Genomic DNA, 72,089 nt, shown 5'->3' with positions numbered 1-72,089 from the left:
CGGAAAGGCCAGCTGCATAATTAGATAGTTCTGGGGTGCGTCTTAATCGTTCCCAGTACAAAAGGGGGCGACGTCTAGCCACCTCGCTGAACTGGCGTCTGCCCATATCAAGAAATAAAGGTTTAAGTGGTGTATTGATAGGGACAGATACCAGGTCCCTAAGGAATTTATTCTCGGATCTTTGAATCTCTTCAGTTTTTTCAAAGCCCCGGAGTTCGGCACCATACATTGCAGAACCCACCGCTTTTCCTTCATATACTACTAGGGCCGGGGCTACCAATCTAGACGGGGAGGAGCGATGATCTCTTGAGATAGCACCTGCCACCGTTTGTGATTCAATAACATCTTGTTCGGGTGCGGCCCCCAAAGCATTTTGTCAGAGAGCCTAATACCCAGATAGTCAAAGGAATGGACTCTCTCTAGAGGGGAGCCGTTAAGAGTAAGTTTATTTCTAAAAAGTTTCCCAGGGTTAAAAGCCATAAACTAAGTCTTTGCGATGTTAATTGATAGACCCCTTAGTGTACAAAACAATTGGAAGCGGGTGAGAAGTTTCTGAAGACCCATCGGGGTTTTAGATATTAAAAGGGTATCATCAGCAAACAAGAGGGTTGCAATTTTTTCCCCCGCCAGGGTTGGAGCGTCAGCTGGCACTTGGCTCATGAAATTAACCACTCCATTCACATAAAGTGAAAAGAGGGTAGGAGCCATCACACAACCCTGGCGGACCCCCCTGTTAACCGGTATCTTCTCAGTGTTTTGCCCTTGGTCTCCCCATCTGACTCGGGCATAAGTGTCCTCATGAAGGCGTATTAAGAGATTTAATATGTAAGAGGGTATGCCCATTTCCTGTAGCACTAACCATAACTTTTCGCGCGGCACTAGATCAAAAGCCGTCTTTAGATCTATGAACGCGAGGTAGAGACTTCCCTTACCAATGACTACTATTTTACAATAGAGTAGAAGCAATCTAAAAACTTGATCCACTGTACTGGTGGCTTTCCTAAAGCCTGCTTGGCAGTTAGAAAGAATGCCTTCATCCTCAATCCAGCTCTGGATCCTATTTAAGAGGGGTCTGCCTATCATTTTCTGCATAGAGTCCAATAAACTTATGGGCCTATAATTGGCAGGATCCTGGCGGTCTCCTTTTTTGTATATGGGTATTACCTCTGCTTCTTTCCATTAGTTCGGAACTTCCGCTCCTTCCAATATGTTGTTGATTAAGAGCAGAATATAATGGGCCCACTTATGAGGTTCCAATAGGAACAGATCACCCGGGATGCCATCTGGTCCTGCCGCCTTAGCAGGCATGATACAGTTAATGGCACTCACAATCTCATTCACTTGGAAGGGGTTGGGAGCTTCAAATTCATGAGGGGCCTGACAGCGTTGCTGATTGATTTTAGACAGCCCCTCTGCATCCTCCGAATATAATTGAGCAAAATGATCCCACCAAACCTCAGTTCCAATATGATTTGGAATGGGGATGTTGTCACTCCTTTCTCTCTTCTTAATTAAAGCCCAAAAGGAGGCGAAGTTTCTCTTACTGGATGCCTCTTTTAGGTCCTTCAAGTGGGCCTCCTCCCAATCGCGCCTAGCTTGTTTTAGGGATAGATTATACTCCTTCCTCGCTATTTGAACTATGGTAGAGTTTTTCCCCTTTACAGCTGCGATTAGGGGTTGCCTATTCTCCTTGCAGATCTCTGTGTACCATGGATTAGATCTTTTTAATTGCTTCTTTCTATGGCCAGTACGTGGTCCTCCAAGGAACTGGGCACCAATCAAACCAATAGTTTCTTGGTGGATTAGGGGAATCCTCTCCCGCCCCTGCGCTACGACTGAAGCTTCCTCCAGTTCGCCTATCTTGGATACCAAGATTGAGGAGATATATGTTAACTTTAATTCTTCCCCTACCACCTTTGGCCAACTTAGGCGCCTACCACAGTTTGACAGGATTAGCTCTTTGGTGGGGAGGGGTTTATTTGCAGTGATGTTAGGTTTTATATTGGGAGAAGCCCATCGATTCTTTATTTTTAATGTCAGAGGGTTGTGGTCACTATCAATGGTGTGTCCCACCTCCATATCAATGACCTCTGCCCATAGGCGCAAGTCCACCAAAATGTAGTCAATACGGGATGGACATGCAAGTTTGTTAAAAGTGTTTTCCCCCGTGTATCAGATAGAGTTCTGCCATTTGCAGCTCAGAGACCATATTCCAGTGTTGAGGCATTTATTGTATTATGATCTCAGACCATCTTTTTACTGGGGGCAAAGCTAATGGGGGCACTGCACATTTGGTGTCCTCCTCCATTGTCCCTATATGATCTTCATAACTTAATGGCTCAAATGTGCAATTAAAATCGCCGGCCACAACAATTTTAGCAGAAGTGGGGCATTTAGATAAGTATTCTTCCAGCTGACTCAAGATGGCTGAAGACTTGCCATTCAAAGTCCCTCTTATATAAACATTAAAAAGTTCCAATGAGTCCCCACCCGTAGGACCCTTTAATGTTAACCACATGATGTCGTGGCTATCGACATCATGTGTAGTAACTGACCAACCCGAATCTAATCTAATCCAAAATATTAAGCCTCCTGAAGGCCTACCTTTCCCAGTGGAGACTTCAGGGATATGGAACGTAGTGTAGCCAGAGTTATATAGCACCACTACACTCCAAGTCTCCTGAAATAGACATACGTCATGAGTTCCCACAAACCCATTCCATGAGGGTATAGACATATTTTTCTTTAGCCCAGCTATATTCCAGGAGAGGATTTTTAGATGAATTTGGGCATTAGAAGTTGAAATGAGGGAATCATTGTGGTTGGCATTATTTGGAAGTATACGCTTAGGAGGAGCCAGAAGGTACTCTTGGTTTAGCGAGGCAGGGGATAGTGCCTTAATTTTGACTCATTTGGTTCAAACCTCATTAGGTATGAGAAATTCCTTCTTTTTGATGGCTTTTTACTTTATGTGCAAAATCTCCTTTCTTCCCATTTTCTCCGATGTTCCTCGCCTTTCTTTCCTTTCTTTTTGTCTGGCTCGTACTCTGCCTCTCCAACCTGTTGTGGTTTCAGTAATTTACCTCCCGTTATATATTAATACCGACATTTTACACCTTCCCACCTCCTCTGTACCTTCCCTGATCCCTAACATTACCGTTCCTGCTCTATTTTCATCTACTTTTTTTGTTTTGAGTTTGTGGTCACCTCACGGTTTGCCTTTTTTTTTAATGATTTCTATTACCCACTGATTGTTTATCTGCAAAAGTAAACATTTAATTCGACTTGATTAAAACTTCAACCAAATAATTTGAACTGACCACCATGTGTCCATCTCTAAAGTCCAAAGAAATGAAGCGGGAGAAGAGGGACTTCGGCTTTCCCTGCACTTCTAAGATCAGTCAAGCCACACATTTGGAAATATGAGGTCCACAGAAACAGCTCAGACATGCTGTTTTCCTTGGAGTTTTCTGCTATTCAAAATGGCTAAACTCTCCACAGGAAACTGCTGGATGGAATGGGCAATTACCGGGAGTATTAGACCTAGAATTAGTAGTCAAGCAAGTCTACTGAAAAGAAACAATTACATGACAAGAAACAACATTAGATACTCTTGGGAAATCAATGTCGTTCCAGGAACATATCCACCACACCATCTGTAAATCTCCTTCTGCAACACACAGCCACCTCCTGTGCAAAAACTTTGCTGACACATATCGGCCTCCACAGTGCACAAACATACAACGTTTCTGAGAAGACCAATTAAGACACAAGATCATTTGAAGGTACATTCTCTGAGACTGAAATAACTGCAACATTTGGCAGAAGAAAGACAAATGCATCCACCTTCATCAAAGTACAACAAACAGAAAAACAATACTTGGCAGCCACTACAGAAGTAGGCAGAAACCACTTACACCCACTGGCATTACTAACAAGCTGGAGGATGAAGGCCATGAGAAAACTACAGAAAGAACAAACATGTACGAGGATGACCACTCCAAGAACAGTGTAAAAAGCAGATGTGAAGCAACACCATCCTTGATTTCACTGAAGCCAAAATGGTTTAGGGTGTGTTGCTAGTTTACACAAAACATTAATTCCTTACGTATCTGACTAACATGAAACAAGAGAGTGCAAGCAAACTGCAGTCAAGTAAACCCAGGTATGTTAGAACAGTGGTGGCTGGTGATCTTTCTAAGCAGTGGGCTGGAACAACAAATAAAGCAAGTAAGACTGACTTCCGCAAGCATGTTTTTTAAAAGTATGGAATGGTGCATTCACAGTACAATTTCACCTAAAGTTGCTAAACAAGGGCACTCAAGAAATATTCCATTACTTTGATGGTCTGATATGAAGCAGGGCAAGAACAATAAGAACAAACCTCCCCCTGTCAATTAATGAATCTATAGGTAATACATCCAGACATAAGAATAACAACATTGTCCCACAGATAGAATTATTTTCTTAATTTAGTTTATCAAAAGGTAACGTTTTTTGGGAGTTATTTATATAAATTCAGTTATAACAAATCTGATACTTCCTATACATAAAATCACTAAAGCAGCCCCACCATGACATAATACAAAGTACTTACAGACATAGCAACACCACAGCTCACAGACACACCGAACACACCAAACATACCTCAAATAGAGAAAAAAGAACAATACAGCCAACAGACATTGATTACAAAAATCACACAATAAATATTTTTCAAACTATCAATTACAAAAATCACACAAAGAATATTTCAAAACATCAATGTACAACTACAAACCTGTCAATCCTGTCATCAGCATTTGATACAGTTAACCATGAAAACCTACTGAACAGACTTCACGACAGGATGGGAATGTTTGGCACTGTACTGAAATGGTTCGAATCATTTTTACAGAATAGAACTTAGAGATTCCTAGTAAACCAATCACTTTCTCCGTCATGCACAAACACAATTGGAGTACCTCAAGGATCTACTTTATCTCCATCACTGTTTAACTTATACATCGAACCTCTTACAGAAATTCTGCGAAAATCAAAAATATCTTACCACATGTATGCGGGCGACACGCAACTATACATCAAGATTGCAAGCCTGGAAGACATAACCACAATGAATGAGGCCCTCAAAATGTCGCTCAAATGGCTAACTAACAATCATCTCAAGCTAAACGCAAATAAAACAGAATTCTTACTTATCACACCACAAAACAATCAATCAGAAGTGAAGGAATGATCCAAAATGATTACAGCGTTAAATTACACCCCTACTCTAGTTGATTCGGCGAAATCACTCGGAATCACACTGGATAAGAACCTTGATATGAAAACTCACATTAAAATAATGGCAAAAAACGCCCGTTTTCATCTGAACTCCTTGAGAAAAATTAAATCTTTTTTAACGGAGACTGACTTAAAACTAGCTTTGCAATCATTGGTTATTTCAAGGATTGAATATGGGTGTACAACGCTAGCAGGACTACCAAAAATTGCCACAGCACCCCTAAAAGCATGCCTCAATGCAGCGGCAAGACTTATTACAGGTTCGAGGAAATTTGACCATATCTCCCCTCACCTGAAAGCTTTAAACTGGCTACCTTTCAAAGCTAGAATACAGCTAAAAATGGCATGTATCACCCATAAAGCGATTCATTACAACACTCCTAGATATCTCGCCCACAAGATAGAAATTTCAGGAGGAAACAGACCTGCCCGGAGTGCCAATTATCTGCTCCTGAGACCACCTATCTTCAGGAAGAAAAAAACCTAGGAGAGGGCGTTTTCAGGCACGGCCCCCAGAATCTGGAACTCCCTTCCCGCAAACATCAGAAAAATTACAAACACTGTAACATTTAATAGGGAAACTAAGATCTTTCTTATGAGTAAATTCCTCCCATAGGTTCGACAACTCGCCATCTAAGACTTATCAGTGAAGTGATTACTAGATACTAATCATGGGACTGGAGATGATAGAGCCTTAAAGATAAGTCGTTAAAAACATTCAATTACTACCTCAGAACATTTTTATTCGTGTTTAACCATGTACCGGCCCTTTATAGTTTTCTTTACATTATCTACTTATAGACTAGGTTTGAAAATAGTACTAATTAATGTTTACGATCTTATTGCTTTTAAATACATTGTTGTTCTAACCATGCCATGTGATGTTAAACGCTCTGATACCCAAGGGTCATGTTCGCGCTATAGAAAACTGTAAATAAATAAATAAATAAATGTTTCAGAGTGGACTTTACGACCCACAGTTCCTTCATCAGGGCGCAGAAAGTACAATTCATGAGGTGGTCAAATCTCATCCAAGGTTTCTCAAATATATTTATACAGAGTGGTGTCACGGGCTTCTTTATCACAATGCATCTAAGTAAATAAACAAAATTTGAATAGCACGGGCTCGCAGGAAGAAACCAAAAGACTTAGTCATACATCAGATTGACCTCAAAGGTCAGAAGTGAAATGAAATGCAGATAAGACCCGTCTAGTTTTATGATTCACAGGTAAATTATGGACAACATAGGAGTCTTCAGACATTAAGTCATAGGGAAGCTGATATATCAATCACTGAGGGCAGAGGGAAAAACATAATGCATTTAAGAGTATGTTGCCACAAAAAGCACTGGAGTTCGAGGTAGAGGCTATTCTCGTAGATAAATATCAAGCTGGTAAGTCCTTCCAGAGAGTAGTTGTCAGGGGTCTGTCTGCTTCCGAGGGAATCAGTCAGGGCAATGACTCTGGTGTGTAAAGAGGTGCTCTGTGTTTTAATTTATCTGGAAGTGGACAATACCAGCATAGCTTAGCGTGACTGCCAGAAGATGTATGGGGCACTAGTTGCAGTCTAATAGGGCTTTTGCATTTTAGGTATGCCTTGTATTTAATGGGGCAGTACCTAAACTGCATACAAGTGCTGGCAAGTCAAAATAGTTTGCAACTTCTACAAACATTTAAAAAATGCAATGTGTTGTTCATATTTTTTTCTCAAACACACTGCAGTTTAAACACATTTCTGCCTTTAAAGAACGTTTTAGAAATTCCATTTTGCTTTGCAGTCTATAATGGACAATACCTGTCCCCAAAACCTGTAGAAAATTATATTTAAAATGGGTTTCCGGTTTGCTACATGGGAGAGGGGTTGTTTGTAAAGGGGAGACAACATTCTAACTGTTCCACAGTTAACAATGAATTCCACATTTTTGCTAATCCCATCATTGGTCATTTCGAAATGGGTGCACAAACTATTTATTTATCAAACCTGGTTCGGGTAAATTGATGCAATCAAACTGGTGTATAACCCTACTTCTAAAAGCACACAAATACTTATGTGCTTGGTGAATAAATGATACTGCTCAGTATTAGTAGAAATATTGGATCAACATGCCATTTCATTACCAGGTTTTGACGTTATTAAGTAGTGTATATACTTAATTTGTTTTATGAGATTCACGTGATCTCCCATGGTACCTTATTTAAGAGCATAACCATTTATTCTGCAAACAGATGAATGAGGCAAAAGGAGATGCAAATACTAGTCGGTAGCCTTTTTCTAGTAAACCATGTAATTCTGACATAAAAATTTTAATACTTGCAAGTGACTTGACTGGTTTCCAATTTAAGGAGTTTTGCAAAAAGATGTTAACAAAAGATAGCATGCTGGAGTTTGTCTACATAAGTAATATAGGTGTGCTCAATGGGCATAACTGCTTTGATGAGTCTTCAGCAAAGTGTCATTCTACATGTCCTACACAAGGCAGAGAAATAAAACACATAAGCACACTGCAAAACCTGGAAATACAAAAAAAATAAACAAGCAAACTGAAAACATGGCAGCTCAGCCAAGGATTGCATGAGGTTACTAGAGTCAATAACCTCACAGTCAGAGAATTCAATGAACACATCAGGTGGTGATCCCAATTACAATGAAACTGGGGTGATGTGAAAGATCATTAGTTGGGGCTATTTAAACCAACAAAAAATGAAAAAAATCTGCAGTTTGGCAACTTCAGTCAAAGTTACCCTACCCACAAAGTACATTAAAGACAGTGCCAAAAAGAGTTATGTTGAAAAGTTTGCGAGCCTAATTCATAAACAGTTTACCGCCTTAAACCTACGTTTACATCCATAAAGGGTCTGTTTATGCTTAACAGCTATTCACAAGAGGGTATGTGCCAAACATATATGGATTTGCTTATATATTTCTCCACTATGAGCCTGTAGAATGGCATGTTGTATACCTTCCTCAACATGTGGGGAGTGTAGTGTTGTGAGGCTATGTGCACGAGGACCCTTGCGGTTCTGAGTGAACTCAACAAAGAATTACATAACTTGCTGGGAGGTGTTATGGGATGTGGTTATTAACTGCTATGAAGTAATGAGAGGGCAGTATGTGAGTGTATGCTGAGGAATAAAAACGTACAATCCAGAACTCAGTTTGTGGTGTATTTCAATGCATGCCCCTGGGGCGTGGAAGGACGCTACAACTCGCAACGCATAAGGGATCTGTGCCCCAAAGAAAGAAGACTGCCCTCTTCAAGCAGTTCGACATTGGGGTATGTGGAACTGAAGTCCAGCTCCAGTCCATATACTTCCCTTGAAGAAGTTAAAGGCCCTGTGGAGGAGCACATTCGAAATACCTGCCAGAGAACCCTGGCAGGGCCAAAATAAGGTATATTGTGCCACAGTATAACACAGAGTCAGTATCTATGCAAAGCAAATGCTAAAGGCAGTGGTAACCAGGTTCGAAAGTGCAACTGCACTTAGCAAGAAAAGCGAGGGAAGGGCCACATGACCTTGAATCGGGTGTGACAGCCAGGCTGCATGCACAGTGGCAAGTGACATCCAGGGCTCTGAAAGGCCTGTGGAATTGTGACATTTTTCAATGGCTGTCAAATGGAGTGCAAAGCATGGTGCAGCTGCATTCCTGAAACTACCACTGCCATTTGACACAATGAAGAAGCAGAATATTGCCGCCAGGTGGATGCATGGAATGAGAAGTTCGATGACTTCATAGATGCATTAGAAAAAGTAGATGATAAAAAAATCATTAAATATTTAAGTAACCATGCAGGTGACAGAGTGAAAGAAGTGCTGAAGAAAATCTCACAGATTGATGTAATATCGTACTGTTAGGTCAAAGAAGCATTGGGAACCAAGTTCAATCCGATGCAGAATGCTGACTAAGAAAGGTAAATTTTCAATCAATCAAGACAGCAAACTGGTGAAACGATGGATGAGTTTGTCAAGAGACTTGATGTGCTTATTAAAACCTGGAAGTTTAGTGATTTCAATGATGAACAGATCATAGATCGCAGAGTCATCAACAGGTTGTTTGCAGACTCTTTCAGAAGACGCAATTCAAGAGAGACGCTCATTCTAGAGAAAGTGCTAATGACTGCAAGAGCCAAGGAAAAAGCAGATCAACATGCCAGTGATATGGAAGCTGGAACAGTGAAAAATTGTTGGTCATGAAAAGCAAGCACAAAAACAAGGTAGAGACATGCATGTCTATGCCTACATAGAAGAAAAAAGCTGTTCTTCTTAAGTGGTTTTTCATTTTCTCATGAAGGCAAATGTCCAGCAATGGGACAAACATTTAACGGTTGTGGTAAAGGAAACCACTTCATAAAGGTTTGAAAAGCAAAAGAGAAACAAACTACATCACAGTAAGAAGAGAAAATGGACGCCAGAAGGTTCCAGAAGCATTCTCGCCCGCCCACAAAGCCAAAAAGCAACATCATTTACGACAAGTAGAAACCAGGCAAAGTCGATCGTCATAAAGTTCATCATACAAAGGCTTCTCTACATCATTGTCGAGTGCCAGTGAAGAAGATGGATGTGCGATTATGACAATGAACATGGAATGACAGGCACATGTAGGTTTGACTTCTTGCAACGAACACAGGATAAAGGGAAACCACCACATGAAACAACAGAATTTATTTGGACATTGTTCCAAGATTATATTGAAGGTTAAGAGTTGCCCCATTATGTTTACAATAGAAAGTGGTGAGTCTGTTCCTGTGCCATGCCTCGACCCGAAAAACATGAAAGTATACACATGGGCTGCTTCTAAACCGTTGCAGAGTCAAGGATCATTTATCGCGACAATGAGACACAAACCAGTATCAGTGGAAGTGAAAATTCACATTCTTCAAGGAGACTCGTCCAGTGCATGCCAACACAGTTTTGCCACTGCTGCTGAAATGAGACTGATATCTCTCAATTACAACCTCCACACTCAATCTGAAGTTGTGAGTCAGTTTCCGTTGTTATTTCATGTCCTAGGTAAGCTCAAGACAATGAAAGTGTGACTTCACATCAATGTGGATGTTCACCTTTGCTGCTCAGCGGCACAGCAGACTTGCTTTCCACTTGCAAGAAGCTGTTGAGAAAGAACTAGAAACGCTGTTGAAGCATGACATCAATGAGAGCTCCACCAGTCCTACGCCATGGGTTTTAACCATAGCAGTGGTGCCAGAAAAGGACAAGGGAGGTATAGTGAGCATCTCTGTTGATATGCACCAGGCCAACAAAGCAATAGAGAGAGAAAGACATCCTGGTACACACCTAGTGGACATGATCATGCAACTGAATGGTGCCAAAGTTATCTCCCTGAACAAGGTAGACCATCAACTTGAGTTGGAAGAAAACTGCAGGTACATCACTACTTTTTCAACTCATGTTGGTTTGTTCAGATATAAAAGTTTTGAAGCATCTTCAGCTACAGAAATATTTCAGGATGTTTTACGTTGAATAATTTAACTTGTCATGCATGCTTTTGATTACAGTGATGACATACTGGTATTTGGGACAAAGACAAAGGAGCAAGACAAGGCTCTTAATGGAAGTGTGCTAGGTACTTGCGGATGCAGGTCTCACTTGAAATGCGGCAAAGTGTGAGCCTTACAAGACCAAACTCAAATTCTTCGGGCTCATATTTTCTGATGGCGGAATGACTCAGATAAAGAGCAAGCACTGTCAGCTACCTGCCCCTCACAAGATGTAATCATCTTGCGATCCTTCTTAGGCATGGCCAGTTACTGCTCAGGATACATTGATTATTTACAACAAGGGGTGGTGATGGACAGAGTCTCTGAATTAAGCAGAGTACTCTCACCCAGTCAAGAGATTATTATTTACAACAAGGGGTATTTTTGTCCACCCTAAGCGTGGAAGGGTATACTCAGACATGAGTCCCTTGCTCATTGCACCATCAGGATTCAAGCAAGCCGGGCCGAAGACGGCTGTAATGCCAGAAACCGGTCCCCGGAAGCTTGTTTCCTTCCCAGTGTAAGAATTGGCTTTTGTAGTCTGGTCTGCCCTGTTCCCATGATGCACTGGGCCAGGGACAGACTAATTTGCATACAGCCAGGTTCTGAAACTGGGATGGTGCAATGAGCTAAAAAATGGTGTTGGATCTAGCCCAGATCTCTTGACTGGGTGAGAGTATTCTGCTTAATTCAGAGACCCTGTCCCTCACCACCCCTTGTTGTAAATACAGGATACATTGATGACATTGCTATTGTGAGCACAAAATTGAGAAACTTTACAAAACAAGATGCCCCTTTCCAGTGGTCTGATGAATGTGATCAAAGCTTCAAAATAATAAAATATGCAATTGAAAATGCAGCTGAGATGGCTTATTTTGACCCGAAGGTACATACTGAGATCACAGTTAATGGGAGCCCGGTGGGGTTGGGGGCAATCCTTGGACAATATAATGGTCATCCGAATGCTCAGAGACACATTGTAGCCTATGCCAGTTGAAGCCTGTCTGACACAGAACATGCTAATTCTCACCTGGAGAAGGAGAGTCTGGTAGTAGTGTGGGCCTGCAAACACTTTCATATGTTTCTATATGGAAAACGCTTGGCTATCATTACAGATGACCAACGCTGCTCGCTGTTCTTGGAAACTCGAAACCTAAGATGCCCCCTTTCATTGAGAGGTGGGGATTTTTACAACAAGAGTATGACTATGCATTTGTACACAAACTGGGTAAAGAACAGAACCCTGCTCATTACTTTTCATGAGTGCTGTTACGCCAGCACAGTTTGACATCCAAAATAGTTGAGGAGTACATTAACTTTATTGTGAGGTCCAACTCACCAACACCCCTATCCCTTGAACAGATCATTGCTGCTACTAATGCTGATAACAACCTATCCTCAAGGACATCATTTCAACTGTATTGTGGAAGAAGCATGCTCGACCTTTTGCTGACGAAGTAGAAGTAAATAAATTCAAGAATGTATAGGATGAACTGTCCATTACCAAGGAAGGTGTTGTATTGAGAGACTCAAAACTCATCATACTTGAGAGCCTTAGACAGCAAGTCATTGAACTAACCCATGAAGGACATCATGGCATTAGATCAACCAAAAGAGCCCTAGGAGACCAAGTGTGGTTCCCACACCTAGATGAAGGAGTGTAGAGGTAGCTAAAAGAGTGTCACCTTTCAACAGGATGTAGCCTTATGGCTTGAGAGGTCGACCTCGGACCTGTGAAACCGGGTTTGAGCCTCGGCAATGACGCTCAACATCCTGTGATTCTGGGCAAATCACTTAATCTCCCCGTGCTTAGCAAAAATGAATGTGTTCATCTGTAATGAAACTGATGCTCATGTAAAGCACTCCGACACCCAATGCCTCGGGTCTAGCTTGCGCTATATAGAAAACAAAAAATACCTTTCTCCCAAAGTGACGCAGCACCCCTTCACAATGGCTGACATTCCTGCACACATATGGCAACAAATTGCAGTTGATTTCTTTGCACCTTTGGAAGATGGACCTCATCTTATTGTAGACGTTGATGAGAATTCACATTTCCCTTTAGCAGAGGAGTTATCATCAACTATCTATGACAAGGTAATTGAGCGGCTGGATGACTTCTTTGCAGCATGGGTTATCTCCGCCAATCTCAAATCTGTCAATGGTCAGCCCCTCAACAGCAAAGATTTCAAGTAATTTCTGGTCAGACTAAGGTCCCGTTTACAATGTAAATCGGAAAACCTCCGTCCTCTGACTTGACGTGGAGAATTGTGGCTCAGGGGTTAGAGGCAGCAGACCCGGAAGCTGAGATCGGTCCTGGACCAGGGTTCAATTCCCCGCCTCGGCGGGTCTTGGGCTAAAAAAAAAAAATTCCACGGACTCGATAATTCTCGCCCCGGTGCCTCCTCGACTCACGGGTTCACACTCTGCGACTCTGGGCAATAGCTTGCTTAATCTCCACAACGGCCCCTCGCGGCGGGATGCCTGACTTTCACCTTGTGGATACCCTGCTATCTCACAGGGGAATATCAGGACGGGTTCCCTAAGCAAGCGCCGGGACACCCACTGCGGGTAGCTGTGCGCTATATAAGCTCAACTACATTTACATTTACATTTACATCATTGGTTTCAAATCCGACAGCCTTATTACGATGAAGGCTGTCGGATTTAAAACTGCCTGGTTGGACCGACTGGCATCCAACAAGCTCAAGGATCCCGTCGGCCAGTTGGAAGCCACTCATTATCCACTATGAATGTCATTTACACCGTGGGGATTATGATGTCGGTTTCCAACAGGCTTTCATGCTGGGCTTTCCGACATGAAAAGCCTGTCAGAAAGCAACCTTGGGGCCCCTAGCAGGGTCCACTTGCCACAGTGACCTCCGGTTGGAGGCCCCCGCTAACCCCTGCACAGAGTGGGAGGCATCTAAGGTGCCTGCCATTGGTGCAGGGATTAACAGAAACACCAATTTCGCTATGGGAGCTTGTGCTATGGCCGGTTTACGGTGGCGGCACAAGCTTCCATAGAAAAATGGGAGTGTGCGACGGCACCATGTGAGGTCGCATCCTAATAATATGGCCAGGACCACCGACTGGAGGTTGGTCGGTCCTGATTCTGCATCTGACCAACATCGTTATGGCCTAAAGGGCAAGCATCAAAAGAGCACAGCTCTGTGGACGCAAGTTAATGGTGTAGTGGAACGATTCATGGGTGCCTTCAAATGGGTAATTCAATGAGCATGGATGGAGAGAATCAAGTTAAACCAGGCCTTGTATCAAGCCCTCTGTGCCTATCGTTCAACTCCTCACTCCACAATTGGTAAGAGTCCTGCCACCTTTCTATTTGGGAGAGCCGTCGGAACCAAAATGCCACAGTGGACAGTAGGCCAATCCTTGAATGCTTATAAGGTTCTTGTCATGGACAATTCTCAGAAGTGACAGATGGAAGCATAAGCTGATTGTTCTCGACAAGCTCAGGAAACAGCCTTAGATGAAAGTGACTGGGTCCTGGTCAAGCAGAAAGGGAAGTGGAAAACAGACACTCTGTTTGATGTAGATCATCTGAGGTTGTGAGGTGGAAAGGACATAATAATAATAATCCACATTTGTAAAGCGCACAATCACCCGTTAGGGTCTCTAGGCGCTGGGGGCCATCAGGAAGATTAAGCAAGCTATTGCCCAGAGTCACATGGTGCTGGACTAATCTGCCGCCGGTGCCAGGGATCGAACCGTGATCCCCAGCTTCCGTAGTCAGTCGCCCTGGCCGCGGCACCACACCTCTTCCCACATAAAGTGATGATGCATATTCCTGGAAAGTCCATCACACAGGACTCATCATTCTTTAAGCACCTACCTCAAAGGTCATCAACTCCTGCCATCAAGAATGAGATGACCCCGCCTGACAGGGGCGGCTCCTCGGCTAAAGCGGAGGAGTGTCGCCCCACTGCTCTGCGAGGATTAGTAGAAGAAAAACGAATTATATCGTTATTATCATTTTAGTTTTCCATTTCCTGGTGCGGGCTGACAGAGCAGGGGCCAGGGGGAGGAGTGGTTTGCCCACTCCAAGTGCACATGAATGTTTGGCCGGCTGTTTCAAGCAGGTCAAACCATCATGCACCCTTTTGACTTTTCATGTTCTCCACCCGGGCTGCATTACAGCCTGTGTAGAGAACATGCCCATGCTCCCATTCCCCGTCTGAGCACTGAACCATGGCGCTCAGACCAATCACAACACTGTACTGCAGAATGGTGATTGGCTAAGGGAGTCAGGAGCCTGGGTTCTTCCTGATTCCTGCTGTCGAGGAGCCAAAGAGGAGTGAGACATGAAATGTAAAGGGGTAACCCTGTGTTCCTCAGAACCTGGGCATGTATGGGCATGTATGAAATGAACTACAATTGGTTCTGTCGGGAAAATCAATTACTTAGCATTCCATAATGAATATGTATCAAGAAAGATGATTCAAAATGTACCAGCAAAAGCGAATATTGAAGCAGTTGTTGTACAGGTAGTGTAATCACCTGCCCTCGATGGGAGCGGTAGATTCTGCCTTGCTGGAAGCATCCCTTCAGCCAACCAGACACTGCCAGTTCCATCACAAGTGTAACGCAATATTGCTGAATTTAAGTGAATTACAATGACACCATTTAAATTTCGCCCAGGCCCAGTTTACACCTCTCTCATGGGGTTAGTTTACCATTATCGTATGTAGATACAGATCCCCACCCTGACCCCTAGAAAGAGCAGACACAGCATATACAGTTATTTATCATGTTCCATCAATTCTTAAATCATGTGTATGAACATGATGATAACTATTATGGTAATATCAGTGTTCATATTATAAAACTAAATGAGCGTTAGGAAATCCCTAAATATATTTAATCAGACATCCCTATGTTCCCCATTCGATTAGTCTGTTCCCTACCTAATATCTATATATGGGTTCTCAGCCTCATGATTGTTATATTGCTTGAATGGTTATTAGAACTCTCTAATTAATTATATGCCAAGCCATGTAAGTTATCCCCATATAACTTATAAAGCCATCGAGTTCGCAGCTGGATTTCTGCACTTCGGCATGTCCCTTCAGCAACTGCCTCCCCAAAACCTCTGTTATCATGATACTTCCTCCTCCAATTATTTTCTGTGGGAGCGAGGGGGAACTCCTGCACAGTTTCTAGTATTATCTTGCCAGAACACTAGCAGTGACTCTGAACTAGAAGCACACAGAATGCAGGCAAAAGTAGACATTTCTATTTCCTTCCAAGTCAGACTTGTGTGAGGCAGGATTGTCTTGAAGAACTAATCACTGCAAGTTGCCTTACAACTTTCAGAGACCAGAACATTTCCAAATTCTGTTTTGCTAGAACAACTAATGTCAACTTCCAGCTCCAAATTAATCTCTTGCACACACTGTTAGCATTAACATTCAGTACATTAGTTTTCTAGGCCCTAAGCCCATCTCACACATAGTTTAAAGGGTTAGTTATTTCATGTTGGTATACAGTCAGGCCTTGCTTGTATGTAATATGTATGGATTATGAATAAACCCTTGATGAACATAGATCAGGACGCTGGTCCCAGAGGTATATTCGGGTATTTAAACTGTTTTTTATAACTTTATTATTGAGTTAGAAGTTTATTAGTGTGGAGGAAGCAGGACCATGGTGAAAACCTGAGGATGTTTGGGAAATGTGTGGGGACAATCAGGGCTGAACAAACCCACCAGTGATCTATCACATGGAGTGTCTCAAATTAAAAGTGTCAATTTAGCTTGGTCATTGCAGCTCTTTTTTTCGATCAGGAAAAGAGGTCTAGAAAACCTGTACAATGTATTTTTTTTTGTTCAATGTTTTTTTTTCCTGTGGTTGGTGGCGCCCAACTCCATACACTCTAGTCTGTTGGGGCCAAGGTTGGGCCTACTCTGAAAGTGATGCTTTTTCTGGTGCTTCAACTGTGTTTACCTAGAGAGCATGGTCCTTTCTATTTTGGTTCAGTCCTTTGCCCTTTGTAGATGGCTGGCTTGTTAGGTACTCATTACTGGTTGCGTCTGTGGCGGTAGATCCTCATTATACACAAACTCCAAGAAGTGATGGGGAGGCCACGCTTTGATTACTTACCATTAATCCCAATAGCGTGACACTGTAACTGGAGTCTTCCATCAATGAAAACTTGTCCAATAGTACATTCTTTTTCGTATACTTACCATCTTTCTTAACGAAACAATTGAAAGAAAAATAAGATTTCAAACGTAAAGCAATATATTTTCTTTAGATTCAAAACATGCAAGTATATTTTCAAATCATGTCACATATTCGAACACTTTATATGGGTTTTGGCATTTCTTCTACGATTTAAATAGCTGAATTCATGTTTTAATTTTTTTCCTTTTGTTTTCTTTCTCTGTCTCAACGTCCACTTTTGTAGAAACACCAATTTGTAATTTACTGAGAAACTATGCTGTTGCATTCAAAGATGGCCGTCTTTTACGACATCTCAGAAATAGTTTTTAGGGTATTTTGCTCTTAGTGCGGGAAAGAAGGGGGTGGAGTGGGAGGGTGAATTAGTCAGCAGAATGTATCTTCCCTTTAGGTAAGCCAAAATACTTGTGCAATGCATCACTCACAGTGTCTATAAATTGTAAAACCTAAGGTCACTCAAAACGCCCTCGGCTCAATACAGTTTTTCTTCTGAACAGAATTGAAAGATAAAAGACAACACCATCAAAAAACATGGTGACGGCAGGCTAACATGTTGCAGTTTCACACACACACATCTGCTAGTCAGCTCTAGGCAATGTATATCGATAACCTGACCTCTGCCGCACGTGTCAATCAAACAGAGGCCTAAAAGTAGCTGCTCTGGCGCTCTTAATGAAGTGGATGGCAAATGAAAAAGAGATAAAGTGAAATTGTCGAGTGCTGCAATACATAATTGATGAGACTCCAAGCAGGGCTTCAGTGTCTAATAAATTATTAAACGCAGACTCATTAGGGAAAGATTTCATTATGGGATAATTTAATTAAATGACAAGCAAAAAGAAAAGCCTTCCAGGGAGTTCTTGGGCCCGCTTTAACTGCTCCATTAAATTGATGATTTTTTTTCACTAGAGTGCGGAATAAATGATAGTAGGCCTGGCAAAATTATTTATTTATGGACACTAAGTGCTGCTGACCAGCTTTGTCTTCTTTTGTCGAGAGCATGGCCTGGCCATTAAAGACAATGACCTAAAAAGAACCTATCCCGGGGCTAACAAGGCAGGAAGATATAAGAAAACGATTCAATTGGGTACGGCGCACTAAAGGATAATGGCCTTCAATAAAAAAAGGCACTCAAGCTTTTTTTGTGGAACGTATAAAAAAATGGCAATATTGCACGTCACATGGAAATGTAATATGTGGAAATAAAAAAAATTGAAAAGCTGGTTGTTGCTGAATTTACTCCATCGTGAAGGGGATGATCAATAAAGCTTCATGCAGCAAATAACAGCTAATTGCTGCTGGCCCTGATTAAAATATGCTGGAAATCACCCCCACAGGCATATGCCTACGATTTGCAAAGATCTGCAACTCATTTTCCTAGTCTTAGAAACCCTAGAGATTTATGTCATAGAAGTCTATACCTGTTGTAGTTGCCTACTGTACACGTAGTCATTAGAACTGCATGCGCAGAATGCCCTCATAATGGTCAACCTGCACATGCAAATTGAGAATTAAGTTGAAATTTCACGTTTTATTTATCTTTTTTGGCCTGAAAAATAACTCTCCATGCTGTCAGTTGCCCCTCACTCTTTTAATAAAATAAAATGCGGCTGTTGCATGTCCTTTTCCATACTTTATCATTCTCTAACAAAGGGGTTCATATGTGGGGGTTTGAAGGCTCATGGAAGTAATGGTAAGGCACATCGAATGTATGTGAAAATGATAAGATTCTCTTTTGGGTTTTTTAGGGGGGGGTCCAAAATGACAGTTTTGTATTGCTTGATGAACCATCTGGATAATCAAAATATGGCTACCTGAAGTTTCAGACAAAATGGTTAAGTTCTGAAAAGCTCATTTGATGGTTATAATTGTAGCTGATTCTGAAAGCCTTCTTCTGTTTTTTTTTTTGTTCTTTGGTACCAGAGGACACAAACTGCTTTGGCTATTATTTCCTGTCAGATAAGTTACTGCATGTCAGATTGGGGCAAAATGCTTGTAGACTGATCCTGGAAGATCTTTGTAATTGAGCAGTGGGTTTGCTATGCAAATCCGTAGGATTTCTAAAAGTCTGCTGTCTGTGGTCTGTGATTGAGACAGTGGGATAACTTTTACTTTTTCCAGTCAATTCACAGCGATATAAAGTGACTGAGAATTGACTTGGTAGGGGTAGCAGTGGAGAAATGAAGTGAACGAAAATGATATATGCAATTTAAAAATTGAAAGGTGATGTAACCCCCATAAACAGATTACCTTACTGCCTGTTATTCATATTGCTGTTGTCCAGTTTTTTGGATGTTTTGCTGAAAATCTCACCCACCTTTTTTCAAATATGTATTGCTGAGAGTAAGCCTTATCACTCACAGCATAATATTTCATTAGTGTCCTTTTAGAATATTTGGATTTTTAGATAATTTATGAGAAACATTTTGCTATAAAGTGCACAATTTGGTCCTGTTTTACTCAACAATATCCTAGGGGGGAACACTCCTATGCTTTGCTAACCAGCTTAATCCAATTCGAGGCAGGTATTTATGCCCACCTCCTTCGCAGTCCACCAGCCACCACTTGGCAAAATTGGAGTGGGTATTTATTTGTTTATCCTAGTTAATGTAATTTCAGATGTGTACAGTTTTTTATTTCCGTAGCACAACAAAACTATCGCAGTGTGTTGTTAAAGTGAACGGATATAGTAGGAGGCTGATATAACTGTATATTTATTAACATTTGAAATCACGTAGGTTTGGTATGAATTGCTACAAAACCATGCCCATGACAAACAAACAAAACAATCCTCAAAAAATGTACTAAAAAGAAGAAGAATGTAATGATTAAAACAAAAATGACAAACAAAATAGAGAAAGACATCAGTAGATAGGAACAGCACTGTTCTGTCTCACAGAAGTTGGGCGGGCAGGGGAAGAGTTAGTTGCCTATCAGGGTGGTACACTCAAATACTTTCAATCGTCAATTGTTCTTTGGTGGTTGAGGTAGGGTGGGGATGGGGTGGGCTGGGGGGTTGTTTTGGGAAGGCGCACAAACCACAGATCTTAGGGGTAATCAGAGCTCTCTACTCCAGCTTCCTTAGGGTGACAGTTAAAGTCTAGTTCATCTGATCTGTGATCATTTTTCCCAAAGAAACCTTCTTTCTCCAAGCGGAAGACCAATGTCTCCCCATTTTGCTTTGACTACAGTCAAAATTCACAAATTCCTGAGATGCTGGATACATTTTTCCTGGTTAGCCCTAAAGTGTCCAAACTGGTGTGTATAGCTTAAAGGAGACAAGGTCATGTATAGCAATGAGAGGAACACTCAGGCATTGTTTGGTGCCAGAATATCACTGTCAGATTATTGTCCAACATAAATATTGTCTACAAAAATTATCATTGATGTAGGTAGCTGGCTCTATATATACTATACCAAAGTAAGGTATAGTGGCACTGAGTCCAGTGGATCCCCAGAGGCATTGCAGAGTCTAAAGTAGATAATACCTTACTTTCATTTGTGGTAGCATGGTTGAGCAGTAAGGCTTATTAGGAGGGTGTGTTAAGCATGTGTTAATTAAATCAGGGAAGAAATTATGTCACACACTTAAAGACTGAATCCAGACCAATTTCTTTGTAGAAAAAGTTATTTTGTTGTTTTATTTAGAGAACTAAGATTTACTTAGTAGCAGGTAAGTTAAACTCTTCATACAATGTCACTTCTTCGAATACAGTGTACAATGGTTTTGCAGGAGCATTCAGATTACTTTTGCAGTTTAGAAAACGATTTACAAACTGTTCAGAAACACTTAAAAATACTTTTAGATTACTTCTGAATGACTTCATGATTGCTTTTCTAGTTTAGCATGAAACACTCTCCTAACACAGTTTAAGCAACACAGGACATTGATAAACAGGTTAACTCTTGCAAAGGCACTAAGTTACTTTTTTTGCAGTCTTAGACAGTTCAACACTTCAAAAGATTTAAGGGGAACCCCCCCATTCAGTCCTATTGAGAAAAACGAAGTGATATGTTTCCAGGTAAGTAAACAGTTTTGGTATTGCAGTTTTGGGGGGTAGAACCACATTTCCCAAGGTTCAGGTTGGCACTCAAGGGGCACCACCAGCGGCACTATGGCAGACGGGTGCAGACTACAGGGTGCCAATGATAGCCAATAAGGCTAGGGGGCACCTTGATTGGGGACTTTTCACGGGCAAGCCATTCAGTCTCGGAGCCAAGCTCGTAGGGTTAAGGTAAGTCCACAACACTAGTGGCACAGGGGCAGCTGGGTGCATGGTCTCAGGGGGTTTTGGGAGCCCCACACTTTCCTATGGAGGATCTCGGTCATGGAAAAGAACTGCAGGTTGGAGCCAGAAGACAGGTCGAAGGGAACCAATGACTGGAGAATGAAGATGAAGAGCTGTTGGACCCCAGGATACCATCAGTCGGGCACATCAGGACTCAGGAGCTGTGGGGTCAGGGGTGTTGTTTTGTGTCAGGTTTTTCTCAATGGGTTCCGGTCATGGTTTGAGGGACTGTTCAGGATGAGGCTCGAGGTGCTGAGGAGAAGGTCGGTGGTGGTCGTCCAACCATGGATTACAGGTCAGGATTGCTGGAGGGACCTTGCTTAGGTGTTGGGCCACTTGAACTCCGGCTGTGGGCATCGGGTGCAGAGTGGTGAGGACTCACAGATTCGGCTGGATCTGGAGTCCTGGTTTGGGCTGCTGTTGGAGGACTCCAGTGTCCCTGGGATATCAGAGTTATTTGGGATGGCAGGGCAGGTCTCCAGGTTTCTTGGAGGCTGCTGACTGCAGGATACACTGGGTTCTGCTTGAAGGGGCCCAGAGCACGAGACAGGCCGGAAAGGTTGGGCCAAAGCAGTAGTCGTCGTCCTCCTCTTCTGCAGCAAAGCTCTTCAGTCCTTCTTCTTTACACATCGAATCTGAAGAGGCAAGATTCAGGAGTGCTCCTAAATACTAGGTTTAGGGGTGTTACAGGCATATGCAGGTTGGGACCAATGGGTCCCTTCCCTGGGGTGTCTACACCCCCTAGTATGTCACCTTCCAGTGGGAGAGGGGCATAAGTCTTTTCCTAATTGGAGTGGTCCCCAATCTACAAGATGGCGGGGACTGAGATGTGGGCTTCACCTCGCCTCACCAACCTGAGGGGTTGGGTTGGCGAATGTGGGCTCACCTCCCTTCCTAGCTAGGTTTCCCCGCGGTTCTTGCACCAAAAATGGGAGCTAGCACCGGTTGGAGCCAGATGCTGATAGCGAATAAAAACCGGAAATTGATAATTGGAGGTAAGTAAACAATTTAATAAATAAAACGAATTTCGTAGCGCCATGCAGCACAAAATGCGACGTATGGCGCGCTACGAAATTTGTTTTATTTATTAAATTGTTTACTTACCTCCAATTATCAATTTTTCCGTTTTTTAGCACCCCCACCCTGCCCCTCCCCCGCCCGCCTCTCTGCCTCACCGTAACTCCCTCCACGGGCCGCGGCTGTTCCTGAGGCCTTCTGGCAAACACAGGTTTGGACCAACTTAGCAACTTGAGGTTGAAAGACAAACAGACTTTGACCCAGGCATCTCCCATGACAAACCTTGAGATTATGTGCCTTGGGTAGCAATCTATCCTGTGGGAAACTGTAGGGAACACATTTATACATTTGTGGGGTGTGAAACACCTTTACCTGAAAGATGGAGACACACAGGAAATCCACATGAGTTATCTTTAAAAGGCTATCATACATATTAAATACCAGTTTTAATAAAGGTTTATTGCAAATTTAAAATTAATTATAAAAAGGATAAATACAATGCATGAGAAATGAAAATTGACAACTAAATGAAACAATATAAATATGGGGGCGCTAGGTGGCGCACGTCCGGAATGGCCGCACCTCTGTGAGGCTCCCAATGTCCGGCACCTATATCCTCTAATTATCCTGCATTCCTGCTTGCAAAAGATATACGGGCACCTGCAGAGGATTCCTGAAGCGGCCATGGTCCCGCTGGTGTGGCTTCGCCGGTCCGTAAAGCAGAGGCGGTGGAATTCCGACCGCTCCGACCAGCTGAGCGGTGCGATTCTGCGACAGCCCTGGAACTGTGCCTGGGACAGAACGGTGCCGCGAGTGCCGCGGCGGTCACGTGGTGACAGGGCCGCGCGGCAGAGACTGATGGCTGGACGGCACCTAGAGGCTCCCTGTAGTGAGTAGGCTAATTGAAGGCTGGCCTATGGAGGCGCGGGCGGTGATTGCAGTGCAGAACTGTGAGTACAGGCGATCCCAGGAAAGTCGTGGCGAATTTGGCCTGGTGGGAATCATATACTGTATGTTGGGCACAAAATGGCAGATCATTGATGTGTGGTGAGGGCAGCCTTTCTCAAAGTGACACAGGACTTCTGGCTGCATAAACGCATGTATTGGAGGGCTGACGGCACATGCCATGTTGCTACAGCTACTGGACATACAGAGCTCGTGAATAGCGCAGGAGGTGCGGGAATGGGATGGTGCACACGCTCTTAGCATTCATAGATAAACTGATGGTTCACCTACTGACGGCCTAGGTATAGGGCACATAGCCTACAGCGGAAAGAACCTGGAAGCAAGGTTGGGACCCAGGATAAGGTGCCGCAGTGCCACGGGCCGAGACACTCAAAATCAGGCATAGAGCCCGTCTCACTCCATTGGCCCGACGTTGGCTGGCGCGGATAAGGGTATTGTTGGCGGTGCCCTGCCTGCAACAATATTGTGCCTAGGGAGAACTGTATGGACATTTAGGAGGCCAGTTGCCTTGAATGAGAGCTCCTATTAGAGACTTTGGAGCCTTCATTGGTGCAACAACCGTCCTGATGCTGTGATTTCTGGCAATGGCCGAAGTGAGCTGTGACTAACCTGGTGCTTGCTACACATGACGAAGGCCGCACCTGCTACCACAGCAGCAGTTGGGTCCCAAAGGGCTTGCAAAGAACGGCTCAACGACTAAGAGCTGCACAATGGGACGGACAGATGCGCGCCAGCTGCGCCTCACGTTGGACTCCAAAAAGAGCGTGCACACACCGACTATGGAACCAGAACAAACTATGGAGGAATCCACCCCTGCGACAGATGCTACCTCAACCGGTGATATGGGCACGCTCCTCTCCGAGATGCGCCAAGGGTTCGCGACAATGGCGGCCAAAATGGATACTATCACGATGCGTATGGACGCCATTGCACGCAAATTGGATGAACATGACACGCGATTGAAGGAAGCGGAGCAAAGGATTTCTGATGCGGAGGATGTCTCTACACTTCTGAAAACTGCAGTATCCCAGATGGACAAACTGCTGAAAATTGTAAATGCTAAAAATGAGGATATTGAAGCCCGCAGCCAGAAAAATAATGTTCGAATTTTGGGTGTGCCGGAAAGTACAAACACTGGTAGACTGGAAGGCTACGTCGAGAAGATGCTGGAAGCGGTGCTTGGCAAGGACGTGCTAACCCACCATCTGTGGTTGAAAGGGCACACAGATCCCTTGGCCCTAGACCTCCACCCGGCAGTACGCCTAGGCCCATTATAGCACGCCTCCTTAATTATAGGGATACGGTACTTCGGGTGGCCAGGGAGAAACGCCAACTGAACTACGACGGAGTGGCCTTTACCATCTACCCTGACTTTACCCCACTTGTGGAGGAAGAGAGACGAAAGTTTAACGCTGTTAAGCAAAAATTGCGACAAGCCCAAGTGGAATATGTCCTGCTGTACCCGGCACCCCTCCGAATCACATACCGAGGTACACAAACGATATTTACAAAACCGCAACAAGTGGAAGACTTCCTGCAAATACTTAAACGACGGAAGGAAACGACTTCGGAGCAAGATGAAACCTGCGAAGCACATCTTTCTGATGTAGAATGACGCCCCTAATGTACTACGACAGATTGGACTGGTACACGGAGAATGTTCAGCTGCAACACCGGGAGATTTGACGAAGTCTCTCCACATATTATTTGTACAAGGTGTGGACATATATTAGATCCATGACTGAGCAGGAAACTGTGGAAGAAGCACGCCGGACAACCTCGCTGCCTGAAGGGAGACAGCATGCAAGCTGACAGTCTCCTGTACCAGGGCGAGGAACACGTGAGCCACCTGGAAGGTTTCCCCAAATGGCAGTGCCCTACTAAGTTCTGTTACTTTGATGTTGGGGGTGGGGTTGGGGGATACTGGCATGATTGGGATGCTTCAGTGGGTGGGGGGTGGGTGAGGGAGAGGGGTTGTAATGTTGATGACAAGTTGGCGTGTTCTGAAGTGACAGCGTTGAATGTACGGATTCAATACGTGATGATTCCCATCAAGGGGCTGGAATATCGATATAGAGGCGATGGACAGTATGGCGAGGGAAAGTAATGGCTCTGATTTTAATATTCTGTCTTGGAATGTCCGGGGTCTGAATGATGCCTGTAAATGTAGGCAAGTGCTGGCGTATTTGAACAGACAGCAGATTCAGGTAGCAATGCTGCAGGAGACACATATACCTCCAAAGGCACATAACACGTTAGCTACTAAATAGGCGTCAGTCAAGGTGTTTCTTCTTACTCTTCGTACGCAAGAGGGATTGCTATATTAATTAAACAACAAGTTCCCTTTGCGATGGTGGGTTCCATAACTGATCCTCAGGGGCGTTATGTTCTTTTGTGGGGGAGGTTGGGCAGGGACACAGTGACTTTTGAAAATTGCTAATCTCCCAATGTAGACACCCCTGATTTTTTTGCCACCTTATGGGGACACATAGTGAACATAGGATCTATGCATATCATATGGGGGGGGGTGATTTTAATGTTGCTTTGGACCCTGCACTAGATAGGGCGGATGGTACGATGCTCTATCATAATAAGTCACGGGAAATGCTGATTGGTATAATGGAGGATGGGAACTTGGTGGATGGGTGGCAGCGGCTACACCCGATGGGGAAGGAAGGGACGCATTTCACCTCATACACTGGGACGTGGGCGAGACTAGATTATTGTTTACTGTCAAGAGGATTGGGTACAAGCCTTAGGCAAGCTGCGCATCTCCCTCGTTCATACTCTGACCACTGCCCAGTCAGTATTACACTCAATCTATCTGGGTATGATAGGCCGAGGCCTATGTGGAGGATGCAACCAAAAGCCCTACTGGATTTAGTATTTAGGACAGAGTTGGGGGAAGAAATAAAAGATTGTTTCATACGGAATAAGGGATCTGTGGATAGCGTAGAGAGTATATGGGAGGCTTTTAAGGTCACCATACGAGGGTACTGTATATCCAAACGTTTTGGGGTCCTGAGAGATATTCAACGTACTCTACGAACTTTGGAACAGGATATGAAGTGTCTAGAAGACCGAATGGTAGAGGGGGAAACTGGGAGGGTCCAGAAGGAATTCAGGGACAAGCTATCTGCATTTGAAGAAGAAGTCGACAGGGAAATTAAATTTAGAGAGCGACATTGGGTGGGGCGCAGCTATGGAGAAGGGCAGCGCCCGGGGAGGGCTTTAGCGGAGTTACCTGATGCCTGAGATTCTACAATACAGTACTGGAGGTAGAAACACAAGGGGGAACACTACAACATGATATGGAAGGCATCTTAGATACCTTTAAGGCACACTATGCAGCACTGTACACAACGTAAAGAACAGATGAGGTGGACCTGGATGATTTTTTAGGTGAAGTGGCAATCTGATGGCTAAGTGATGTCCATAGAAAGTTCTTGAGTGCTCCATTAGAAACTGATGAGATCAGGGAGGCCATTATGTCATTGAAGAATGGGAAAGCACCGGGATTGGACGGTCTGCCCGCTGAATTTTATAAGTGTTATGTTGATAATATGGCGCCAGTCCTGATAGAAATATTTGAGGAATCCTTGGAAATTGGAGTACTGCCATCTTCAATGTGAGAAGTGGTTATCACTTCTTTGTTAAAACCTGATAAACCTCCCGGAAGCTTGATTCCTATCGACCCTTGTCGCTAATCAACTGCGATACTAAAATACTGGCAAAGGTACTAGCTACCCGACTAACATTAATTATGGATAAGAAAATTCTCCCTGACCAATCGGGCTTTATACCAGGCAGGGCAACCATGCATAATTTACGTACATTGTTTTCCTTGATTCAAACGGTGGCGCCGGCATTTCCGGTAGCAGCTGTTTTTTTAGATGCCTCTAAGGCATTTGATTCTGTGGAGTGGAGTTATCTGTTCAAAGTATTGCAGCGTATGGGCTTCCCACCACTATTTGTATCCTGGATCAAATTGCTGTATTGCCAACCTTCTGCTAAGGTTTTAATCAATGGTCATATGTCTTCGGCCATAGATATCTCGAGGGGCACGCGTCAGGGCTGCCCACTCTCAACATTGCTTTTTGCGATAACGATTGAACCGTTAGCATCTAGACTACGTCAAATTCATCGCAATAGAGCATTTCAGTGTTATCAGCGACAACTTTTGCTATCACTCTAACGCAGATGACATCACGTTATATATTAGTGACCCGAGCAAAATCTTAACCCCCTCTTGAGGGAATTTCAGGTGTTTGGGCAGATCTCAGGTGTTAATATAAACTGGGGAAAATCTCAGTTTTTCCCGCTTACATCTGCTGTTTCTAAATTCCCCTTAGACTATCCTATAGAATGGTGTGACTCAGATCTGCGCTACTTGGGTGTACAGATATCTCAGGATAGGGAGGAAACGCTCCGATTGAATTATGGCACTGCAATAACGAAGCTGGCTACAAATATTACCCGGTGGATATCTTTGCCGCTGTCATTGGCAGGATGAGCATCTCTTGTGAAGATGGTGGTGCTCCCTCAATTTTTATATTTATTTCTCAATATTCCATATTACCCTGGTGCTTTTTTTTTTAAAGACGTTACGCCCTGAATTGATCAGATTAGTTTGGGGTGGTAGGCAGCCTAGACTAAAATGGGCAGTTCTTAAACAGCCCTATGATTAAGGGGGCTTTGATATCCCTGATTTCGAGCTTTATTATCTTAGCGCCCAGGAGCACTATGCTTATCATTGGATGGGCCTACGCCATACATGCCCCAGATAGCTGTCGAAGACTGGGTGGCTCGGCCTATCCCCCTCAGTGGCATTACTCATGGGCCTCTCACTGCTGTTGATACGCCCTTTACTACAGTTACCTGCACGATAGATGCCTGGAGGCGCATCGCACGTCTTCTGGGAATACATCTCTTATATTCGCCACGACTCCCGATCACTTACCACCCAGAAATTGCCCTCCTACAGGAAATGGGCTTTTGCGCTATGTGTAAGCGTCTGCGGATCGATACGTGGGGGGATTTGTTTTGTGATGGGAAGTTTCGATCACTGGAACAATTCTTTCAGGATACCCACTCCATACCATTAGAGATGTTTTTTATATGTCCGATTACGACAGGGAATGAGGGTGTTACTTCCGGACTTTCCTTGTGAGCCTGAAACCCTTGATCCCTTGCATCTCATTCTTAGCTCCCTCGATGGGAAACACCTAGTATCGGGATTGTACCGTACAATAAGGGCAAGAAGGGCAGGTGTCAACAGCTCAGCCCGTACTCATTGGACTGAAGAATTGGCCCAAGTGATATCGGACGAGCAATGGAAATATTGTTGTAGCGTCACAGAAAATGTGTCCTCTAGTTGTAGATTTAAGGGTATACATTACAAATTCCTGCAACATGTGTATTACACTCCTGCCAAAAAATATCGATTTCATCTCTCGGACGATGACAGATGTGACAGGTGTCAGAGGGATGAGGCAGGCTTCCTTCACCTGGCGTGGGAATGTCCAGTTATCTGTGAGTATTGGATACAGATACATGAGGCTGTGGAACAAATGTTGGGCATTACACTGGAAAAGGACCCTCTGATGATGCTACTGGGATATACAGCACACATACCCAAACAAAGTAGGACATTTCTAGACATTGCTGTATTATTGGCAAAACGTAGGGTGGCTTGTAGATGGGGACAGGGGAGGGCTCCAAAATTTAAAGAATGGTTACGAGATATCATATACTGTCAAGAACAAGCTTCTATATATGCAGAGTTGTTACCGATGGCTTCTCGGCCGAAGGATATTTGGGGACCTCTGCAGACATATTTACTAAGCAATGATGGGAATGACTCTGTTGAGCCTGCAATGCAAGGTGAACTGGGGACTGAGGACTTAAATGTTTTGTCCTGATATCGTAGTCAACAAGCATAATCCTGACAGGGATTCAGTACCTAATTATTGTAGCTGTAGATTGTTTTCTGCTTCACTTCTGTGTTATGCAATGGGGTGGAAGGGACATGCGAACTGCGGATGCGATTACAGCTTTGCTATATGTGAGCACTTTGTCATTTCATTGATCGGATACCTGGGACTTCCGCCTAGATGCAGTACAGCCCTCTCCGAGATATGGCTGAATGGGACCCCAAATGTTGAAGATGAACTTAATGCTTGATATTAAATGCCTATAAATCCAATCTATATGCTGTGTAATGGCTTGTCATCACGATTTATGAATCTGTATTGTTATTATTGTATGCAAAATGATATAAATAAATTAAATTTAAAAAAAGAAACAATATAAATATTAAGGATGAATATAAATATGTGGTTTTGAGGCTAGCCTTGTTAGTATCACACTGCAATTACAAAATCACTGCTCTTGGATTAATGAGAGCAGGAGAATGTGAATAATAATAGTTGTTATCTATGACTACATGCATTGTTCTACACAAACTACATGTGGTGTGTACTGATGGGACTGTAACCTTGATGTAAGTATGAATAATGTATGGTGTTGTGAGATTGCTTTTGTGGAAAAATACTAGAGCCTTGTTTATGTTGATTCATTACACTATTTTGAATGCAAATTTGGTTGTGTCATCATTGTATTGCCATAGTAGTGCCTTGGAAGCTTTAAGTGGACAATATCATAATCCACAATTCATTATTGACTTGACACTGTTCAAAATCTGTGATGAACCCAACAGAGTAGCTGATCAGGTGAATTATTAGGCCACACCAGCCTCGTGTACAGACCACATCTTCATCAAGTTCATCTTCCCCGTCCTGGTCTAATTATTTTTCTTACTAAGCCATTGCCAGCTTTAGAGCGGGGTTGGGCCCATCCTGACAGAGCGTCACGTCAGCAGCATCGAGGAGTGGTGGGCACTGTAAGTCTGCATTCTCGTTTGGCCGGCCATCTTAGGACGGCCAAACTGACATGTGCACTTACATTTCTCCAATCCAGCTATGTTGCACAGCCAATTTTAAACAACAGGTACTGTGCACACGTATGATCAAAGCAGTATCGGTAATATGGTAGTTTTTAAGACAAAGAGAAACGTATTTCGTTGATAAATTGAAGACAGTTTGCAGTGTTGAGAATTGGTCTTTATTTCTTTTCTTTGTTTAGCAAAACGCCAGCCGACACGTGTTTCATCACAGGGTGAATACTGTGACTCATCAGGGCTGTAGGAGGCGTAATAAGAGTTCGTACCCGACTGCACGGCGGCCCCTCAATCAGCGTCTTACACTTGCTGACTGCCATCCCAATGGAGTGTATTACGTAATTTACTTCACCCCGATTCTTATTGCGCCTCCTACAGCCCTGATGAGTCACAGTAGTCACCCTGTGATGAAACACGTGTCGGCTGGCGTTTTGCTAAACAAAGAAAAGAAATAAAGACCAATACTCAACACTACAAACTGTCTTCAATTTATCAATAAAATACATGTTTCTCTTTGTCTTAAAAACTACCATATTACCGATACTGCTTTGATCATACGTGTGCACAGTACCTGTTGTTTAAATTTGTTTCAAGTGTCCGGGCATCTTCGTGCCTGTTCACCTTAGAGAGGCTTTAAGGTTTCCCTCTATGCTGTTTGCACCGTCTTTACTTTTTCCTAATCTGTCCATCATCACCGCTATTTTTTGCACTGTGTGAGCGCCTTATACTGTACAACTGAAACCTCCAGCTGAACTCCCATGTTGCACAGCCAGGTGGAGAAAAGGCACAGGCTCCCTGTTCCTGAGCCAACTTCAAGTCAGCACGCTCAGGCCAATCACAACGCTGCTCTCATGCTGGTAAATTATATTACCAGCACAAGAGCAGTATTGTGATTGGTCCCTCGGAGCCTGTGCAGTTTGCCCAGCATCAGCAGAGGAGCACTGAGGCGGCGGCCACAGTCACAGGTTAATGGCTTGATTTATTATCCCCCCGTGTTCGTATTGCCCTACCACTTTAAAGTTAGAACAGCTGACACTGATGCCAAAATTGGGGAAGCACCACTGACAAGGACTGGAAGACCACTCGCAACACCCACTGACCTGAACACAGCAACTCTCTCCCCAAAGCCATCAAGAATTTCAACAATTGGATCGCCTTTTGTGCCGACACTCTGGACCCCCTCTGACACAGCAGTACAACAAGACGTAGGACCCAGGTCAGTTGGTACTCTGAGGAATTCAGACTGATGAAATGCCACTGCAAACAACTGGAGCTCAAATGGAGAATGAGCCAGTACAATACAGAGAGAAGCATGTTCAAATCCACCCTGAGACACTACCACCAAATGATCCAGGGCACCTAAAGCACCGCTCTTCCAGACCACATAGATGCCAGCACCTAAGAAGCAAAGAATGTTCACCATTGTGAAGCATTTTACCTCACAAGTGGCCACCTCCAACTCAATCACCCACTCACAGGACCTCTGCATAATTGCTCTTATTTCTTAACCAACAAAGTGCCGGCATTTACAGCAACTTCAAACCGGACCGGATAGACCTCACCAAATGCCTACCGATCTTATCCAAAAAACCAATGCTAGCCATGTGGACCATCATTACCCCAGAAGAAATTGCCACCATCATGAAATCTATCCACTCAGGGTCCCCATTAGACCCATGCCCCCACCATGCCTACTCGAGAGGACTGCTACCTACCAGCATCAACCCTCACACCCAATTTGAATACCTCCACCTCCTCTGCGACCACCCCAGACACTTGGAAACATGCAGCTGTCCTTCTGTTGCTGAGTTCTCATGATGCTAAAGAAACCCTTTGTGGACCCTTGAACACTCACCAGCTACTACTCCCTGCCAAGGTCTTAGAGAAAATCATCAACAGATGCTCCATCGAATACCTTAATACCCACCAAGTCTTCAACACCACTTAGTCTGGTTTCAGACCCAACATGGAAACATGGATGGCATCCGAATTACTCTTGACAAAGGGGACACGGTGGCCCTCATCCTCTTGGTCCTCTCCTCAGAATCTGACATTGGCTCCCACCACATCGTCAACAAACATCTACATGACTTTGGAATCTAAGACACACACTGGAAGGACCCAGTCATCTGTCTGGCACTGTACACCATGGATGCCTGTGACCTCATCTGCGGAGTTCCGCAGGGATCCTTTCTCTGCCTGTCCCTCTTTAACACATACATGATCCCTCTATCCAGCATCATCCACTCTCACAACATCAATGCCCTCTCCTGCGCTGACGACACAGAACTCATGTTCTCCCTCATGGACAAGATGCCCAGTACCCAGATCAAGTTCAATGATTGCTTGACTGAAATTGACCACTGGATGAAGACCAATTGTCTGAAGCTGAACACAGACAAGACCAAAATTGTGATCTTTGGAAAGAGCACTTCCCCTGGGACTCCCCCTGGTGGTCAACATAGTTAAGACCAACACTCACCCCCCCCCCCCCCCCCCCACCCATGCCAAGTACCTTTGGGAATGCTATCAACAGTAAACTCTACATGACTTCCCAAGTCAAAACCATCATCGCCTTATGCTCCCGTACCCTGAAGATGCTGAGGAAAATTTTCGCCCAAAAACCTGTCGCACATGTCCTGGTCACAAGCAATCTGGACTATAGGAATACTCTCTTTTCTGAGATCCACAAAACACTCAGCAGAAGGCTGCAGACCATCTAGAACTTAATGGCCAGAATGACTCTCAACCTCCCATGCCAAACTTACATCACACCACACCTGAAGGAACTCCACTGGGTCCCCATACAAAAACGTGCACATTTCAAACTCCTAGTCTACACTTTCAAGGCACTGAGTAACACTGGCTCAGCATACCTTGACAATTGAATCTGCTTTACCAAACCTTCCAGACACCTCCTTGAGTCAGAGCTCATCGCACACATCCAACGCATATGGAAAGCCAGATTTGGCAGTCGAGGTTTTTCATACATCACTCGTAAAGCAAGGAACAATCTGCCACTACACATAAATGCCTCCTCCTCACTTGAATTCCACAAGGAGCTAAAGACCTAACGTTTGAAGTAGTTGTACTAGGCCCTAGGTTTGTCGAGACTCACACCCTCTGTGTGCCATGATACCCTCCCGGGTGATAGTGTGCTAAATCTGCATACCATAACACAACATAACAACATATCCTAAGTGCAACTTGAAGATGCCAAATGTATGTTCAATAATATTTTGCATACATATGTGTGCCCTATTGTGCTTCTGTTAAGGCTTTATATTTGGACTTTCAATAAAGATGAGGAGATGGAGAGAGAGAACACACCTAGCATCTCCTACATTCAAGGAGTGACATTTTTAATGAAGTGTCATTGAAAATGCTGCAGACATTCTATACAGGAATGAACAACATTTTAATCTCTAGGTTATACATTCCAATGGTGTGTTCCACACAAGGCAGAAGCTATTGCCTGGAACGCCTTGCCCCTGGCCTTAAGAAAGGTGACGGATTTGTTGGTCTTTAGGAGAGGCCTTAAGACCTGGCTATTTACTCTCTGATCTCTTCATGGCCTTGAGAGAGTGTCTTGAACAAACATGGAGAAGGGGTTGGGGTGCACCAACTGATAAGTCTATTTGGGTCAACAAAAATGACAGAGCCGTGCGGCAGATTTACAAAGCTTATTTTATTTTCAACAGCAAAACCCCGAAGTGGGATTCTGCTTTTGAAAATAAAAAAGCAATGCCTCCCTCGCCATGAGGAGTCTCCCATGGCTAGGGGGACATTTTTATGATTTCCTGGGAGTGACAATACAACAGCACAAGACATATTGCAAGCTTTTATGGGAGTGTGCTGCCTCATTGGGCTTTCGAGGCACCATGGGACTCATTCCCCCATCTTCCAATGTGACAGGAGGCTCAGGTGCAAACTCCATCTATAGGGGGAGGGGCCTCCTCTCACCATACTTCAAAGCGCTTTGACAATCCCACAGCGTGGGACATATTGCAAGCTTGTGTGAGGGTGTGTTGCCCCATTGGACTCTCGAGGCACCTGGGGACTCATTCCCCAATCTTCCAATGTGCCAGAAGGTGTGGGTGCAATTTCCTGCTCCAGGGGGTGAAGTCTCCTCTCACCTATCTTAAAAGCGCTTTGACAATCCCGCAGCACAGGACATGCCCAGGTGGAAGACAGGCCACCCGCCTATAATTAAACCGGAGCCTTAGTCTCCCACTTTGTGTGTTGCACCTCCTAGTACACACTTCCATAACATTTATCAGTTGGTACATCCCGTCCCTTCTGTTCAAGACTCTCTATGGTTCAGCAAAGTGTATGTAGGAGTACTAGTGCTTTTATTGTGGTGGTTGTCACTGATGTGAACGCTGTCTTTCCTCTGTGCATATATGACAGCTATAACGTTTGACAGTCGCCTTTTGAAAGTCATTAGGTTGCTGTGGATTTCTTATGTATGTATGCAATAATTGTATTTCAGAGGCCCCAATTAAATTATAGGGTGCCGGCCTGTATTCCACCAGGGTAACTGAGAATATTACTCCGTTGCCCTGGTAGAGGTCCTGAAATCTAAATTGAGAAATGTCCTTCGAACGGACAGACATTTCTCTCATTCACAGGAGCCACTGTCAAGGTGGTTTCTATGAATGCATGTATTAATACATTGGAACTTTGACATATGATCCTTTAAACATGACAGAGCCATAAGGCAGATTTACAAAGCTCTTCTTATTTTTGAAAATATAACCCCAAAGTGGGTTTTTGTTTCTGTAAAACAATGTCCTCTTTGCCATGGGAGTCATCTCCCAAGAAGAGGGGGCATTTGTTTGATTTCCTGGAGGTGACACATCTATATGTCTGTCCATCTAAATTGGGCAGACAGATATATAGCTAATTCTCTGATGGCCCTCTCTTAGTCAGGTCATCAGGGAAGTTTAGCCACTGTGGAGCTGGAGTAGTCTCCTCCATTGCCAAATTATGATCTGCCCGCTTTTAAATTTGGTGGTTGCTCCATTATGTTGGTGGGAAGGGTACTCCATGGTTGTTGCGAGGGAGTACCCTTTCCGTCAACATATAAATCAGGCCTTAAGCCTTTTATAATGACTTGGAAAGTCTATTTGGGTTATCGTTTTCGTTCCAGGGAGATCACGAAGATGGACATCTCTAGTGACCCTTAACCTGATCAGAGTCTGAAGCCAACTACAGAACATCAGCCATAGCTAATCAGGCATAGGACAGGGACCAGATGGATGTAATACTGGGAAGAAAGACTCAATCATAAAACTATTCAGAGATAAAAAAGAGTAGGTAATATAAGAAAAAGAAGCATACATAGTGGGCTTGGCTTCTCTCATCAATAATGAATGAATAAGAAAAATGTGTATACAATATTACACTTGTACCTAATTCACTGTCATTCATTGAATCTTTCCATGCTATGCAGAATGATGGAGAGTGGCTTTTTCAATGTGGTATGTCTCTTAGTAGTATTTGATCTAGTTAAGGCCTAAAGATACTGTTCACACGGTGAAGTGATGGGCCTTCCAGGAAAATCACAACATGCAGGTTTTTGTGTGTAATGCAGTGCCTCATCCACTGATGGCCTTCCATTACATTATGCATTTGAGGATATCATTTTCAATATCCCACTTTTTTGCATATGAGGTACCTGATAGCAGAATTTACTGAAAAATTTCCCCAGACACCGAAGGTCAATACAATATTGTCATCTATGGCTTCTTCTTTGCTTCCCTCTGAAGAATCAACCATTTCAGATGCAGTGGATAAGAAAGTGGAGCCCACATTAAATAGGTCATATGAGGCATCAAACCTTGGCATGAGGGCTAGTGTGTATGCTGCATATTCCACCCAGGTACTGAAAGTCTTAAAAAAATTATATGATTGTATTCTGGTGATCTTTATTCACGGGGCCACTTTAGGGCTGGGTGACCAGGGCCACCACACCGGGAACTGAGCTTGGTGGGTACTGTATTTAAAGATCTTATGCATTCAAAACCACCTGCTGCAAAGTTCCTTGTGTGGTCTGCAATTCGCAGTTAATAATACAAATATCAAGATAACTCTGGTGATTAAAGTAGCTGCTGGAGAAAGATTAGAGGTGTGTTTAGTGGCAATTTTGATTCATCATAAAAAAGCACAGAGTGTTGATGTGCTTGCGGCAAAGCATGTGTACCACACAGATCATAAAAATGTATTTTATGCGGATAGCTCAGTGGATTTCTGATTTTGTCAGAGATAATTTAATTACCTGCAGTTCATAATTTCCAACCGTAATATAGCAGGGAGCTATGAACTGTCATCAAAGAGCTGCATGCAAACTGCAAGGGATAGGTTAGAACCTTATGTTTTTTCCCCAGTCTATCATTATCCTAAAGTTGCTAAAAAAGGGGTTGCTTGGGTAGAAATAAATTATCTTTGGGCAAGCCAAACCCTGCCACTGTGTTACATTTTAAAGTCTGAGTTTGAGCTTCTCCAGTCCAAACACTCTTAAAATATACTGTCTACCAGTATGGATGGCATGTGACACCTACACCATGTAGTCCTCTTTGTTTGTTGTAGCATTTCCTTTACACTGATTTATACTTGCATGATTCATTGTCTCTGTATTATGTGTGTGATGTAAAATGATCATTCACCATAGACTGGTATGAGTAGTGCTATAAAACAAATGATGTGCAAGAGAGATGAGGGTCACTTTTGGAGGGTGATAGTTAGGGGACCCATGGAGAAGGAGGTCATTGGGGGGCACCAACAAAGATTGATGCACCGGGCATCACAGTTGCTAAAGTCATCCCTGTCTATTCAGGGAAAATTTAATTAACAAGCAGAATGCCAAAGTCACAAACTTCAGTCTTGGGTAACATTCCATCTGGCACGCTCCTAGTTCGATCAGGCTTTCCTCTGCTATGCAGAGCCATAGATAGACCTCTTTCCCTTTCCAAGCAATACAATATTGGCAAATTGTATACAGAGGTGAATCTTCTGGGGGGAAGGATCAGTGGATGCATTGTCAGTGGCCTGGCCCCAGGGTCTTCTGCATGTCATTCCTCTGATTCCATTCCACACAATGGTGCTGCAGAAGATTCAAAGGGAGAACTTGTAAGGGATTGTCATATCCCCATATTTACCGAGGTGGCTGTGGTTCCCTCTGTTCATGAATATCTCAGAGGTGAATTATTTCACCTGCATCTGAACACTTCTCACCTACAGTACCACTAGTTACCTCTCAGCCACTTATGACATCTCAATTAACAGTCTGGAAATTGAAAGGATGCCTTTGGAGGCTATTTTGTGTGTTGCTCAGGTAGCGTTAGGTATTCAATCATCTCAAAGGCCATCAACATTAGCAGGCTGTAGGAAACACTGTAAGTCCTTTCAGAAGTGGTGTTCTTAATACAATCTGGATCCATTTAGATTAAAACATGTACAGATTTTAGATTCTTTTTAAGGGAAGATTTGCTTTAAAACTTAGCTCCCTCAGCTCTAGCTAGTCAATGGGCAGCAATAAAAGCTTTCAAGGATCCATTGGGTAAACTAGCTGAAGTGACCCCCAGTTTTAAGGTTACTTTAAAACCTTAGATTACGTAAACTAGTTAGCCAGGTATCAGTTCTTTCATGGGACTTACCAACAGATTTTAGGGGTTTACAACAGGATCCTTTTGAGCCTCCTTAGACTGCAAAACTGATGTGGCTTTCACCAAAAATAGATTTTCTTCTTGCAAAAATATCAGCGAGGAGGTTGGGAGTGGTTATTTCCTATTTAAAGATTTTCCAGCATAAGGTTACAATCTCATGCTTGGAAACTTTAAATACCAGTCCGAAATTAATTCCTTAAATGAACTCTAGCTTTGTTTACAACAGAAAGTGGTGCTTCTGAGCTTCCCATCAGAAAGTCAGGGCTACACACATCATTGGATGTTGTAGCAACGACTCAGCCCAGGAGGTGTCAGGCACAGGAACCAGCACGGAGGGTGAAGCCATGGCCGGGAGAGTTGCGAGCCGCCGCGTTGTGAGACAGAACACAAATGCGCAAGAGGCAGAGAACCCGGTCTCAGCTCACCATCTCCAGTCACTGTCAGAGTGCCATTCCGGGCTGCTGGTCTCCGCGCCTGCCAACTAACACAATTTAATTAAAACGCGCAGTTGTCGGACATTTGATAGTTACAGATGTTTAAAAAAAAAAAAAGACGCTACAATCATATTTTAAGAGCACACGTGATAAATGCAACAGACATTACATAAGAGGCTCTGAGTTGCGCTGTATAGGGCTGCAGTCAGGGCCTGTGCATCGGATGGAGAACAAATAGGGAAGAAAGAGCAAAACAAGCGAAAGCACTCACCATTTGTCAGTCACTAAGCCCCGTCCTTTTTGGATTGGGGGTGTGTTTTGCAATGATGATGTCACAGAGAGAAAGAACAGGAAAAAACACGCCCCCCAATCCGAAAAATACGGGGCTTAAATTGACAAACAAACCTCTTCTCCAATGGCTGGCCGCCGTTTAGGAAGCCAGCCAATAGAGAAGAGGGGCTGGTTTCAGCCCCACTACTAGAAAACATAAAATCTCGCCATCGATACTGCGCAAGCGCAGCCTACGCTAGCCGAGAGCTAAAAAGGGAGTCCCTCACACCCGCTCGTCTCGTCAGTACACTCCTGTACCTGTGTATACTACAGAAAAAGCACACCCTGCTGCTTGAAACCTTCTCTGCTTGCTGAGAAGGAAGACTGGACCGGCTCCCTTCATCCACGGCTGAAGTGACTCCAAGGATCCTCTCACTGACCTCTTGTTTTGAGCTACAGGCATATAACAACCTCCAGATGTCTCTCTGAAACTTCCCAACCTACCTACTACGACTGTGTCGTGTATTCCTATAGGTTCTGAATCAATCCCCCTATTCCTGACCCTGTTCTGGTTAAACTAACTATCAAGTTAACTAACAGTCAGCCCATGAGGCAAGAAAAGCCCCCATGATGCAGATACCGTTATCTGACGCAGTCACACTACGGCACAGGAACGTGTTATCTGATTAGGTCATAACGCTTGAGATCTAATTAGACAAGCGACATTCCTCCAGCCCCTGATAAGGCATACGACGTTCTCATAACAAATCAAACCTATGACAACCTGGAAAATCCGTGCGGCCATTGTTTTGATTTCACAGAGAACTTTAGTAAAAGAATGTGCTAACGAGCAAGTCGTATGACATCTTTATTGACGTATCTATGTCCATCCTTACGTCAATCTCGGCACCTTTAAGGTATAAATATTGCCGATCTTGCCCTATGCAAACACACGCGTGGTGACGAGACGGAGCAGCCACACTTGCCGAAGCCCAGAAGCAGAGCAGACCCCGCTGGCAGCAGCCCCGCCTTCCTGACGCGCTGAGAGACGCGCTGCTATCTCAAGCCGAGAGACCCAGCACCGGCGCTTCCGGGTAGCCCTCGCAGGCAGCCTGGAATATCGAGACCAGAGAAAGAGATACCATTCCTCATTCATCCTAACTTCCAGGTACAGAACTGAATAACCCCTCACAGAGAATTCTTTAGTTATTCACTTGGCAAAAACAAACTTAACTTAAACTGTAACTTTCTATTCCCGCCCACGCATTAGACTTAGGTCAGGTACACGGGGTAGGCGTATTTAGAAACACCAGTTGAGTACGTTTAGTCAAATATATATGTGTATGTAAATATATTTTAATCATTTTAAACATCATATGGCTCAGAAACCATATCAATGTTTTTACAGTATTATTTTATACTATTGCTTTTAATGTATGCACTTTACTTAACTATAAGTATTGCAATAATATCGATCCATTTCTCTTGTATGAGAAAAGAGACTGATCAATAAATAACACCTTTTTATTGAACACGCCCGTCTCTCTTCCTTTTCTCTACAATCTGATGAGACTAAGAATGCACGTACTGACTGAGTAAAATAATTGCCTTGTGCTCACACGACTCTAGAGATACACTCTTGATTAGGGGAGAGCAAAGTTGTCATGTTCTATGGTTGTCAGAAACTAAATCCCTTCTTGTCTAATCAGGGAAGTTAAGTCCTCCTTGAACATTCGAGAAAGTTTCTAGCGAACTCTGAGCTAAGCTGGCAAACCCAAAAATTAAGTCTAGTATCGACAGTAGTAGACCTAGTTAACGTCTGGTCTAGGCCTTTACTGCTGTAGGTATTATTCCAATGCGCAGAGCCTATTGAGAAAATAGGAACTACACTACATGGCGCCCAACGCGTTTGGAAAGGGCGATAAGACATTTAAAGTAACTCAGTCGTGCTTTCTCACTCAGACCCCTTTTCCCATTATACTCCAAAGACGTCTGGAGTGGGTGAAAGGTTATATCCTCCAAAACCTCGCAGGAGGGAACTCCTATGTATGGTTCTTGGTATAGTCAACCTTGAAGGATACACTGTTCCAAAATATTGTGCATCTAATCTCTGTTTCCATAAGAAACCTGATCTGCAAACAAACAAAATAACCACCCTGACAGTAAAATGTCAGAAAGTGATGAAGAAAGAGAGGCAGTTAAATTAGCAGCTGAAATAGCAGCAGCTGATACTGCACTACAAAACGCAGACCGGGATATAATACTCATCCCGGTCATCAAAAGGAAATCTATAACCTTAAAACTTATAGAAAATGGACTGACACCTAGAGGTGGCACAGTCATATTCGTAATTGAGGCACACGAATATCGGCAGACAGAGGTATATTATTCATGGATACATTTTCCAGCAGCAAATGCTGTGACAAAGTACTTCCACTATTACAAAATAGAGGAACCTCCTAATGAGTACACTCCTTTCGAGGAGGTGGAAGTACCACTCAAATTTCAAGAGCATTTGCTCTTATTTGATGGCGCCCTAATACATAACAATCACATTACAAGGCTCGGTCCTTTAGGAAGACCAGGAGCAACGTGGCCGGTCCTAGCCGGATACACACCACATCCAGACATCGAAAGAATGCCTGCAGCAGAGCTGTTAATACAGCTAAAACAACTACTAAAAATTCATAGACAATTAGTTCAGTATGTAATGCGGACTTCAACAATTCAGCCAGCGATTAAACTTCCACAGCTGACCCCTCATCAGGGGAACACAAATAAAATTACACCACAGAACATCCAATCCTGCCTAGGTAAAGTTCCAGCTAAACGGGAACAAATACCATTCTGGTTGGCACAGAAAATTACCAAAATAGAGGCGGTGTTTCCTGACACCACCCCGCTAGAAAAACACAGGATTCTGACTATATGTCTCCCAATGGGAATCGCACCACACATTGAGGACTGTGACACTTGGGGTACAGTCTTTGCTTCCATCTACACAAAAACGCACGGTGTTCCGTCCATTTCGGTAATACCAGATGTGCTAAAACAAATTCAAGACGAATACGGTCCAGAACCTGCTTTAACTCTTGGTATGAAATTACTGAAAGACTTCAAGCAGGTCTCGGCTATATTATTAGCCAACATAAAAGGTGAAGCAGCAAACGTGGCGATCCGCCAGAGGTTAAAAGAGACAGATATAGCAGACCAACCAGCTGAAATTGCCAGAAACATAGAAAAATCCTATGAGGAACTAGGCAGAGATAGTCTAGGTGGAATACCAGTAAAACCGCAACTGACTGAAAGTCCAGAAAAAATATTTTTTAATAATAATTCACCAAAAAAGAACTGGGATGGAAACAAACAATCCAATCCTAAAGAAAAGAAATTCCAGTCCCGAGGAAGGTCTCCTAGGCGAAGAGAGAAATCTCCAAACCGAAGACAGAGGTCACCGCAGAGTGACCCCTCTGGGAATAGATACAACCTTAGAAATAGGGATAATATTAAAAAACCTGATAGATATCAAGACATTGATACACGTCCCTCTCAATCTTTTCAGACTTCCTCGCAGAAATCGGAAAGAAGAGGACGATCAGAAGAGCACGCCAAGTCCAAAGACAAGGAACCTGCTCAACTAAAAAAGAAATTACAATTTCCAAAAAAGAAGGTAGCCAGTATCAAGGTAGTTAACAATGCCGAGAATACTGAGGACACAACTGAAAAACGGAGAGTGGGCTCAGACAATGCTAGACAGCGCAGCAGAGGTGAGCATAGCTCGCAAAGTCCTTATGAATCATCTGGAGACAGTGGACACGAATGAATATCTTCAAGTGGAAACTGCAGACACCAGAGTTAGCAAACCCCACAAGATATACGAGATAACATTACGTATAGAGGGAGATAAGACTAGGAAAATAAGGGGACTATTTTGGGATAACCTCTCCAAGGGCTATGACATCCTCCTAGCTGAAAAAGACTGGCCACCAGAGTTTGTCAGGGAGTGCCCTCATGGCGAGGAAATAATTATGCCTGCCTTCTCGAATCAAATCCCGATTCATAAAAAATATACACTTGCTAGAAAGTGGGCAGTGGCCTTAGCACCTGCTTTATATAAAAATCATGTAGGATGGGATGAGGATTCTCCTCCTCACAAAATCCAGTTAAAATCACAACCAACTGCACAAAGGCAGTACCCAATTAAGCAAGAAGCTAAAAAACAGGTAAATGAAATACTAGATCAGCTAGAATACCAGGGGGTGATTGAAACTTGCACCTCACAAATGAACAATCCTTTGTTTCCGGTCTCCAAACCAGACAATTCATATCGTCTAGTTTTGGATTACCGACACCTTAACACATGTTGCAAAACTTTTGCAGTGCAAAACTCACACAGTGCTGCACTAATGAATAACATAGTGCGCAAAAAATACAAAACAACCTTGGACATCTCCAATGGATTCTTTTGTCAAAACATAGCACCAGAGAGCAGATATTTAACTGCATTCTCAGTAAATGGCACTCAAAAACAATTCTGTCGGTTAGCCCAGGGGTACAAGAACAGCCCGGGGGTATTCTCAGCGAGAGTAACAGAATTACTACAACTATATGATGATGAAGCATTATCTTATGTCGATGACATTTACTTAACAGATGATGACCTGGAGACTCACTTGAAAAGAGTGAACACCATAATACTTGGGTTCGCTGCAGAGGGTTACAAATTCAACTTTAAAAAGTCCAGAATTGCCCATCTGACGGTCCTATTCTTAGGATATGAGTTATCAAGTGAAGGCAAAAGCCTGGCTGACAATTTTCTAGAGAAATGTGCCGTACTCCAAGCACCTAGAACACTAAAAAACTTACAGTCGGTTCTAGGCTTCCTAAATTTCGGAAGAACATACATTGCAAATTACGCAGAAAGGGTCAAACCCCTTTATGATCTAATTAAACCAGACTTTAAAAGATCCTGTTGGACTCAAACACACACAGAAATTTTGAGATCCTTACAAACAGACATGCTAATTAAAACAAAATTAGAAACACGTGATAACACACGCAATCTTGTGATTCGAGTCATCCCAGGGAGATGCGGATTCACATACCTAACCTCTAATGAGGGAGAAAAGGTACCAATTGCATTCAAATCACACTTGTACACTAAGGCTGAAATGAAATTTAGCCCAACGGAAAAAATTCTTACAGCAACACAGACAGCTATAGCAAAAGAACGAGCCCTGGCACAAGGTAAACGAATAGTAATCGTGACACCAATACCAGCCTTAGAGGCGGTAACAAAGGCAAGCATTCCAAATGCTAAAGCACTCCATCCAAGATGGATACAATGGGCTAACTCTCGTGCTGCAACAGACGTGGTGTACGAATTTGATCCTTACTTAAAAACTCAAGAAATTCTCCAATATGAATTTGAATGTCCTCCGCCAACCGAAATTCTGCCTCTAGATGACTACGGCTGTATAATATATACAGACGGATCAGCACAACCCGCAGTAGGGGGTAAACAAGCTTACAGTGCTGCGTGCGCGATTGTTAAAGGTCGTTGGCACGAAGGGAAATTTAAACCAACCCTCACTAAAACACAATCCCTAGGAGATTGTACAGCTCAGCGCGCTGAACTACTAGCATTCAAGATGGCGCTTGAAAATACCGATCGAGAATTCCCCACACTCATAGTGTGCGATTCGTATTATTGCGTTCAATCTTATAATGAATACTTGCAGATCTGGCTTCAGAACGGTTTCAAGGATGCGAAAGGTGGCACAATCAAGCATAAAATGCTCTGGGAACAAGTAGCTCTTTTACAAAAAGAACTACCAAAGACTCACGTGATACATACACTGAGTCATCAACGTGATGGCGTTCACGTTGCAGGGAATTCATTGGCTGATGAGGCCGCGAAGGCAGCTGTGCAAACGGCTTCCGTAGCTGCCATCACCCGGTCAAAAACAAAAATAGACAGCGAAATATTACAAGCTGTCAGCGCTTCAGAAAAGGATTCGATAGAACCACTCCCTAAAGGCTTTCCAGTAAAATACTCATACATAACTGATGCAAACAATGTTCCTTTTGCTCGAATCCCTGGAGTGTGGGATAGGGCAATTCCAAACATGGAACATAGGTTAGGACTAATAATAGCGGCACACGAAGGGCTTGCTTCGATCCATGCTGGCGTCTCAGCCACAGTATCATTATTAAAACAGAGATACTGGTGGCCACAAATGAGAAGATAAACAAGGAACTACGTTCTAGAATGTGAGATATGTCAAAAAATGAAAGTATCAACTGTGAGACGTCCAGCTCAGACGCCCCTTCTAATCTCGGATAAACCATTAGCTTGTGTTTACCTAGACCACTGTGGTCCCTTACAAAGGGATGGTAACTATAAATATATCTTGGTTGCAGTGGACTCATGCACGAGATTCATATGGATGTGGCCCCAGCGAACGGCTGACGCCAGAACTGTTATAAAAGATTTGCGAGTCTTTATCGGCACATACGCAATTGGCATGCGGCATTCGGACAATGGTCCTGCTTTTAGCTCTCGGGCTTATAAGGAGGCCATGGTCAGCATGGGCGTGCAATTGCGGTACTCTTGTCCATTTCACCCTGAGGGGAACGGAATTGTTGAAAGAAAAAACCGTGACATAAAGCAATCTATAACGGCAAAGGTATTAGGTTCGGGAGCTGGGTGGGTCAAACATCTAATAAGTGTCCAACGTAGTCTAAATAACTTGCCAAGAAATTCTCTGAAGGGATTCAGTCCGTACGAATTATTATTTGGAACTAGGATGATGATCTCTGACCTTGATAGTCAGACTTCAGTGGTGAAAGAAAAAACCTTTGATATCAAAGACCGTTTGGCTATTTTGCAGGACTTAAACAAAACAAGAAAAGACCTGAGCAACATACAGTTGAAACAACAGCCAACAACCACTGAAGAATCACCACCTGTCCCAGCAAGACCTGTCTGGATTCCAAAAGTCGGGGATCTAGTCAGGGAGAAGATCGCGGTAAAGAAGGAATTTGGGCCTTCTTACAGAAAAGCAGTTCCTGTCTTGTCTGTCAACGGGACAAGATCAGTTGTACTACCGCCACTTGCTGGTAAAAAGGAGAACCGAGTTGTATCCATCGACCTGGTAAAACCACAACATGTGGCCGATAACAAACAGTAGGCCAAGTGGACTCCCAATAAGTAGCAGAACACCAAGGTTTGCTACCAGTACAGAGGTCCTAACGAAGAGGCTCATCACATTCGAAACGCCTACAGAAGAACAGCAAGGACTATGCAACAATGCAATAGAACTCAGACCTCTGAAAACCCAAATAAAAACATTTAGCAGAGACACACCAATCTATACTGAAGTACCAAGTGACAATGCAAGAGACAAAAATCCTGAACCAATTGGAACAATTGACAGAACTGCATCCGGCTACTTCATAAACTTTGATGATTCCTCTGAAAGCCTCAGTGAATCAAAGACACAGCCATCATCAAAATCCTTTAAAGACAAAGCTAAGGAACTTTTGAAACAACTGAAAGAAACATATCTGATTTCTCCTTGGATTGAATTTTGGGTGGGTTTTGGTGCATTTATCCTCATACTTTGGCTCATCATGGTATTAACTTTGGGACGCTTCATTGAGGGAAAATATGCTAAAATGGACACAGCAAGTCAGAACATCAACTTGGTCCTCAAACCACACACATCTTCACACGTCGAGAAAAGAGAACTTTCTTCAGCCAACTTCACAGCCAATCCGATACCTGGTGGGGTAGCCTGGGACAACACTGACTATGAAATTTATGGTCCGGTCGAGATCCTGAAATATCCACACCAAATCAAGATCTCCTTGAGTGACTTTGCAAAACCAAACTCATTTGCTGATGATTGGGACTTCGAAAGCATTAATAACATGATGTCTGACTTAGTAATGTCTGCTAAATTTACAAAACATGATTATTTGCAAGGTTCTACAAATTATGATAGTATGTATTGCTATAACCATTATGGTAACCATTTTTTACATAAATCTGCACAACCTAGAAATGTTTTAAATTATAATCAATGGGAACATTGTGCTACACCTCCAAAAGGGAGCTCTAGAACCGTATATGACAAATATTCATATTTGTCAGGTTTTAACACAAGTAATGCTGAAACATTTTATTTTAAATTGTCAAACAAGACAGGGATGAAAACCATGATAACCAACACAAAATTGATTTATTCAGACTCATTCTTTGAACAAATGAATACTTTTGGATTTTATTATTGGGACAAAAATGTTGATTTGAAAAGTGTTTGGGGTACTAAAGAATGGCAAGTACAGGGTATAGAAGCTTTGTTTAGAGCCTGCATGATCCCAGAACAAATGATATTTTTAAATGACACTGTTCAACAAACCACCTGTCTTGGATTAGCCAAAATCAAAGATTTAAATAAACCGTCTATTCCAAAGCCAACAATGTTTAGCAATAGCTCTGATACAGATGAAGAGATAGACGTAAACCATATATTAAACCAAAACAGAACACATCCTGATTGGAAACAATGGTTGATCTGGCCCACAGATACTAATAACTGTCAAGATAGATTCCTGAACAAAACACAGGGGTTCAAAATGACCAGGCCAGACCCTAGATATCCCCAAAGACATCACCCAGGGATAATAACAACCTACAGTGTGGGCAAATTATGCCTTCAATGGCTTCAAACTTCCACACTGCCTGAAATTAAGCAACACCTAACTTTACTTACTGATGGTGCTGACTTGCGTGATTTCATAATGGGACCACGCAAACAGCGTCAAAAGCGTTTCATAGCAGCCTCTGTATATGCAGCATACAATGAGGCCTGGAAGGTTACTCAAATTGAAACAGCAGAGAGAATACGGGAAATTGACCGTATTAATTTGGAAAAATCACTTTCTGTAGTGGACAATGGGTTAATGACTCTGTCCTCCAGAATTTTTTCATTGGACAGCATTGTGTCTTCAGCAATCGATATATTATCGCAAGACTTACTGTTATTACAACATGGACAGTCACAATTGCGTTCTATTGTACAGCTTGGCTGGACGTTACAAAATCTGCGTTCAGGCTATGTGCCTTGGCGTTTAATCAACACAACGTCACTATTCCAAATCTTTAACCTTACTGATAGACAAATCGGTATGGCGCAAAAGGGTGCTGATTATACAATCTTGAGCATTGAAAAACTAGAAAGATTACCAATGACAATGTCAGAACGACCTGTCAGTGAATGGATAATACACGGAATCATAAATATTCCTATCTCAACCTTCAGGTTTCAATACTGCCAAAAATATATACAGGCTGGCATGTACGAGAAATTGGGAAAGGGGTACCTTAAAACAACTTGGAACCTGCCCTATTCACATGCATGTGTCAGTAATAAAGGACAGAAAGTGTTTCTTAGTGGCGACAATTGTGCTATGTCACTAAGCGGCACGCTTCTGTGTAACGGTATTAGTTTGCACGGAGCCTGTGAAGGGAATTCATACAACCTTTCATGTCACCAGCAAGGCGCACCTGCAACTGAAATAGAACCATTCTTTCAAAGACTCTATAATGGGAGTTACATTCTTATTGTAGACCGCAGATGTTGTAGTCTTATGCCTGGGACTCCTTATCTAGTCACTACGACTGCGAAGGTCAAGTGCTGTGGACGTTCTTTGTTCCCCAGCTCCTTTCCAGACAGGGAGGCAAGGGCATGGCCCAATTTGAAAATTACTTCTATTCGAATAGATACTTTAAGCAGAATGAAAACAGTGCTTCTTCAGACGCCTACAAGGCTCACGTCATCAAAAGAAACGTATGATCTACAAGTCGCAAGGACGACTGCAGAGATACATACATTATTATCAACTAATTCCCCCGTACATTTTGCGGAAATCCTGAGCGAAATCTTAAATATTTCTGATACCAATGGGATCTCAGGGGTATTTAAGACAGTATTTTCGATGGCATTAACACCATTCAAAGCCATACTGGGTATTTTTCCAGATTTCGTCCATTCGATTTTTGGCGGACTTCCCCTGATCCTGGGACTAATTGCAGGAATCCTATTCTTAGTCCTTATTTTTCGTTATGGCAACCCATGTCACAGATCAAACTCTCGCGACAATGGAAGATACAATCCTAGCCATTGGATACCGGGACCGGATATCAAAAATCCTGGGACTCTCCCGGCTTAGAGACCTGAACATGACTTGGTTTCTATCATTTCGACCAATGTGGCAAAGGTGTGTTTTACCTGTACTAAGGTGTCTGCTATGCGGAGAAGAATGCGTGTTAGACACCTGTCTGACGCTACAATCAGATGCGCCGGTGGATGCAGATACACTGTTGGTTCCTACCAAGGTTCACGCTTTGTGCTGCCCTCAAAGGCTGCCAATCCTGATGACGGCATTCGTGGAATCTTCACCACTACGATTGAAGAGTAGTGAAGTTCAAGATGAAAGCAGCATCGAACAGGTACGACCTTCTGTCAGCAATGCGAATCAGAATGTCAATGGAGACAATCATGCGCACGAATGCATGGTTACACCTATTTCCGACTTAGTGGAACTTTCCCATGAAGCTGTTGACAGTTTTTTCGAAAGCCTTAATGATATGATGTTCTCTCCAGAACAGAAATAGAGACTTTTGAGCAAGCTCGCACACGGCGTTCCCTGAATTCGGCCTTCAACTTTAAAAATAAAGTCACATGAACAATTTTTTCCCACCAGTTCACGGACAGCAATTTTTTAGCAGCCCCAAATTATTTTTTACAAAATTTTCGGGACACTTATCTTCTGCTTAAAGTAAGAAACTATTCTTAGAGAACTAAGATTTCTATTTTTAGATACTTTATAAACTTTAGTTGCCCGCTGGTATATTCATAAATATTTTATTATGTGATGAAATGGTCTCGGACTTCCTTTCTGTATAGCCATATTAAGAGCCATTTCATGTGTATTTCTCAAATACCAAATTTGCAATAATGCATACAAATGCGTGTTTACTTTTGCATTTAATTCATAGCTTAAGTGCATACAATATATATGACTGCAATTTTTCAGTATATTTGAAAATTTCAAAATGCTTTTATGTATTTTGGGGTGGTAAGGTATACACTATACTCTATAGTATGTTGTACTATGTTATACTATGCATAGATTAGTAAATATGACCATAGTTAGCGTGGAGTGGGTGTCGTGTATTCCTATAGGTTCTGAATCAATCCCCCTATTCCTGACCCTGTTCTGGTTAAACTAACTATCAAGTTAACTAACAGTCAGCCCATGAGGCAAGAAAAGCCCCCATGATGCAGATACCGTTATCTGACGCAGTCACACTACGGCACAGGAACGTGTTATCTGATTAGGTCATAACGCTTGAGATCTAATTAGACAAGCGACATTCCTCCAGCCCCTGATAAGGCATACGACGTTCTCATAACAAATCAAACCTATGACAACCTGGAAAATCCGTGCGGCCATTGTTTTGATTTCACAGAGAACTTTAGTAAAAGAATGTGCTAACGAGCAAGTCGTATGACATCTTTATTGACGTATCTATGTCCATCCTTACGTCAATCTCGGCACCTTTAAGGTATAAATATTGCCGATCTTGCCCTATGCAAACACACGCGTGGTGACGAGACGGAGCAGCCACACTTGCCGAAGCCCAGAAGCAGAGCAGACCCCGCTGGCAGCAGCCCCGCCTTCCTGACGCGCTGAGAGACGCGCTGCTATCTCAAGCCGAGAGACCCAGCACCGGCGCTTCCGGGTAGCCCTCGCAGGCAGCCTGGAATATCGAGACCAGAGAAAGAGATACCATTCCTCATTCATCCTAACTTCCAGGTACAGAACTGAATAACCCCTCACAGAGAATTCTTTAGTTATTCACTTGGCAAAAACAAACTTAACTTAAACTGTAACTTTCTATTCCCGCCCACGCATTAGACTTAGGTCAGGTACACGGGGTAGGCGTATTTAGAAACACCAGTTGAGTACGTTTAGTCAAATATATATGTGTATGTAAATATATTTTAATCATTTTAAACATCATATGGCTCAGAAACCATATCAATGTTTTTACAGTATTATTTTATACTATTGCTTTTAATGTATGCACTTTACTTAACTATAAGTATTGCAATAATATCGATCCATTTCTCTTGTATGAGAAAAGAGACTGATCAATAAATAACACCGTCTCTCTTCCTTTTCTCTACAATCTGATGAGACTAAGAATGCACGTACTGACTGAGTAAAATAATTGCCTTGTGCTCACACGACTCTGGAGATACACTCTTGATTAGGGGAGAGCAAAGTTGTCATGTTCTATGGTTGTCAGAAACTAAATCCCTTCTTGTCTAATCAGGGAAGTTAAGTCCTCCTGGAACATTCGAGAAAGTTTCTAGCGAACTCTGAGCTAAGCTGGCAAACCCAAAAATTAAGTCTAGTATCGACAGTAGTAGACCTAGTTAACGTCTGGTCTAGGCCTTTACTGCTGTAGGTATTATTCCAATGCGCAGAGCCTATTGGGAAAATAGGAACTACACTACAACTGAACCTGCCGGACCTGCAGCTGGACCTGCCTGAGCTCTATTGGCTTCTGCAGAAGTGAGCACCCGATCCCCAAGAGGTGCATCCCAGGTCCTGGACCCTTGGGCGAAACCAGTCCTGGGTTGCTTGTGTTCCGGTTCAGGGCCTGGCCTGGCGATTCAACCTGAACTGTTCCCTTGGTGCAGGGTCAAGACAGATTTGCATATGGTTGGGTCTAAAATGAGGTGGCATGTTCGGTATAAAATAATGGAGTAGGGTGCGGCCCGAGCGATCGCCAGTGGCTGAGATTAATTCAAGCATTCCATTCATCACTTTGTTTTTTGATGCACTAAGTACCAGTTTTATGAGATTATCATGCAGTGCAGTGCAGAACGTCACCTGCATGACAGGGAAAGGGCAGGAATGCACCGTATTTAAAAAAATGTGGTGCATTTCTACCTTTTCCCCTCCGCTGGTGCCATTTTGGCTGTCTAATGCCAACTCAGGCAATCATGGTGCCTGTGTGCCTGCATTGGTAAGTGAAGTGTTTTAATGCAGGAAAGGACACCTTCCTGCACAAAAACAATCCCCTGGGGCAAAATCAATCCACTGGGGAATGCCGCACACATAGAAAGAGGAATAAACAAGGAGAAAAAAATATATTTCTCCTTGTTACACCTCACCTGGGAGGCTTCGGCTTTAGGGCATTCCCAGGTCTTCCACTTCTAGTAAATCTGGGCATGCGTCAACATCCATGGCTGTTGCGTCGGAACACCCATGCAATAGAATGCCTTCCCAGCTCACAGTAAGGCAATGCAGCAATTTAGGCTGCATTGCTTTACTCAGCATTTATGAAGCCAGTCAGGGCCATACAAAGTGACCTTGCATGGCTTCATAAATCTCATTTTGGAGCTGTGTTGCTCTTGCACCACGAGGCTCGTAAAATGCCCCTAAGTGTGACAGATATTCCCAGACATGGGTCCTATGCTCATTGTGCCACTGGAATCAAGCTATACCTGGCTGATTGTAAGGGTGAAACTGGTCCTGGGTTGCTTGTGGTCCAGTTCAGGGAGGTCCTGGACTGGCAGTTCGGGCTGGACTGTTCCCAATGGAGCAGGGTCAAGGCTGATTTATTTACATAAGGCTGTGTCCAAACTGAGGCGGCATGATGTGTGAATTAGGGTGCAGCTCTGATGGATGGGATCAATTCAACTGTACTCTTCATAACTTTATTTTTTGGACCTTTGATGTAGCATCAGTTGAGCTGTTCCTCAAAGAACTCTTTGCGACCACAAACAGATCTTGCCATCACGCCAGCAGCGGCTCCTCTGCTATGGTAGAGGAGCGGCACAACCCCCATCCCCCCCCCCCGCCAGCAGCCAAAAACATGAAAAATAAAACAATAATAAACACTGGTTTATTATTGTTTTATTTTGGCTGTCAGAGCCGAGGCTTGGGGAAGGGGCCAGAGATGACAGGCTGGTGGAGGAGTGATTTGCACTGTGATCAGTGCTCATGTCGGTTAGGCTGGCCGTCTCAGGTCTGCCAAACCGACATGCAAATGCAAACTGAAGCTCTCTCCAACCACAGCTGCACTGCTTTGTTGGAGAGAGCAGGCACAGACTCCCTGTCTACCTGAAAGTGCAAATCCACGGTGCCTAGACAAATCCTCACGCTGCATTCATGCAGCGTCAGGATTGGCTGCAAGGGATTCTGGACACCTATGTCTGCAGTGCACAGAGTCTGATCAGAGTGTTGGAGCCAGATCGGAGCGTGGATGCAGGCAAGTTATTTATTTTTTATTTTTTATTTTTTATTTTGTTGTCGTCCCCGATTCCCCCCTCCCCACCACTTTGCCCAGATACTGGTCGCTATTGCACCACATTGACCACTAACACAAACCTGACTCTTTGCTCTACAGCAACCGCCAGTGACGAACGGTGACACAAGATCTGCACTTCGTGCTACGGCATCGAAAGCCTGCAGCGACCGCCAATGTGAATCTTCAGCAACGACCCTTCGCAATGCCCAACAGGATCTTCACACTACAGCGACGACTATTTGGGACATGGCCTGTTCTTTGTGCAACAGTGGTGACCACCTATGACACTCGCCGTGCTCCAACGTGAATGGAACTTAAGAGCTAGACTTTAGAATGTTACTTTGCATCGGGCCTAACCTGGTCTCTGTATTCGGCCCGCATTCCAAGACAATCGGCAAAAACTTGTAACTCTGTCCCAGTCTCGCATGACCAGATAACCACGAGTGGTGCTTTGGGCTTTTAGGCTCTATTATTACCTTACATCTTTACAATTACAGGTCTCTAGGTCTTCTGGATTTTTGTTATTTTGATTTTCAATTATTTATTACATTTTATTCAATTTTTTTTAACTTGGATTGGGATTTTTCTTATGTTGTGTTGTCACTTTATTACTGTTGGGGTTCTGTATAAATACTTTACACATTGCCGGGTTGCTTTTGTGCCAAGCTACCAGAGGGTCAAGCACAGGTTAATTAACCGACTTTTGAAGTTCACCCCGACAGGACTGTGGCTGTTGCATGAGAAGGGCACACTCCTCTTCAACCAACAACCTAATTTCTCAAAGTGGCCACACGGGCTCCCCATTACATTGTTGTGAACCATTACAGACTTGAGGTAACAGACTTATTGTCTGATAATTTTGGCTCAGTTGTAGTTAAAACGGCAATTGAGTAATTATTCAGATACATTAAGGATGACAGCACATAATTGGTGTAAAATGTTTACAAACTGGGAGGAGGAGATTCTTTTGAGGGGGTACTGAAACAATTACTCACCGGTAAAATTCATTAGCTCAATTAGGATCCTCCTCATCCCAGTCCAAACACCCCCCCTCCACTATGCAGTTTGTACGACCTAGACTATACTGGTTACTTTCAGTAGGTGGGAGTGGGTTAGAGCCTCGGTTGGAAATAGAAATGGGACAAGCTTGCAATGCGTACATCAGTGGGTGGGGCTGCCTCAACTAATGAGATCACAATGAGGATGATCTTAATCAGGATAATACAATTTACTGCTAAGTAATGGTTTCATTAACCGATCAGTTAATTAGATCTGTTTATGATCTGATAAGCTCTATGTGAAAACCACTGCTACTTTTTGTGCTTGGGAGAATGGTGTTTCAGCCTAGCTTTTAATTTTCCTGTGCATCACACTACTGCCTCCAGTGTACAGGGCCACTGTTGGAGTCTATATGATAATGTATGCTTACATATTTGCATTATTTCGTCTCTAAGACCAAAAGATCTATTAAAACCTGGGACCATATTATGTAAAATAGTGCACTATAGCTGCCTTTGCCAAGGACATCTGTTGGGTGCTGCTTGCACAGAATTGAAATGCCACCAAATTACATACAAAATGAGCTTTGCCTGGTGAAGGCAGGAAATTGTGCCCACCCGAGGGACATCACTTGAAGGCTGTTGATCACTAGTCTGTCATTTCTTGAAGAGGTAATAGCGGAGCTTTGAGAATGGGTCAGGAAAATCCTTCCAGAACGTGCAGTGTATGACTGTGCCTGCCTCAAGGGAGTGATTGGAAGATCTCTGGATCCCCCTGCATTTTTTTCCGAAATAAAGTGCTTCATATTTGGTGCACAATCAGTGCACCTCCTGCTGGCCTGCTTGCCCTTGCTCCCGTATATAATATTCTTACAACAACAAGAGTGACCCATATGTCCTTGTGAACTGGGTATTAATGCTATTCAAGGAACATGTTCACAAGAAACTCATTTGAAAGACATTATACGATTATGCAAGTCAATCATATCTTGCTTGAGTTAATCAAAGAGATAAAACAATTAATACAGGGTTTGATCTCTCAAATGATTTGTAAATATTCAAAATATGACAATATACCAATCTGGCTCACTTCAGCCGAAGTAAGTGTGATTTATTTCATAATAGAAGTTACAAAACAAGTACCACAAAGCTGAATGAGGAAATTGACACTTTTTCAAAATATATACAAGAGGATACTCCATCACATCCGTCACATCTGTCACATCAAACTCTGAATCAGGCCCTAAATCTTAATGAAATTAAAAGGTCAATAAACACTCATTACAAAATTAATTATCCACATGAACTTGGTCTGTGGTCAATTCTGTGGTCAACAACTATCACCAGCTCTGTTGAAAGTGAATGTCTAACACACACCACGTGTGTTAACTATCAGATCCATTGGACACCACACTTAAGTAATTTTCCCCAGAATAATTTTTACAGGTCAAACTACCTTAAGCCCCAATACCCCACTTGTGCTCAGGGCCCTAAGGGAGAGAATTCCAAAGGGATATGAAAGACTCCTGCATAATCAAAGTCCAATCTCGAAACAACCCACAGTTGTGTAGTGCCAATAGAACACCTCCATCTGGTCTGTAAGGTTGCTATCAAACATTATTCAAATATGTTTCAGTTTCTTATAACATCTGCAGAACACATGACTGATTTCCAGACACCATTCATCTGTTGGGTCACACCATTCTTGAAATGAATTCTCTTATCTTGCGAGCCACCATTAGTGCACGATGTCTCAACCACAACAACAAAGAGAATCTGCCTATTCGGAGGGAATTCAGGAATCACTCCTTATTCAAAGTGCCCAGGACTTACCACTATTGTAGAACAATCCTTGGGTGGGACTCTCCTAGACACAACCTTTACTTGTGCTGGGACCCAAGACACTGGTCATAGTTCCAGCTACTCACTGCTATCTGCAAAAATCTACCAATTCTGCCAGGACCCTAGATGATTCTCAGAACCTCAGATTTACCATGCATCACCTCAATGGGCAGTTCGCTACAGCCCCTGATGCATTATCCCAGCTACGTCCCATTATCACCAGTGCTGGATTCGCCACACCATCCTCTCTTAGTTTGGATCCCACAGCTACAATGCCTAATGGCACACAGGATCAACAAACACACATATGTGATGGATGAACTCAGTACAGATATCCACGATGAGAGGAGGAACTTTTCCAGTAGCAGAAGGCTATGAGTACCTGAGGCATGATCAGATGTCCATGGAGAAGTCCATCCTCAACATCAAGGGTTTCAGAGCACAAGTAAAATGGCATCCTCCGGGGCACAATGGAGTTACCATGATAACTCAGAGAGAACTGGTGGCAGGATAAGAACAGACAACGTCATACACACATACCTGCATCGAATTCTTGAAGTGGATATTCTTTGGGTCACAGATCAAGAAAGTGTCAGGTGCCAGAAACATTTTTTGCCATGAGTTTATCCCTTCAGTCCCTATCACTGAGTGTCATCAGGTGATGAGATCAGTCCTGCTAACAATGCTAGGAAAAATGAACAGTGATCCAGAAAAAAAAGCTGTACACCGCATTTGGCTTAAAGCTAGATCTACCAAGTCATCTCTCCTCAAAGATGGACCAAATCATCAATGCCTCGATAGCACAAGGTCACATCCCGGACTGCCTAAAAATGGGCCAAGTCACCCCTATACTTAAGAAACCGACAGCTAATACCCAATAACGTTCGATCCATAACCAACATTCCCATGCTAGCCAAGGTCCTGGAAAAATGTGCTCAGCAACAATTGAACTAACACATCATGGAAACTTTAATCTTCTGAACATTCACCAATCGGGTTTCAGACCCGGCCATAGCACAGAAACAGCCATTCTGCATATAGTTGACAACGCCCTCCTAGCTCCTGACCACAATGAAACCTGCCTACTGGTCCTGCTCAACCTCTCCTCAGCCTTCGACACAGTCAATCACGACAAAATTCTAAGACTGGAAATTAGGATGGGTTTATCTGGCACAGTCCTTTAATGGTTCAAATCCTTTCTCGGAAACAGAACGCAATCGTTCATGGTGACCAAAAATCTTTCTCCCTCCTCACCGAACCTTCAAGGAGTACCACAAGGCTCTACCCTATCCACCACCCTATTCAACCTATATGTCGAACCACTAACCGAACTACTACAGCAGGCAAACTTTGCCTACCACATGTATGCGGATGACGCTCAACTTTACATCAAGATCTCCTCCATTGAAGACATAAAGACGATGAATCTAGTACTCTAAAAGACCATCCACTGGTTAATGACCAACTTCCTCAGCTAAACTTGGAAAAAACTGAATTTCCTCTAATCTCCCCCCCCCTAATAATTCCCTGAAGACAAATGAATGGACCAAGTTGATCACTGCTCTGAACTGCACGCCAACTCTGGTGGACTCCACCATATCACTTGTAATGACACTAGATAAGAACCTGAACATGCAAACACATATCAACCTGTTAGCTAAAAACGCATGCTTTCACCTCAGCTATCTTAGAAAAATGAAACCTTTCATCCAGAATCCGGACCTCAAAACTGCAGTTCAGTCCTTAGTCATCTCAAGGCTGGAGTACAGATGCACCACCGTCTCAAGGCTTCCCAAAATCTCAACTGCCCCTTTAAGAGGCTATCTCAATGCCACAGCAAGACTCCTAATAGTATCTAGACAATTTTACCATATATCGCCACACCTGAAAGCACTTACTTGGATACCTTATGAAGCTCCAATCCCCCTAAAAATGGCATGCATCACTCACAAAGTGCTACACCACAATACCCCTCAGTACCTAACCCAAAAACTTACCTTATCTAGAGGAATAAGAAATCCTAGGAGCGCCAATAATCTACTCCTGAAACCCACGCATGTCAGCAGGAAAAAAACCTCTTACAGAGCATTCTCTGGAGCAGCACCAAGAATATGGAACTCGCTTCCTCCATACATTAGAAAAATGTCCTCCACCTCACTGTTCAAAAGGGAAGCAAAATCATTCCTGATGTGCAAATTCCTCCTGTAAACTCTCCCTTGTACCATTCCAGTTCTACATCCTCAAACTTGCCTCATCTCTCCCATTAAGGACACCTTCGCCTATATGACCTGTTCCTATTGCTCAGAACAATCCTCACCCCTACGACCCTCCGAACTTTATCAAAACTTGCTGATTCTTTGTATGCTATACTTTGTTAACTGTTTTATTCGTTCTGTGCTCTCATTGTAAAGCGCTCTGATACCCTACCCTGGGTCTGGAACGTGCATAGAAAACTCTAAAAGTAAAAAAATAAAATACCCAGAAAGAATTGTTTCTGTGACTTGGTTTAAATCCGTTCAGTAGTTTTTGAGAAATTAAGATTTACAATTTATATATTTCAGAGGATTCAGAAGGTGGTCCACAAGAGGGCATAAGTTCTGGTTCTAAATCTAGAGACTATCCTTCTTTACAAAGAGCGCCCCAGCCTCAGCCGCCATAAAGAGGCAGGGGCAGATCACAGAGGTGGGCCTGCAACACTCCAAGAGATCGACTCACCCGTCTGTGAAATTAACAGTGCGGTCCTCTTCAAGAATAAAGATTATGAAGACAATACCTAAATTTAATCTATCACCACATACACAAACAAGGACAGAACATACCTTACTAAACAAAGGGTTATCTTAAGTCTGTACAGAAAAAACGAACATACTGATGAAACTCCATACCGAGCTCTTCGATTCTTGAGGAAAATTCATCTGAAGGCATTTTTTTGGCAATGACAATCCTTATTACAAACCAGAACTGATTGGCCTACACCTGCCCTCCGCCTTTTCACCACCACGATCCATCCTACTGGTAGAGATCCTTACTTTTGAGAAACTAGTACTTAAAGTTCTCAATGACCTTCAAACCCAAACAACCTTTCACTCCATTTAACATTTCAAGACAAGAATGACAAGCTCTCAGTTCCCTAAAGGAGGACAGATCTATAATTTTCAAACTAGCAGATGAAGGTAGATGATTTGTCCTACAGGACATTGACCTACACAAATCAGAAATCCTCCATCAGCATGGCTATACTGATCATTACAAGAAACTTATCAAGGACCCTCTGTGGAAATACAATATGAAATATTAAGACTCACTACTGAAGCCAAAGAATTGAGATTTTTAAGTAACAACACATTCTTATACCTTTAACATAAAACATCCACGTAACCCAGCATTCTATACACTCTCAAAGGTTCATAAAAACCTAGAAATCCCCCCGCCCCGGCAGACCTATTGTCTTGCAGTGTGGCTCCATTTTGGAGCCTATTGGTCAATACATGGACTTTTTTATTTAACCCTTTGTGCGCTTAACTAATGTTACAGACAAGACAGAACTTACTTTGCTCTCATAGAAGATTCTCACTCTCCCAGTTCAGGATTAGTGACTCTTGACATAGAATCTTTTTCTTCTTGTGAAAGCGGGTTATTGAAAACCCACTGGCGCAGGGTCACCCTTCGTCCACGGATTCTTGACAAGTAAGGAGGAATCGACACTGGAGTGAAGTACAAACCAAAGATCATTTATTAGCATTCATGAATGGGGCCTCATCCGGTAAGCACCACAGAGATACTCAAGGTGGAAGCACACTGAATGATGGTCACTAAGGTTTTTATAGCAAAAGATCACAAACAAGGGACGCCCAGGGGTAAATAGAGCTTTGGGAAGAGCACAAAGATGAGGTAACCGTAAGAATCAACAGCCTTGGTGTCTTGTGCAATCGTCGCGTCCTAAGGCTGCACCACAAGGTATGCTATCTGGGTAAACTTTACTTGACGCTTTACTATTGTCTGAAAACCCCGAGCAGACTCCAGCTGTTCTATTGCGCTGACTCTGCATGTATACAGAGCCGACAATACCCCAATCTAGATTCTTTACCAATGTTTATGCAGGTACGGTGTCAAGGATAGAGCCGGGGCTGAAAGTAGGGCAGAGGTGAAAAATGAATGAGGCATAGCTTAATCAAAAAACAAGAGAATCAGATTTTATATTTCAAAATACTACAAACCGCAAACAACCAGTCTGAATATCAGATGCAACATTCTCAATCACAGACCAAGTCTGCATCAGGTTCCAACATCATTTACTATCTTCCTTTTAAAGTTAGCCCCTCAGGCGCAAATTTTACAAATTCAATAATCATTTCTTCATGCAGATTGAGGTAACTTCAGTGGGGTCGTTTTTGACCACAATTTGCTAAACTGTATATGGACAACCTGGAACAAAAAGTTATTCTCACAACCTCGAATCCCTTCAGAGCACATATTGAAGTCTTGAAGAGATACATCAATGACATTTTTATGATCTGGGATGGAGATTCTCCCACATGTGCAGTTTTTCAAAACTGGCTTAATTAACGATAATCGTGAGAACCCTTGATTCACTATGCAATCACATCAATTTGAAATTCCTTTTCTGGACCACAATGTCCATGTTGAAGAAGAACATTTATATACCATTCTATACAGGAAACCCACAGAGAGTAGCGCTCTGTTGACTTACAACAGTTGCCTTCCACATTCACTATGTAATTTTCAATTGTAAGACTTCCAAGTTTAACATATGCCATAATTTGGCCATGCAACATGCTGTACATTGGGCAAACCACCGAAAAGATTCAAATCTGCATATGTGGGCATAGGAGCCACATTAGATGCAAGGCCCTCATTAGTCCATTGGTGTCACACTTTCTTGAACACAGACATTCTGAAGATGACACTAGGTGGCAAGTTATCAGCATCATCTCCAACCTGAATGAGTGAGAACATAGAAACGTTCCTGAACACAGAAGAACTTTATTTGATCATTCAAAAGGACACTATTCAGACTTACTTAAATCATGAAGAAGAATGGACACCTTTGATTTAAAATAACTTGTTCTTAAGAGACTGATATCATTCTTTCTCTTGAGGACCTTCCTAATTTCTTTTCTATGTATGTATATATGTATTTATTGTACAGATACCATTTGACTCATGTAATAAGTACTTACTATGTCCTTATTTTTCTCGTCATTCAGTCCTCCCTTCATTTTCTGCACTTCATCATTTTCTTCTATGTTTTTCTTTTCCTACTTAAACTAAACACTCTTCTTGGCCCCTTTCATTTAGCACTCCTACATTTCCCTTCCCCTTCCAATATGGCTCCCCAAAGTTCTTTCTGGCCTTAGTTCATTCTCCATATCCTCCATGTGGCTCTAGTCCTATTTTTATGATTTCTTCATGAAGACCTGAGTCTTTTCTTTATTTTTATACAACGTTTTGTACATAAGTAAGAAGGAAGTAGGCTCTCTGTACACTATACCAAAAAGTGGTATAGATTGCAGAGAGTCCAGTGAATCCCCACAGGCTTTATAGAGGTTAAAGGAGTTCAAACGAATGCTCTCTTTTGTGGTAGTGTGGGGGAGCAGTTAGGCATATCAGGGGGCAGTGCTAAGCATTTGTTGAACACACAGTGGCAATAAATGAGACACACAGTCAATGAATAAATCCGAGACCAGTTTATAAAAATAATACTTAGTTATATTTATTTTGTAGAACCACAGAACTTTGTATTAGGTAAATACGTTTTGTGATAAAGACTTTTCAATATAAATGTGAACGTGCAAATTTCAGACTTTACAATGGGAACCCATGGAAGGAAGATTCAGCATACAGATAGTTAAGGTCATTACTGGGCAAGGTTCAGTTAAGTACCAGCCAAACACCACCAGTGGCAAAAGGGCGGACAGGTGCAGGGTGCAAATGGGGCAAACAAACAGAGGATTCGTACAGGTAAGTAACAGCGGTTTGTGGGCACAGTCTCTGGTGGTTGAAGCAGGCACTGGGCAGGGACAAAACCAGCACCAACACTACACCAACAGCGGTACAGGGGTGTCGGGTGCAGGGTGCCAACACAGCATCGGGTGTCCAATGTAAAACAATAGACAAAGGCCAAATCGAAAAAGGGCTGCAGGCTCAGGCCAGGAGGCCGGTTGAAAGAAATCAACAGCTGGAAAGGTAAGCTGCGATGCTCAGCGACATAGAGACATATATATGCTATAGTTGTTGAATACCCGAGCCAATTTATTGTCTCAGGCTACGAGACTTAAGCTCTGACTAACCTTTTCCTAGATTTTGTATAATAGGATATAGTTGCAGTTTGAACTATAAAATTAAATATTACATTAGCTGTAATAACAGTTTACCATAAGGTCATGTGTTCACAAACAATATTAAACATGTTGTGTTATATGTGGTTCTTTTAATAGGAGACTAATATTTATTTAATCTGTTTTAACATCTGAAATTAGAATGATTTTAATTAATCACACGATGAACTATTCTTTACTATATTAAAAAGGATATTCCCCTGTTGAACCTGGCCCTCTCTGAAGGATCATCCCCAAACTTTATGCCATTACATTCCATTTTTTTGCTGAATTTGTTTTATTTGTCCTTAGGACTTTGTTCACTTTACCATCGCTTACCAGTGCTAAAGTGCTTGTGGTTACTCCCCATAAACATGTGAACCCAATTGGCATATTTAATGTTCTTGTAAGTCCTGTGTACAATGGTACACTATACACCAAGGGCCTGTAAATTCAAGCCACCAGTAGGCCATAGGTAGCCCACGTGGCAAGTTGCTGTGTAATTAAAAGGTTGGACATGTACTATTAAGTTGTACATGTCCTAGTAGTCATAAAATCCTACCTTCGATTTACCTATTGTGACGCCTACCCGTCCCTTAGGATAACATTGGGGATTATTTATTACATTTAATATACTGTAATTTCCATATGGGTGCTGGTAGCTATATCATGTTTGGTGTCTTTGGAATGGTAATGAAGAACGGTTTTTATTGGTAAAGTAAATGGGTTAATCAAAATCTTTCCAAATTCATAACTCTGGTTCTTCTGGTTGGTGTTATGTTAATTTAGTGTTAAATTATTTATTAAAATGTTCTCTATTGTTCTAAATCGGTTTGGGTTTTTCTTGTGTCGGGTTTTCAGTTTCTTACTGTTTGTGTGCTGCAGAAACACTTGACACAATGCCTCTGAATTAAGCCTGACTGCTTGTTTTGCAAAGTTGCCCAGGGTTAAGCACAAGTTAATTGGCTGACTTTCTGCGATTCGACCTGCAAGAGATTGTGTCTGATGCTTGATCAGGGCTCACACCTCAGTCAACCAACAACCCAATTTCTAACACACAACTACTGTCCATAATAGATATATATGGACATGAAACTCATAACATTAGAGGTTCAACGTCATTAAATCCTGAAATTGCTGTTTGTTATTAAAGTAGAGTACATATGTGTTTTATCTAATACACAAAAAGTGCTAATATTAGGATTGAAAAATTAAAGATTTAAAGATATAATTTTGTAGAGTATGGGGTCAGCGGTATACCTAAAACTTAGAACTGAGGAGAAATTGTTCCTGTCCAAAGATGTGTAATGTGTAATGATTTTGGAGGCTGTTCTTCTGTGTGTTAGTTGAGCCTTGTAGAGGTGTGATGGGGATATTACTTGGTGAAGAGTGGAGGATAAAACACATATCTGAGCTTTTTAGCATAATTACCAACTTCTAAAATTAGGTTTGTTGATATTAAAAATGTTTTCATGATTCCAAACATTCCAAATCACTGTTTGAGACTATAATAACATTATGTACATTTCGTCCATGGTTCTTTCACAATATTACATTGCCCATGATGGTGCCACCTTTTTAGATATTCACACCATTCAACTTTTTACCTGGTAAACACAGATTTCTTGTTTTGTACATTTAGCATTCACGCCTCATCCTTCATATAAGTACTTCCAATTTTCCTTAAACTGCAATACTGTTACTCTTTTCTGTAGACTGCATTTGTCATGAATGTTGAGAACATCAAAGCATGAGAAATGATTATTCCTATTTAGAGAAAGCCTAAAGATCAAAACTAAATTGAGAAAATGTCGAGTGCCTTAAGGATTTGCTCCATTTGATTTACTGAACCTCATAACCTGTGCTATCTCATCACCAATACATTTGAGAAATGTTCAGAATTATTGAAGTGTTTCACTGAGCCCAATGGTCATTGATGCTGATTTTTTTATTTCACAACTTTTCAAAATCATACCTCTTCCACAGCAAACTAAATTGAATGAAAGATTAATATTATAAATTAACACAATGATAATTTTGTGAACAAACGAATACGTAACTTTATTTATAGAGTTTTAAATAGCACTCTAATTGAACTACCCTATGCTTCCTATTTTCATTTGAGATACTGAAATCATAAAAAGAAAAAGGTTTACCAAAGTAAAGTTATGGAGCTTGTCAGACCTACAACAAATTCTCGACACAAGAGGTTGGTGTATAAGACCTGCTACCTGATTAAAGGAGGAACCCATTCTATGATGACTTGCTATATGACACATAATCCACATTGAACTTCCTCTTATCCTGGGACGTTCTTTTTCTTAGTGTTTCCTTTCTATCTATTTTTTCTTTTTCTAATGTATTGTTCATGTTGCTAAGGCTTTTGTCAATTCCTCTTGGTTCAATTTGTTCAATTACCAAAAGTTCTGTCCTTCTATTTGCCATCTGTAACTCTTGGCCTTACTCATTCTTGTGGAGGAGCATTTTGAAGTGATACAAATCTTGTGTTTCTCAAATTTCATTTATCTAGTGAACTCTTCTTAAGGTACTGAACGTATACTCCATTCAAGAAAGTAATTGGAAATTGAAATGACAAGCATTTCTTAACAGGTAAAAAGTAATTGGAAAAATAGGAAATTCTTTGACTTTCCCTGCTTACAAGAATTCCACAAGGTCTTCCAGCTTCTGTGAGCCTAATATTGTGTGATAAATAAAGCTATACAAAACAATTTGAGACTGAGAAACATGTTATCAGCAATGTCACTTTTATGTGATTGTTTTCACATACTCTTAGATTAGAAATGTGATTGATTAGAAATGTGTTTTCTTTGTTATATTGATACATTATACATATGAAAGAAAATAAGGCAAGTTCCTTAATTTCCTTTAATAATTATATATGTATATAATATTTACATAACCAAACAATGTTAATACATTTTCTCATTGAAGTGTTTAAAATCATATTTTATTATATTCTGCATGTGTGCCTACTGTTCTAGACAGCAGCAAAGCCACAAGTACTGTATTAAAATTATTAATGAGTAAAAGGAATATTGAAATCCATTCACTTATATCTGCTCCAGTATGGTAGAATTGTTGAATTAGAGTTAGGTAACAAGGATTATGTGATTATCCTCCATGATCGTGGAATCATAGGTTTGCATAGCCTTTTGTGTGGTTGTGAAGTTCTCATGGTTAAAGAGCTACTGGTGTGGGAGTGATTCACAAGCTCTATCATGATGCCAGCTGGGCTCTATTCCTCCCAGGCGGTTCTAAAACCACTAGAGTCAGTGGCCGGAAGAGAGGTGCCTTCCATTTTCATAATTTCTTTGCATCAATTCTCACGCAGCAGCAGCATTTTTCTCTTCATGCTGTGCTGAGTGTGTAGAGAGGTGCTGCCATTTTTGGCTCTTGAGGAGAAATAGATGTTGCTTCATGATGACAGGAGATGACCTCCGTCATGCCATGGGCATTCTTTCTTCAATATTATGCGCCAAGTAAAAGGCTTCTTTCACATATATAAGGAACTTTCTACATATCTAGAACTTACCTGGCATCAGTGTACTGTTTCATCAAGTGGCTCTATTCATCCCCTTATTGCTTACACTGACCTACTTAATGTCACTCCCTGTCTCTTAGGATCCTTTTTTATTCATACAATTTATGGAATTCACCCCAGGTGAGATGTAGGTTTCCTACGGTACTGCTGAACTATTGTTTTGACACCTCCTTGGGTGCTTGTATGGTGTTTTCTCTAACTTTTTAATTTTACATGTCTGGCAATTTCACAATCATTTATGGGCACTTTGATTCAAAAGGAAAAGAGCACATCTTTCCCATCTTCAACCACCATACTATTCATCATATAAATCGTCAACTGGACTTTGTTCCGGAAAATTTCCCTGTCCTAATGGATGGCACCAAGGACCTTGGGATGGTAAGTGCTGCATCAGCCTCTGCATCTCTGCCAAAAAAGACTCCAGTTTCAGTCAAAAGACCTAAGAAAGAATTGGAATATCCTTCCAAATAACCACCTCCCCTCACCCTAGAGGATGTTATGGAAGCAATAAAAGCCTTAAGAACATTTGTTGTGGAAACTAATGCCTCCCTTCTACATATTGAGGAGAAATTGTCAAATTATGATGAAAGTACTACAGCCATGGAGCAGCATATTAGTGCTATAGAGGATAGCTCTGAATAACAAAATGGAATGTCAAAGGTTTGCAATATCCCATCAAACACAAACGTGTTTTATCACATCTCTCTAGACTAAAATGCCAACTAGCATTTCTTTAAGAAACACATCTTACTGATGCAGATATTGCTAAATTTATAAAACAATGGGTGGGTGAGCATTACTATTCTCCCCCTGTAATGCATAAAAATGGAGTGACAATAATGTTCCATAAGTGTTTACACATTTAACTTAATTCCAAGGAGAATGATGAGGAGGGTAGATGAATTCATCAAAACTGAAGACACCGTTTTTACAAATATGAATGTTTATGATCCAACACACCTTGACCCAACCTTTTGGAGGAATATGTCTCAGAAAATTGCACAAACTTCCACTGTAACCTTATCCTGGTTGTGATTGCTATCAAACCACATAACTATTACCCTCCAAAGCTAACTTTAAAAGATTAAAAAACATTCTAAAAGACAGACCCAAATCTAGAATTGAACTCATCTGGGAATGAGACTTACAAACCAATTGGCTTATATCCTTATAAGAGAAATTGCACAAAACTGCGTGCCCTTCTAACCTTCCTCAAACACTATACTATTTTTATAATGGGCTTTATCATATCCCAGCACATCTCTTCAAACTAAAATTGATCAAAACATATTATGGTTGGTGTTGTAATACCTCCACATGCTTTTCATGTGTTCCAAGCTCTCTCAATTTTGCGGCCAACTGTGGTAAGAAATTTGTATCATCTTGGATATGAGTACTCCTCTCTCAATGGCTGCTTTATTTCTAGGTGGTTTGAGTAATTTCTAGTCTCAAAGCTGATTACATGGCAAATGAGTGGGCCTTATGGTCACAATTGGTTTACAGGTAATCACCTTCACCTGGAAATTTACATACTCTATTACTCTCCAACAGTGGTGGAACTTGATCTGGCATAACCATGGACTGGATTGACATCATTTACATTCTACCTTTTTATTTTCCTAATGCAAAGCATTGTGGGAACCACGTACCAGATAGTTTTCCCTACATACATGTGGTAAAGCTTAATTAACTGCCAAGTTACCGTATGTTGTCAGGAACTATTACCCTGCATGCTTACCATGTTGATTTCGGTATGCTTTCATTATTGAATTGTATTGGCATTGTTCAATTAGTTTTTACTATTTACTATTTCTCTTTTCTTCTCCTTCTTATCCTTTTTTCTCTTCTTTCTTCCTCTTTACTATCGTTTCTTCTCCTATTCTAATAACGTTTTCACGATCACCTTTCGTTAACATGTGTTTTAAGACAAGCATTATCATTGTTATGTATGCTGTTTGAACATGTGATATATGACTTCTTAGTTTTATAACATATTACTCATAGATTGGCTTGTCAAAGTTTTGTATGATGTTGTTCTTCCTTTAATAAAAATATTAAACTAAAAATAAGAGCTACTGTGTGATCTTGTTGCTTTGTTCGCAAATCTGGAAACAACTTGTTTGTAAAGCGAAATTAGATAAATATCACCTCTAAAATTCCCAAAAATTGTGATGTCTTTCTAAATATGGTTCGCAAAATGCAGCTTGCTTTCCCCCCATTTCGAGAAGCCACACATGGCCAAGTGTTTGAGAGAACCTGACCACATCTAGCCCATTCTGATCTCTATAAAGTTGCTTCGCATTGGAGGCAACAAGTGCTTAAAACTTAAATGCATTACGCATAAGACACCAAATGCTCGTGGTCCGAACTAGATCACAGAAAACTGCAGCTCTCAGGAGGCCACCAATTTAGCAGCCACAATACATCCCTTGACACATCAGCCCTGAAAAAGAAAAAATAATAAAGCAGTCCCTTTTGGGTGGTTCCCTCAGACTTAGAGACTGGTACTCCATCCCACCACTCATCAGAACTATACCATCTATTGAAACATTTAACGGAAAATGCAAACTCTGCTGTTTGGGCAGCACCTTCACTTACAGTGAATATGTGTTTTTGAATCAGACAATTGTTGCAGAACTGACATTCGCAATAATAGCATAGATGACTACTTTGAATAGATTTGTATTCTAATCATACAGCTTTTGTCACTCAGGGCCATATGTACGACGAAGTGGCGGAGCATGTCGTCAGCCTCCTGGGCTTAACAACACACTCACCACTTCAGAAACGCAAGGCAGCACCATATTTACAAGAATGTGTTGCAGCCTTGCGTTTCCCCCTGCGATGGAGCTAACTTTCACAACTTAGCGCCAAATGCAGGCACCCTTGCATCAGAGTGCAAGGGTGTCTGTGTGCAGGGGAGGATTGGTTGTTTGTAGGAAGGTGCCCCCAACTGAACATAAACAATCCTAAAATGCCATTTTGTAACTTCCATATGTGCTGCTTCATGCAGCACACATGTAAGTTACAAAATGGCATTTAAAAAAAGGTTTGTTTATGTACAGGAAGGGACACCTTTCTGTACATAAACAAACAATGGGATTTTGCTTTTTCCATGTGTGCTGCACAAGGCAGCACACATGGAAAAAGCAAAAACGAGGAGAAATATTGCATTTCTCCTCGTTTCGCCACCTTAAGACAAGGGTTTTCCTGCTCTTAATTTTGGCGCTGCCTCCTATGTATGCCACCCTTGTACATAGGGGCAGCAACAAATGCAATGGGTGTTGTAGTGGAACGCCCACCATTGCACGCCCCTTTCACGCTAAACATAGCTTGAAAGGGTGCCTTATGTACAATGCAGCGATAAGCCAAGTTAAGGCAAGTGACGTTCCCGTGGCGATAGGGGCTTGTACATATGCCCCTCAGTCCTCCTCTTCTCTTGCTACTGGTATACTAGCCTAAATAATAACCTTAACCATAACTGATAATATTACCTATTTACATTTTAGATTTATTTGTGCATAGTTGTCAATAAACATTATTTTCGTTGATATGGCTCACCTCCACTACTCTGCCCAATACCTATTTGTAACCTACTAATCAGTAACTCTTAACTGCTGCTTAGAGGGGTTTGTGTTTGTCACCGTTGCCCTTACTATATGAAACTGTCAAATAAATGAAATAACAAATAAATAAAATGGTTTCCAAAATGTGTTAACAAGTATGCTGCCAGAAAAAGAAAGACTTGCAAAAAGCTTGGTGAACTAATGTTAGATCAAGAATAGATTAAAGTTCTTGGAAATTTACTTCAGAGAAATATCAACATTCGAGCAATGCATATTGTCAAACAGTACTACTCTGCATGCACTGTATTACCAGGAACTTGCTTCGGTTTGGAAATAAGACCATAGGTCTTGGCGTTACTCAACCCGTTCACATGGCGAAATGTAGCCAGGTGAGAAAATGGTGTGAGGAGATTGCAGAGGAATATGCCACAAGTACACGCTATTTTGTTCAGTAACACTTCAGGTTGATTTTTGATTTTAGCATCAGCATTGTGTGTGATAGGAGGAGAGCTCATGGTGCAAATAAAAGGCACACAGAGCACGCATGTTGAATTCCAAGTTCAATGGGTCGAGCCTGCTTGGATCTGATCTCTCTTATTTTTTTGTAGAGTTTTATATAGCGCGAACTAGACAGAACCGAATCAGGTATCAGAGCGCTTTACATAGCACAAGTTACGTTTTTACATGAAGACACACACTTTCATTTTTAGGCACGGGGAGATGAAGTAATTTGCCCACAATCACAGGAGGTTTTTGGCGTCGTTACCGAGACTCGAACCCAGATGCCCAGGTCCGAGGTCGAGCGCCTTAGCATATAGGCCAACACCCATTTGCTTCTTCCAGAGCAGCGGATGCCCTTTCCATCACTGCGGAATGCCGACAAGCCGCCATGTTTGTTCAGTCAGTTTCAGCAACAAACTCTCTTGCTGAAAAGCCTAATACTGACTTACAATGTTTTATTTAAGGCAACCAATGGGCTTCGGTGTGAATTAGAACTGCAGCACTGGTGACATAAATTAACTTTTCACAATTAAGAAAATGGTGCAAGCTGAGGTACCATACATTGCACGTGGTGGTTCCGCAGCTGTTACTTCTGACAAACAGGATATGTCATTTGTTTTCAAGTCGTAAGTTATTTTGTAAGAATGAAATGTGTGTGCTTCCAGTCGGTGGTTTAACACCTGCTGAAGAACACTGCTTCTCGGAGCTTACGTAATGCCATCCCGAATGATTTACTCCTTCTTAAACACAGCCATTCTCTTTCGGGTTGCACCCTCCACCCGAAACACTGGCAGCGTACAGATGGCTGTCACTAGGCAGCTGTCAGTGCAATTAGTGGCAGACTAGCAGGGCAATAGGTGCCGTGTTCAGGCTCTGGCAGCCTATTGTTAGTGGGGGGACAGAGGCCACACCTGTGCTCGCCAGATGGTAAATGCATCTCACAACTCTAGGAAGTAAAGCAGACTCCTGGATGAAAAAGTGTGCATTAGTAATGTCTGCTCTTTTAGATCTAGAGCTAGAAAATATATCCAAAAAGTAATGAAGGGATAGACTGACAGAATCAAAAAGATATTCCATTCACTTTTCCCACAATTCGAATTGAAGAAATTGGTATTTCTACCTCTAGCATTACACATATTCGTGCTGTTAGAAACAACCGCGTGAGCATGGTTTACAACTGTGGTTTCCTGGGTAGGCATAGCAGGGGTGTGCCCAGGCCTTTTTTGGGTGATATGCAGCTAAGGTGGTTTTGCCAACAATGTATCTAAATGGAAATCCTTTAATAAATCAATGTTTATCCTGAAATTCTGGAATGGATTTGTCTCGAAGACCTGCATTTGACACACTTGGTTTACAAGGAAAGAGTTGAAGTCTGTGTTTCCGTAGAGAACATTGATTCCTGGAAACCTAGGTTCAAATTCCAGCTTCAGTACATGACTAACAAGTGTGTGATCATGGAGGAATCTCTCTAGCTGCGTTGTTAGAAATAGGGTTGGTTGACTGGGGTGTAAGCCCTGGTCAAGCAGCAACCACAGTCCTAGTCATGGTAAGGGGCAGGTAAACTCTAAATTAACCTGTGCTCACCCTCTGGTAGCTTGACACAGAACAGTTAGGCTTACCTCAGTGGCAGTGTGCAAAATATTTGTGTTACACTTCAAACAGTGAAATAGTGAAAACATCACATAAATTGATTCCACACCAAGTTAGAAAATAGATCTGACTTTAATAAATAAAACAATAGCGAACACACAGCAATCCAATTAGTAGAACCGGAAATATTGATTTTTAAAAGTTTATTGTGAAAAATAGCACCAAAAAGCACAAAGTGCTATTGGGGATATCTGATTGTGCCAGACCAGGACAAAGTCACAAGCTCAGTCTGACCGTGATGGAGTGTGGGCCAACTACAGGGACCCAGTTAGGTCCACTGAACAGAGTACCTTAAATCCTGGTTGTAGAGCGTTGCATAGATCTGTGTCGAAGATGCGTCGCACAGCCAAGGCAATGCGTCGGTTCCGAGATGCGACGAGGTTGTGGTGCGAGGTCCTGATGCGTCGGCATCGAGGATCCTGTGGACAGGGCTTGCGATGTGAAGTCCGGTGTTCAAGATGCATGGTGCAGCTAAGGTGATGCATCGGTTCCAATGAGTGGGGAAGCTGCGATGCAGAATTTTCGTTTTCGCATAGAGGCTTGCCTTTGACGAGGGATGAGAGGAGCTTGCATCAGGAAAATTGTCACTCAGCATTGGCTCCAAGCTCCAAATGCGATGTGTCTTGGGAGGTAGCGGCAGTGCGAGCCTTTAGC

Source organism: Lissotriton helveticus, chromosome 7, assembly GCF_964261635.1.
Source record: "Lissotriton helveticus chromosome 7, aLisHel1.1, whole genome shotgun sequence".
In the NCBI taxonomy this organism is placed as follows: domain Eukaryota; kingdom Metazoa; phylum Chordata; class Amphibia; order Caudata; family Salamandridae; genus Lissotriton; species Lissotriton helveticus.
Note: the sequence above shows the minus strand (reverse complement) of the source record.